Source organism: Coturnix japonica, chromosome 3 (assembly GCF_054131305.1).
Source record: "Coturnix japonica strain WE chromosome 3, WE-NBRP24, whole genome shotgun sequence".
In the NCBI taxonomy this organism is placed as follows: domain Eukaryota; kingdom Metazoa; phylum Chordata; class Aves; order Galliformes; family Phasianidae; genus Coturnix; species Coturnix japonica.
Window position 1 is genome coordinate 81,293,650 of NC_140665.1, and position 72,089 is coordinate 81,365,738.

At 36.1% G+C, this 72,089-nt stretch overlaps 1 long non-coding RNA gene across 1 annotated transcript; it reads left to right on the forward strand.

Moving 5' to 3' along the window:
* The first annotated feature begins 4,001 nt into the window (after positions 1–4,001).
* Positions 4,002–53,222, forward strand: LOC116653247 (uncharacterized). The gene is made up of 3 exons (XR_014945003.1): positions 4,002–4,134; positions 40,949–41,013; positions 53,106–53,222. It is a non-coding gene; the product is annotated as an uncharacterized LOC116653247 (long non-coding RNA).
* The last annotated feature ends 18,867 nt before the right edge of the window (positions 53,223–72,089 follow it).

Here is a 72,089-nt window from a genome sequence, read left to right on the forward strand (position 1 = left end):
ACACAAGATCTGTAACAAGCACATTTAAAGATTAGCTTCCATCCTCCAAAAATAAACCCCTTGTGTTGATTTTAATTATGAACTGACATCATTAAAAATAAATGACCTTACATGCTCTTGATTCAGATCACGCATGCTTTATATGAAATTTCATATTACTGCTAATGCATGGCAAATAATTACCTTATTCAACTGATCAGAGGTTAAACAGACTTTTTTTATACTTCATAAAGAAAAATAAACACCAACATATAGACCTAAGTTTTTGCTTTCTCTTCCTAATTTGCCTTACTAACTCATACTATTTAATGGAAATTACTTGCAGATCTAATGTGGAGAAGCAATTTATAAAAATAAAATTTGTATACTAAAGTGATTCTTTTTTCTCCCTTCAGTTGTAAATCTGCCAATCTATCAACTTACCTACCACTCACATCCATCATCCATCACACTCCAATTCATGTACCTGTAACTAATGCTCTTGATTGTTGCTTGCAGCTGAAAAAGCAGAGCACCTTGAAGGGCTAAGAAACAAAAGATGGCTCCATCTTTATACTGTACAGTGTTTGTCACACAATCCCCAGAACAGAAAACTAAATTATACTGCTGGGTGAGCCTCAGTGGAGCGCTTGGTGTGCCAGCAACATTCTCCTTCTCCCAGGCCCCACAGCATTGGATTGAGCAGGCAGCAGAGCAAGAAAGAATGCAGATGCAATGATCACTTTATCTCTGCACTCCAGAAATCTCCCTCAGCTCCATCACAGCAAGCTGCAGAGCTAAACTGAGTTGCCCTGACAGAAGGAAGTCAGGCTACCTTCTTTGCTCTTTGTTGAGCAGGATGTTTGTTCACACACTGTTCATTTTTATTAATTTATTTGTCTGTCTGACTGTTTGTTTGTTTGTTTATTTAGTGATGCACACAGAATAACTAATAACTAGTAACACAGAATACAGAAACTGCGTACTCAATTATATGTAACTGAATATAACCTTATAGTGTAAAATATTTATAATGCCATCTATATCCCTGACCTTATCATTGAAGACATCCGATAATATACACAATACCACCATATATCTGATGCCTGATACGTCAAATTACAGTAAGATCTTATTGATAAAACCAACTTCTGTGTATAAGGCTGTGAATGGACTGTAAAGCAAGGAGGACAGTGACATTTTAAATAGAACTGGAAGCATCAAGGCTACTCATGTAGAGTTCCCGTGACACAAACTGAAGATGAAATTTTTATCATACTTTAATAAAGCTTTCAAATATGTATACTTTATAAAATTAAATCATCACATTGTATAAAATTTGTATGTATTGAAATAAAATGAGCACTCAATCAAATTATGCTTGTTGTCTGTTCTCTACCTTTCTTTACAATTGCTCCATATTAACTCGCTTTCTTAAAAGCACAGAAAGAAGATAAGTATGGTTCATAGTGTGAATGTCATTCTTTTATGGTACATTTATAGCCATTAGAACTGGTGTTTCATGAAAACTGCATTTATTAGTCTCTTAAGTTAGCTTTAGCAGAGAAATAACTTTTAGCAGCTGATAAAGCATTTGACATTTTGAAAAGTAAGAGCTACGTTCCGTCATAAATAACTTCTTTAGGTCAGGACAATACTATTCAAATCAAGTCAAAGTAAAGGGGTTGAACAGCAACAACGAAAAATCACCTCAATTCAAGGGCAAAATAAAAAACAGTTGACAAAAAATCTTTTCACAGCTTGTGTTAGCAATAACGTCTTCTGGGGAAGATTTGTCTGAGCTGGTGGGGATCAAATCACCTGTCAGGTTTCTGAAGGGACACATCAATCAGATTTGACACATTGCTGATTGCTCCATTAAATCACCACTGTGGTCCTGATTTGTCTCATCAGGTCAGACAAATTTTTTTTTGAGGAGGTTTGAGATGGTAAACAGTTTTCAAATTTCCTGATTGAAGGCTTTTCAAATAGATATGTGTTTTGCTATGAAAAAGCCTAATGGACCATAAAGCTCTATCCTAGTAAGCTATTTTAGAATGCACATTTTTTGTCCTGGTAATTATATTGAACAAGTACATACACTTGTTTCTTTTCTTGTTTTTGATTTTGTTCTTTAATTTTTTCCCTCTTTTTTTTTTCTTTCTTTTTCTCTTTGTTTTTCTACTCTTTTTTTTCTTGCTTTTTCTTTTTTTTTTTCTTTTTGCTCTTTATCTCTTTTTCTTCTCCTTTTCCTTTTTGTCATTTCTTTTGTTGTTTCCATTTATTTTGCTATTTTCAGTTTCTCTTTCTTCCATCCCCTTTCTTTTCTCTGCTCCCTTATCTCCTTTTCCTCTCTGCTGTACTCTCTCCCAGTCCTTCTATTTCTTCCTCTCTCTCCTGCTCCCTCTCCCTCTTCTTTATCTCTTTTTATTTCTCCATTTTATGTTACAAACAGTATTTGAATAATCAAAGTTCTATTCCAAAAATTTTCCAGTAATATCTGGGTCAAAGAAAAAGAAGGAAAAAATCAAACAACTCTGGAGAGCAATACAGCTTTTAGATTGCAGCAGTTTCCCTCTGACAAAGTAGCTCTGAGACATATATCACATGACTTCATTATGTTCCTGGATTTTCTATTAATATTTTGTATGTGCACCCAGAGCTTTGGGTGTATGAATATTTAAGCAATCTAAAGAAATGAATACATTAAATTATCACTACTTTAAATATTTCTCTCTTGCTTTGCATATAGAAATAGCATAGTATCAAATTCATATTTGAACAGATTAGATTCACACTTGATATGACACTAGGAAGATGATTTACAGTAGGAATGACTTTGGCATCCTTCAGAGCAAAGCAACTTCCTGACCTGAAGTTCTCTGAAAGTAGACCAGCTGGTGATATTTTGGCATTATTTCTTCCATCCCGAGCCAGCATAAAGAGATATATAGCACACAGTAATTCTGGTGTCCTACAAATAGCCTATGTAATTTATATTTAATCTCCAACAGATATTTAACTTAAAATCTCAGTCTCAATTAATAACCACTAAGACTTCTTCATGCCTTGATTCACTTTGACTGAGTTTAATTAAAATAAATTAAGAGTATAAATTAAAAATAATAATAATAATAAAAGAATGAAAAGAAAAAAAGTTACAGAAGCTCTATAGGTTTTTCTTTTTTCTTCTTTTTCTTTTTTCTTTCTTTTAATTATTATTATTTTTTTAATCATCTGCTGTACTAATGTCCATCCATCTTAAATATTTTTTGTTGCATCAGGGGCCAGTGCCTAGAGTGGTTATGGATTTTGGGAATACTGACATTGGTCTGCTTTAAAGTGTGGGTAAAAAATGTTAATTATGCTTCTAAGTAGCCTGTCAGAGTCAGTAGATTCTTTGCTTTGCTATGACCCAAGAAGATAAAAATCTGCACTGTTCCTTACCTGCATCCCTCTCTTCACTACAAGATACCATACATACATTCCCCAGAAGTATGTGCAAGAAGAGGATCACAGAGTCACAGAATCACAGAACTGCGGGGGTTGGAAGGGGCCTCAAGAGGTTATCAAGTCCAAAACACTTGCTTCAACAGGCTCCTCACACAGGAAGGCATCTAGACAGGTCCTGAATACCTCCTCAGACACAGACTCTGTAACCTCCCTGGGCAGCCTGCTCCAGTGCTCCACACCCTTCCTGTGTTCAAGTGTTAGGCCTATTAGTGTGTACCAGCAAAAAGAGCCTTGCCTCCTTCATTTGCCGCCCAACTCCCTTTAGATATTTATAACCATTAATCAGGTTCCCTCTCAAGTCTTTTTTTCCCCAGACTGAACAGACCCAAGTTACTCAACCTTTCTTCATAAGAGTGATGCTTCCAAGCCCTTAATCATCTCTGTGGCCCTCTGCGCGACTCATTCTAGGGACATCCCTGTCTTTTTTGTGCTATGGGCCCCAAAACTGGACAGAGTATTCTAAATGTGACCTCACAAGGGAAGAGTAGAGGGGCAGAATCACCTCCCTAGACCTGCTGGCCACTCTCTTTTTAAAGCACCCCAGGATGCCATTGGCCTTCTTAGCCACCAGGGCACACTGATGGCCAACTTGTTACCCTCCAGAACACCCAGGTTATTCTCTGCAGAGCTCCACTCCAGCAGGTAATCTCCTAGCCTGTTTTGATATATGTGATTAATCTTCACCAGTTACAATACTCCACACTTGCTCTTGTTAAACCTCATCAGGTTCTTTCCTGCCCAACTCTCCCGGCTGTCCAGGTCTTGTTGGATGGTAGCACAGACTTCTAGTGTGTCAGCCACTCCTCCTATCTTTGTATCATCAGCAAACTTGCTGATGTTGGGCTCTATCCCTTCATCCAGGTTGCTGATGAAAATGTTAGACAAGAGAGGATCCATTATCAGCTCCCATCACTAGTTACAGGTCTTCAACCAGACTCCGTAGCTTTGATGACAACCTTTGAGTTCAACCAGTCAGTCAGTTGTCAACCCACCTCACCATCCACTCACCTACCCCACACTTTTCTAACTTTCAAAACAAGGATGTCATAGGAGACTGTCAAAAGGATGAAGAAACTATGCAGGCTTCCTTGAGCAAGCTAATTATACTCAGTGTTCTTTGTACTATCTTCCTACCTGTCTGTGAGAGTAGGATGCCTACCACAGGTTGTCTGGATATACTTGTTGGTGTCCAAACTTTCAATACTTAGATGAATCAGAGGTTTCTTGATCCTATCCTGGAGTTTAAATGAGGAAGGATATATACTTAGATTCTAAAGACCTCTTAATTAAAAGACTAATCCATGTAGTAGCAAGAGCTGCTTAGTTTGTTTCTCCCCAGGAGGGCTACGTTTCAACAAATTTGCATAAAGGCAAGCATTACTGCAACTTTACTTAGTAAGGTAGACTTACATTGGGATAATGTTTATGTTCCATTATGATTATCATGAGGAATAAAACAGAAAGCTAAAAATGATGCAGGTTGTTACTGGTAACGGCACAGTAACTGTCATCTAAGTGCTCTGGTTAAAATTTTGCTCTTTCTTAAATAGGTTGCCACTGAGGTGCTATCATATAGGCTGCTGGGCCCAGTTGTGCCCTCCAGTGGGGTGGATTGGAGCTGGCAATACCTGATGTCAGCACCTTGACATAAAGACTAAATGTGGGAAGGAAGAAAAAAGTGTATATATTCTTGTATATAAAAGTGTATATATTCTACTAAATATCAGTGGAAGTGTTGTATTGTACCCTGGTTCAAAACCTCCAAAGCATAGGGAATGCCAATAAATGCCTAACAGTTTTTGTATCAACTCAATCAGCTCTGTTTCCTATGTGCCTTACACATATGCCTACAAGAAAATCCCTTTACAAAATTGACTGAGCACTTCTGAAGTCTTAATTCTGGATTTTAGATGGAATAGCCTTGAGGTTTAATTCAGTATAATGCTTCTGAAAGTCCCTGAAAGACAGAAATCTGACTTCTGCTTCATCAAATAAATAGCCTGAGGTGAGAAAACAGAGAATTACATGTGGTGTTTTGTAAGCATTTTTGTTTCCTTATATTAGGCAATACTTCATGGTTCTTGTCATAGTTTTCTTGTCATTAACTGCAAAATTAACAGTTCCTTTTTGCACTGTCTTTAGTAAAGACAGTGATTAGTACAGTGACCACAAAAGCATCTCTGTATTCATTAGGAAAACAAAACAAAACAAAACAAACAAATAAAAAAAAACATAAATCCAACACATCCAGATCTGTAAAGAAAATACCTGTGCACTGCCTTGCCCTAATTTATTTAAAACACCTTGAGAAGGAGCAAATTTATATATCTGTTTTAAATAAATGAGTTCATGAACTTTAAAAGGAGCATTTAAATGGAATATTACAGCAAAGATGGTCAAGGACTTACACCAGACATTAGGAGTATGTTAGTTATAAAAACTTTGGTTGGTATTTCAGCCTCTTATGACAAAAATCACTGAATAATGGACATGCTACGTTATCCTTGCAACATAGGGATTCTTTGAGCTTTATTCTAAGGATGTGCAGGTTTGTGTGCTTACATTGCTTTTATCTTCAGCTTTTATAGTTATAAAATATATTTTATAAAGATATTGCATTTGAAACAACCTGATTTTCACCAGATGTTTATTTGTTATTCACTTTGATGTCAACATTTTCACTATATCCCTTGACATATTCACTCTGAAGAATTAAGTTATCAGTTTGTTTTTTAAAATTTTTAAATGACATGAAATAGCTCCTTGAAGAAACATCAGCAATGTTTCAATTTGACTTTACAGCTCTGGCTACCACATATATGTCTCCAAAAGAGTACCAAATCTGTGCAGATGCAAAATGTATGAAAAGTACTCTGCTAGGAACTCAATTAAAAGGCAAAGAAAAAAAAATAATCAAATGCTTTAAATATTATTTATTAAGCAAGAAAAAAATGGGAGAAGCATTTTTAACACTTTAAATTGAAATTTTGTATTTTGACAGATAGGAATTTTGTACCTTTCATCTTCACAAGGACAGTATTTTATTACTTTTTTTTATATTCATCCTTCATTACTTAGACATAAAATATAATAATTACACTGTATTCCTACACAGAATACTTAGTGTTCTACTTCTTGTTAAAGATATATCATTAAATGGATGCTTCAATATTATGCTATTTAAGAAATGTCCATAGTATGTCACAAATTCTTGTTTCCTTTATGTGACATATTTGCCCTCGTCCTTACACGTGTCTGCTGTTCCCTCATTCCACCTTTCTTTTTTGCACCACCAGTAACTCTCAGTTGCTTGCAGCAGAGGGACACTGACAAAATGGCAACTGCCACGGCAGTGCACATGAAGCAAAGGTCTGTCACTGAATTCCTTCATGAGAAAATACGGCACTTTTTCACATTCACCAATGCTTGCTGAACATATGTGGAGACCAAAGAGGGGATACAAGCACAGTGAGGCGATGCGTGGTGCATTTAAATACTGGTGACATCTGTGTGAAAGACAAGCCATGTTCTGGATGGCTGTGCAGATTTTTATCAGCACAGCATGCAGACTCTTGTTCATTGCTGACTACAAAGCATTGCTAATGGTGGTGACTATGTTGAAAAATAGTTTTTTGTAGCAGAGAATTTACTCTGTGTGATAATTTTATTTTCTTTTTTGTATCGATTGCTGTGGAAAAAAATAGGAGGCATTACTTTTGGAGTGACTTTTGTAATTTGTCAGCTCTGTCCTCACTAACAAGCTTGATCCACACCCTTGACAGTAGCTGAGTATTGCATGGCTTACTTGTCATCTTCTATGGTAAGCCTTTGAAAAAATTGTTTCACCAGTCTGTAAAATATTTGTATAAACAAAGAAGTCAAATCTAACTGCTTTCTGAAACTTGATTTTACGTTTCTCCATTGTTCTCTTTTTTCTTGTGGAGATGATACAAGATCAAGTTATAAATAAAAAGGTCTTAGTGGACATGTTATGACTGACTCCAAAGTGGTCCATCTTTAGTACTTTCATTTTAATGGTGATAATTACAGCTCAGCATCACACTGTTTGGCTCTCCTTCCCGTAGCTATTGGTTATTCTATATGCTGTACTTAAATTTGGCAACATCCAGGTAGCACAGCAACATTTGTCTTGCAAATAGCTAATACGGGCAATTATTTTAACTCACTGGTGGTCTGCAGATGTGATTTAACCTACCACACTACAGCTTCTGCTAACTTATACTAACGTAAGCTAATATACATAAGCTAACATGTTGCCAGAAAATACATCGTGGTAATGCTAGCATGTCTTCTAGTATATTCAAACTGAGTGAAGGATGCATATTTTCAATAAGACTATTTATATGAAGACTCCAGGCAGAGTTAGTTGCTATGAAGCTCCATTTGCACATAAAAACTAGCCCTATTTACATGCAGAGGTGACAGAATTTTCCCACAGAGAGCAGATTTTTTTATTTTAAGCTGATACAAAATGGTTTATTTTTTTCTAAGTGTTTTTGACCAAGCAGATTGAAAAACTGAAAGCCCTTTTACATGTAAATCCCCTTATTTGTTTCCATTTATTTATTGTGTATTTGTTTACTTCTTTATTTATAAGATGCCTGCTTCAGCATTAAGTATCATCATTTTTGTAATTTCCACAGTTGAAAGGAATTAAATGGAACTGCTTCCCTTTCATTCCAACAGCAGGTGGATTTAATTAGACTTTTTTCCTTATTCTGTTTATGCCGACAATCAGTCAACCAGAAAATTTCTGTATATGATAGAATTTTTTTTTCCATCTTCTTTCCTTCCTTCTTCAAGGTAAACATGTTTTTCATTTGGTTATGTTTCATTTTCCCAAATATTATGTTTTTATGTGAAATTTCCTCATTTTACTTTCATAAACCTCCGAACACCCTGCAGTTTCATTTTCTTTTATTTGTACTCCTCATGTTTTTGTTCCACAGTACAGTTATCTCTATTAATTGGATATTGTGTTTTTTTTAATTGTGGTTTTTTTTTTGTTGTTGTTTTTTCTTTCAAGTTTTGCTACTGCAGCTAAGTGCTGCTTCATTCACTGAGCTGGGAGCAATTAACAGGACTTGCATATTGTCCAGGCTTTTAATACTGAGTACAGATTAGGCAGGCTGGCATTTCCCTTCAGTTTTCGCAAGTAGAAATCCAAACCTGATTTATTTTCCTCAGCTATTGCTTAAAGAGGAAGGATAGTTCTAAAAACCAAATCACATGTAAAGAAAAAAAATACAGGAGCACATGAGAAAGAAACTATATTTACAGTTTTAAGAAGAAAGAGTTCTTCCTGACTAGCCTGAAAACTTGTCTCTCTGGCTGACTTAAGCAGATGAGCAGAAGGAGTTTATGAATATAAGACAGGGAAATGAACTACTCTGTGCTTCACATTTTGTTCATGAAACAAAAGAATAAATGTTTAAAATACATAAAATAAAATACTTTTTTAAAAAAGTGTATATTTTCCCACTCGTGTTTTTGAGATCATGTTAATTTTTACGGTTTTTAGTATTTTACCAAATACTTGACAAATATTTACAAAGAGCTTACGAATAATTATACAAAAATTTCCTTGAGAGTACTGATTTCAGAAACAGAAAACTGATTCAAATTAAAGAACTTGAAGCAAACCTAGATGCTGAAGCTAAAGCAGAACAGTGCATTAAACATTATTTGAACAACAATGACATATAACTCAATTCTGCTAAGTATATAATAACAGTCAAACAAATCTAGCAAAAATGCCCCAATCAGATTACACCATGACTTGAAAGACATTTTGTCTTTGTAAGTTCTCATACTTACAAGTATTATTTTTAAATGTAATTTATTTATTATAATTTTCCATCTTCCCTGTAAATAAGATAAACTAGTGGCTGTTCAGCTAATTAAGTAATGTCTGTTATTTTCACCATATATCCTATTGGAGTATTCAATGCCAGCATCCTTTCAGTGGGATAAAGCTGATATGATGCACAATTTTTGTTCAAAAGATTTTTTTCAGCAGATGCCATGACAACTTTTCCCACTAACTTGAACTTTTCATTCTTTCTTTGCTTGAATTCTCCTGAAGCCATATTCTACGCTAGTACCAGTCTAATTGTGGTTATCCTTTAACCATCATAATCTTTCTCTGGCTTTCTTATTTTTTATTTATTTATTTATTTTTCACTTTTCTTTCTAAACTTACACTCTGACACAGCCTTAAAGAAAGACTGTTTCTACTTGCAGCAGAAATGCTAAATCACAGCTTGAGCCAGTGACCAAGTACCTGGTGGGAACCCAGGGGAGCTCAGGTACATGCAATGCACCTGAATGATCAGAAGGGGTAGAGCCTTCCCAGATCTCGTTTAAGAGTTGGCAGTGGAGGTGAGAATATCTTGTCTGGGAATCTTTGCTTATGTAAGGACTGTATGGGTCTTCTTGAGGTGAGCAAACTCTTTTCTCTCTTTCTGAACCTACTGCTATTATATTTGAGCAGACTGTCCCTCACCTAAGTCCAGGACCTTCCTGTTCTACCTTGTAATCACCTTTGGATCATCTCCATTTCCCTATCAGGTATCTTGTAATGCTTTAATTAGTTACATCTACAAGAGTTCAGTTCTTAACTTCAGTTCTTCCGGAAAGCAAATGGGATCCTGGGCTCCATCAGGAGAGGGGTGGTCAGCAGGGATAGGGAGGTGATCGTCCCTCTCTACTCTGCTCTTGTGAGGCCCCATCTGGAGTACTGTGTCCAGGTGTGGAGCCCTCAGTACAAAAAAGATATGGAGATTTTGGAAAGGGTCCAGAGGAGGGCCACAAAGATGATCAGGGGGCTGGAGCACCTCCCCTATGAGGACAGGCTGAGGGAGTTGGGTTTGTTCAGCCTGGAGAAGAGAAGGTTGCGGGGTGACCTCATTGCAGCCTTTCAGTACCTGAAGGGAACTTACTCCCAGGAGGGGAGTAAACTCTTCGAAAGGGCTGATAATAGCAGGACTAGGGGAAATGGTTTTAAGTTGAAGGAGGGAAGATTTAGGTTGGATGTTAGGGGAAAGTTCTTTACTAGAAGAGTGGTTAGGTCCTGGAACAGGCTGCCCAGTGAGGTTGTGGATGCCCCGTCCTTGGAGGTGTTCAAGGCCAGGTTGGACGGGGCCCTGGGCAACCTGATCTAGTAAAGGTGTATGTTTGGTGGCCCTGCTAGGCAGGGGGGTTGGAACTACATGATCCTTGAGGTCCCTTCCAACCCGGGTCATTCTGTGATTCTGTGATTAACATGAAAAACATAGAGAACTTACTGGGTGTAAATCAGCTATTATTAATGACCACATCTAAAATCTTCCTAAGCTTCTGTGTAATTTGAACCAAATAATAATTCATAGTCCTGTGTGGTATGCTGGAGAAAACTAGTTTAAAATAAAATAAACTGTGAAAGCCTGCAGATATTATGTATGAAAGAGGCATGTATATGACTGACAGCGTGAAAACATCAATTGTCTCATGGCTCATAAATAAATTACAAGCACAGACATTATATCAGCTATTATTTATGTAAGAATTACTTCTTCAAAGAAAGTTGAATCCCTATTGCCTACTCTAGGTAGTTTTTAGAATAATACAGGACGAAATACAGTTACTTTTGTATTGTGTTATTTATGATTATTAGGCTAAATGTTTTCCTAATTCATGAAGATGAAATGACTATTTTCTGACCTCTCATACATCTCACTCTATCAGCTTCATGATATGATCCCATTAAAAAGTTTACACTTTCCTTTGAACTCTGAAGAGTTCTTAAGCATTTCATGCTTAATGCTTCAGTACACGGGGAAATGGATTTAAGTTAAAAGAGGGAAGATTTAGGTTGGATTTTAGGGGGAAGTTCTTCACTAGGAGAGTGGTTAGGCCCTGGAACAGGCTGCCCAGGGAGGTTGTGGATGCCCCGTCCTTGGAGGTGTTCAAGACCAGGTTGGACAGGGCCCTGGGCAACCTGATCTAGTAAATGTGTATGTTTGGTGGCCCTGCCAGGCAGGGGGGGTGGAACTACATGATCCTTGAGGTCCCTTCCAACCCGGGTCATTCTGTGAATCTGTGATCTCCTGAGGCACACTCACTAGTGTTCAGCTTCTGTCAGTGTCTCATCTAGAAGAGAACTTTTTCACATGATTTAGCATCTCAAGCTATTAAAGCCCAAAAATTCATCATCATCATCATAAAACAACAACAACAAAAAAAAAAACAACAAAAAAAAAACCAAACCAAAACAAAAAACAAACAAACAAACAAACAAAAAAAAAACAGGAATAAAACATGCTAACTAAAAAGTTGCAATATAAGTTCAATGACAATCCTACATCTGCAGATACATATACCAGGAGTTTAGTGCTGGAATCCTAAAGTTTCATGTGTGAATCTTTACAGAACTTAGTGAAGTTAGTGAGAATTCAGAAGTTAGCATCTTTATCTGTTTTCTGTTGACACTAACACCATGCAAGAACCACTTATAACTAGATTTCTATTAATGCAGTACCATATGGATTGTTATTATTGATCCATTCTGAATGAACTCCATTTTGGACAATCAGAGAAACCTCCCAGAGAGATTTTGACTGTATTTTAACATTGGACTACAAATCTCAGATGTTGAGTCAGTTCAAAACCTAGGTCAATTATTTGTATAAGCTGTCTAGCTTTTGTCAAAATATTTAATAGAAATTCATTAAATAAATAAATACATAAATAATCAGTATGCTTCTCTATTATTGCTTCTCAGGACTCTGGCTCCTTGCCCACAAAATCATGCAATCACAGGATTTCAGCAATAGCAGTCATGAAGCTGAGTTGAAAATGACTTATTCTCTGACAAGTAGGTTATCTGCAGCTTCACAAAATTGTGTTTGATCTGCTACTGGAAAATTATTTGAGATTTAAGTGCCCTAGTATTAGCTGAGATGCAGTCACTTTTTGTTTGTAGAGGTTCATATGTTTTAGATCTGTGATGAAAACAGCAGTGAAATCATTTACAAGTGATTTAGCTATTGCTGAGCAGATCTTGAAGCCAGGGGCTTTTCTGCAGTTCACACCACCCTGCCAGTGTGGGGCTGGGGGTGCATAAGAGTCTGAGAAGGGAAGTGTCAGGACAGATGACACCAAATGACCAAAGGTATGTCCCATGTTCCATACCATATGATGTCATATTCAGCAACAAAACTTGGGGAAAGTAAGGAGGAAGTGAGGGACGTCTAGAATGATATTGCTTGTCTTCCCAATAAATAATTACGCATGATGAGTCCTGCTTTCCTGCAAGTGGCTGAATCTCTTAGTGCCCGTGGGAAGCAGCAAATGAATTCTTTGCTTTGCTTGTAAACAGAGCTTCTGCTGTATCTCTCTAGTGAACTGCTTTTGTCTCAACCTACGAGTTTTCTCACTTTGAAACTTTGGATTCTATTTCCCGTCTGTCTGTGGGGCACAAGAGAATGGCTGTGATACTGAGCTGTTTACTAAAGTTTTCCAGAACTGAAGGTAGAATTTAGCATAATAAACTAAAAAGAGTTATGGAAAGGACAACTTTATATGATCTTTGAGACAATATGGAGGGTTATAGGAGACTACTTGAAAAAGGTTTTTTTTTGTTTTTTTTTTTTGTTTTTCATTGCCTACAATATCTACTTTTGTTGTACAAGGACCCTATGCATTTAAATGTATGTATGGTTACATATACCATATGTAATGTGCTGCTTTACAATTTCTTTTTTTTTTTTTCCTTAATAGTGTATTAGTTGTCTTCCACTGACACAACAAACATCATATTGCTACTAGTATAAGTAACCGGGCAGAGGCACTGGCCAACTATATTATGTCAGTTCCATGGGATTGATTGTCAGTTCAGAGCACAGACAGATCTACGTACCTCTTTGGAATGTAACAGAATTAATATTTTTCTGGCAAAGGAAAGTTTGGAACTATACTAAAAATACACATATCTAAGAAGAGCATAATTCTCAGCAGATCTTTTCTGAATAAGCATGAGAGAATTCATGGACCTCTTTTAGAAACTGTAAGAATCTATATGTTCTCTATCCCCTCCTAAAAGTTCAGCAACAGATATCAATTGATTTTGTTAGCTGCTCTGGCAAAGAGCTGAGATTGATTCTAGCAAGATCCTGCCATGCAAAGACCATCTGTTCCATCTTGCCTGCAGGCAGACTGTTAGACAGGAATTTGGAGGCAGTCATTGCAGTCTGAATTCACTGTGTTGAATCAAAGTTATGACTGGACATCTGATGCCAAAGGGAATCGGGGGAGTCAGGGCAGACAGAGAGTGGCTAGAATATCAACATCCAAAACTATACAAAAACTTAAATCTTCAATTGCATCCCTTCCTGCCAAATCAGTGAATGCACATGAATTATGAAGCAAATGAAGTGCACAGATGTGCAAACTGTAAACCTGTATCAGTTACCAAAGGCAGGATGGAGTAAAAGATGATTCCAAAGAAAACATAGGGGAAAAGAAAGCTGATACAGATATGCAGCTCTATTATTTTCTCTAAGTACAATTCTGAGATATTTTTCTATAAAACTAAGGTGGGATTCACCTACCTAATTTTACATCTTTGGTGCTGTTAACAGCACTGCTAAGGTACAATTATTCTGACCTAATATAGGTCTTCTGACTTAACCACCTTAGGATCCATTAAGAGCTTGTTCCTCTTCACTGATTATAATGGAAGTTCATTCAAGTACTGTTAACATTTGAATTTAAATGAGATGAATCCCACTCCTGCATTTTTACAAATGCCATATATTATATCTAATATTTTTTCAGCTAGGAGAAATACTTGGGTTTTTAATAATGTATTCAAATATAGTTGTAATATCTTATATGTATCAGGGCTGCATACAAGCTTAGATTGCTTTTCATTATAAATGAGAAAAAAATCGGTAGTAGATTTATTATTTTTTTTTTCTATGCAAAAATTGATGGTGTTTTCCTATGCCTATAATACAAATTCTGTCCCTGTCATCTGTCAGAAATGATTGTCTGCTTAGTCTTGGCAACATAGACTACATTTATGCTCAGAAGTCCTGGGGAGGGAGTCTAAATAGCAAGTGCAGATATGTCAGTCATCTCATTCTTTCACAGTTATTTTACTTCCAAAACATTCATATTCTCTGTGCGAAGTGTAAACACTGAGGTGAATGTGGTTTGTTTTGCTTTTTGTTTTGAGTTTGGGGCAACTGAATTGAGGCAGTTCTGTTTTAAGTGAGGTCCTGCCCAGTACACACTTTGTGTCACACCCTCCCTGAAGATCCTTGGGCCTCCAGGATGATATCCATTACCTTGCCATAATTCAGGAAGCTTTCTTGATTATTGGTGGCTGCTGTAAAGACTTCTACCTTACAGACATCCAAATTGTTAATTGTAAACTGAAGATGATCATGAAGCCTAAAAAAGTTCAAAATATATAAACCATCAAAAATATCCAGAAAATCTTTTATAATATTCTGAGAAAGCTTACCAAGAAACTGATTTATTATTTCAACTAATAATAGTTTTACATGAACATCCTCTCATTTCACCCACTTATATTAGCAGAGGATGCAGCCCAATTAATCAAAACAAGTAGTGACAGCGAAAAAAGGCAAACTGCAGATTTTTATTTATTTATTTTTATTTATTTATTTATTTATTTGTACGTATTCATTCGACCATATATAACACATTAAGCATACAGGTAAGAGATTTTTAATGATAAATTAATACCCACAGAGGATAAGGTCATAGTTTATTGTGATATATTCAAAGGAACTGGAGAGTCTCATCATCTTTACACTGAAATTAATGTTGAATCGGGTCTGTGGCTGCAGTAAGATAACTTCTGCTGCACTAAGAATACCTATAAATCCAATTGGTAAGCCACTTAAGTAGTCTCACTATGATCAACAGAAAGGCTAAGGCAACTAGTTACGCATTAAAGTTTGGTTTGAGCAACTAAAGGCAGCAAGATATTGTCCTTATCCTTCTTATGTAAAGAACTAAGATGATATCGTTAGCGAATGCATCAACTGTTTGAATGGAGCAGAAAAAAAAAGTGAAGAACAGGAATGACTCACAGTGTATGTTTCTTAATGGAAGATTAAATAGTGCTATGTCTGTCATCATTGCAGAGTACTTACATCAGAACATTTTCAACAGCAATTAGCAGCCAAGCAACTTTTTATAGTTTCAGATAAGAAAAATGGAGCCTAGAAGGTGAAATTAAATAGGTATGTCTCTTTTTAGGTACCTCTAATGCTCCAGGAGGACAATTTCAGTTTTCTAGATTAACATTGGAGATTAAATGTGTCCATGAAATATTGTAGGGAGACTTATGAGGCACTTGGTGACACTTCCAGGGAAGACATAATTGCTGATGATATGATTATTGCTTCAGCTGATGAGTCTGGGCATGACAGTGTGCTGAGAATGGTAATGCTGAAAGAGATCAAAATATTGAATGTTACGAAGATGAAGAATAAAGACATAGAGATAAAATAGATTCTGGACCTTGTATTAGTTTAAAGTGACTAAAAAAAGGAAAAGCTATTACAATATACAAATGAATCCCCATAAGAAAAAGTGGTCTTGAGAGAATTTTGTGTGAAATACTTCCTAATAACTTAAGATATACTGAGTTATACTTCTTTCTTGTCATATGGGATAATTTTTGTCACATCGACATCTTTTCAACAGTTCTTTGTTACAGAAAATATGGTATTCTTCTACGTTTCTTCTAGAATAGTTCATCTTGTGAATTATTAGTAGTTTTGAACATATATAGATATCCCTGTGAGGTTAATCTCACATTTTCTGGGGGTCTGTGGGATAAGTTCTTCCAGAAAATTCAGAAGGCACCTCACGTCTTAAAATTTGAGTCAACAAACATTAATCACATTCAGGCAACTCATGCTTCAGTTTACTAATTATACAAGAAACCTAGGATGACTAGCTTAAATGATAATCATTTAGGTACTTAGGGGAGTTGTGAAGATTTATTAGCCTTTCTTTATAGTATAACAGAGACAGGAAGGAATGTTATGGCACATGCAAGACAGGATATGATCCAAGATTGACAGCATGGCTTCATCAAGGGTAGATCGTGCTTGACCAATCTGGTGGCCTTCTACAATGGAATGACTACACTAGTCAATAAAAAAAGACTTACTAATGTCATCTACCTGGCCTTCTGTAAGGCTTTTGACATGGTCCCACAAAACATTTTTTATCTTGGCAAGAGATGAAATCAAAGGGTGGACTATTCCATGAATAAAGAATTGGCTGGATGGTTCCAGACAGAGGGTAATGGTCAATGGCTTTATGTCAAGGTGCAGGGTGGTGAGGTGTGGTGTCCCGCAGGGGCCCATCTTGAGATCAGTGCTCTTTGACATCTATATTGGTTACCTAGACAGCGGGATAAAGCTCACTCTCAGCAAGTTTTCAAGTGCCAAGCTGAGTGCTGCAGTTTATAAGGAAGAAGGAAGGAGCACCATCCAAGGGGAACAGCATAAGCTTGAGAAAGTGGGCCCATGAGAACCTAATGAGGTTCTAAAAGGCGAAGAACAAAGCGCCACATCTGTGTTAGGACAGTCCTAAGCACAAGAACAGACTGGGAGAAGAGATCAATGAAAGTAACCCTTCTCTCAATGTTCTCTAGTGTTCTGGTGGACAAAAAGCTGGACATGAGCCAGCAGTGTGCACTTGCTGCCTGGAAGGCCAATTGTACCCTGAGCTTCCACAAAAGAAGAGTGGCCAGCAAGGAGAGGGAGGTGATTGTCTCCTCTGATCTCTGCTTGTGAGCCCAAACCTGGTGTACTGCCTCCAGGTCTGGAGGCCCCCAGAACAAGAAGGACATAGAACTGTTGGAACAGGCCCAGAGGAGGGCTGTGAAGATGGTCAAAGGGCTGGAGCACCTTCCATACAGAGGAAGGTTGAGAAAGTTGAGCTTATTTAGCTTGGAGAAGAGAAGGCTCTAGAGAGATCTTATTGTTGCCTTCCAGTACTTGAAGAAGACTAATAAAAGATTATTACTTTTACGTGGACAGATAGTGATAGTATATGGAGGAACATTTTTAAATCAAGAGAGGGGAGATTACATTAGGTTATAAGGAAACTATTTGGTGGTGGTGAGGTGGTGGCACAGACTGTTCAGAGCAGCTGCGGATGCCTCGTCTATGGAGGCATTCATGCCCAAGTTGGATGAGGCCCTGGGCATCCTGATGCAGTGGATAGCAACCCTGATCATGGCAGGAGTTTGTTATAGATGCTCTTCTATGTCCCTTCCAATCCAAGACATTTTATGATATGTTCATAAGATAATATGCATTTCCCTTTTACTATAGAGAAGTACTATGAAGTTTCAACGTGATATTGCTGTTCTTCTTCTACATAAATTATTACTTTATTCTCTTTATTTTTATAAGCACACCTCTGAAATCACTTTAAATTATATAAATTGTCTGCATAGTTTAAGTTATTTTTCCAATTAATCTATGACAAAGCATGAAATTTAATATTTTCACCATGACAAACCCATGAAATTTATCAGCCTAGCCTATGCTCTGTATAGTGAACTATTTATAATGTATGGCTGTTAAAAGTAAATGAAGCTAAAATGAATAAACATGCAGAACTTTTTTCCCTATGGAAGTTTTATTAATTACTTTTGTGGAATGTAGGCTTTACATTATTCACAAAGCCATCACAAGCTTTTACCACAGCCTTTGTTATGGTACTGTATGTTATTAATATTCAACTTGATACTAAGCAAGCAACTAATTCTGAATGAAAATACAAGAATAAAAAGAAAATATCCTCTTTGATCATTTTAAGTAGTGCACATATAGGATTGGAATTCTTCTACAATTTCCAGACTGCCCTCAGTTGTCATAGGAACTCAAGGCGTTCCCAGAGAGCACTGCTTCTTATTACACCCTTTTCTTTCATGCTGTAAAATATTACTTGTTGTGCAGTCAATTTCAACTACTGAAAAAGACAATATCTCCCAAATTGTGTGATTGGCTTAAAGGATGTAGAAGTGAACAATGAGAGAGACGTATTGCTTACAAATATGACTCTCACTTTTTATTTTTTTTTCAAAGGTTCCAAGAGCACATTTTGCATATATACATAGTTAGCATGTGTAGCATTCATTTCAGCTGAGGCATCTGATAATCCTTAAGTTCTGCCTTAACTTAATTTTCTAGCTGGGCTAAGGCATCAAATGTCAAGTTTCTTATCTAAGTCCGAAGACTGTACCAGTAGCTTAGGTAGTGACTAGGAAAGAAACCTCATTTCATTTCTCAGATCTTTCTAGAATGCAGAATTTGATACACAGTAAAGTGAGAACAGAAAGCTCAGATTTCAAAGGAAAATATGCCCAGAATTTCAAAATGCCTTTAAGAATTCCTACATTATCTTATTTTTATTTTTTCCTTCAAAAAATAGTGTAAAAACAATGTTTTATGAAATGTAATAAAATGTTTCTAACTCATTCTGACCATGCTAATGAATATTTCCCTGGACATATGCATAATAGACTGTTGATGATGTGCCTGAAACTCCTTAGTAAAAAATAGCTAGGACAAGAATGTTGCTTTTAGGATTAAAAAATATATATGGACTTCCAGAAATACACAAAAACCCCTATGAAATGTGCATCCAAATGTAGCAAATAATTAATTGGAAATTCCTAATGATTAAATTGATCCATATTGTCAACTAACATAAAAGACAGCATTGCTTCTTATTTCAGGGCTGATAGTGTGATTTAACCCAGCTGATGCTTTCTCATGAAAGGAAATTTTAACAGGAAAAGAACGTGTTTGCTTGCAGCATGGAACATTCTTAACTCCTCAAATCATTCAATTTTTAAGAAACGCTTTGCTATCACTGTCTTTGTGCTTGATGCTATATTTTGTGAATTTCAAGGAAAAATTTTTTGGTACCAAGTTTTTGAATCCAAAGATATTTGAGAGTGAAGTCCTGTTGCAAGAAGACCAAAGCTAGGCGTTATCAGAGTGCTATATTTCCAGAGGAATGAACTTGCTGAGATGAAGGGAGGGCAGAAGCTTGCAGCAAAGTCGGTACCCTGATGAGTTCTCATTCTCATGCCTCTTGCAAACAGACACACGCACACACACTGCTGCTCAGCACTACCACTTCTTTCTACCTGGCAGTAGCTGTAAAGTTACTCAGCAGCTAGCCTAGTGCCTATTCCCATCCTTAGCAACCCTGCATGGTAAGACTGGACTCCAATTATGTGATTTGTATTGGGAACATGTCCCTAGCTAAGGGGCAAACCTGACACAGGTTTGAAGAAAGCTTTGCATCTCCACAGTGACTTAAGATTACCTTCAATCCTATGTTTTATTTTAGTATGCAGCCTGTATGAATTAAAGCAGTTCTGACTAGTGTCTTCCAAAGATGTTTTTGTCCCACTTAAACTCAATGCATAGGGTAAAAGCTATATTGGTACACAGAGTTGCTAACAACATGCAAACATTAAGCATATCAAACAACCAAATTGTGTAATACAGCCCCAGGTTCCTCACAGCTTGCCAAAGCCTGTTTGGCAGAACTCAGATCAGAAGTTAACACAAAGAGAAATTAAAATCAAATGCTAAAGTCCACATTAAGGATGTAGCCTTCAATTTCCGGTGCTGAACTGACTAAAAGTTATTGAAAAGTAGTGTTTCTAGTTTTTCTAGGTAATAAATGTATACATCATATGAAGGTGAGAAAGATTTTACATAATGATCAGAAATATTCAAAAGTGCTGTTTCTGTAGAATATATAACTTAAGCAAGAAAATATGACACTGCAAAGTATTTCTAGAGGCCTTCCACTCCCCAAATAAAATCACTCCTCATAAGAATTTTAGTTGTCACTCTAAAAATAAAAAAACAAAACAAAACAAAAAGACAAAAAAGTCCCCCCCAAAAAGCCAAACAACAAACAAACAAACCCTAACAAAACCAAATGTAAAAAAGTGAAGACATGGAAAAGTTGATTTGTAATTAAATGATTAGGAACTGCCCTGAGAAGGAGCTGGAACTCTCAAAGAAGAGCAGGCTATATGTGAGCCAGTGATGTGCCCAGAAAGCCATGAAACTAACCTGGGCTATGTCTATGGCATCACAGCCAGCTGAGTAAGAAGTACAGCTATTCTCCTGTCCTGAGTCCTAGCTCAGGTTCAGATATACAATTCAGGTTGAGACCTGTGGAGGAGATTATGATAAATTTGCAATGGTCCAATAGACTTGTTTCATTCAACAGTCAGTGGCTGGAGTGCTTCCCCTCTGAGAAGAGGCTGAGGGAGCTGGGCTTGTTCATCTTGGAAAAGAGGCAGCTTCACAGTCACCTAGGCAGCCCCCCAGTGCCTGTGGGAAAGATGACAAGTAGACGAGATAGACCTTCCACAGCTGTGCATACCATTTCTTAAATTGTTAACTGAGATTCTGACATCTGGGTAAAGTTTTGCATTAGGACCATGATTAAATATGGGTGATGGCTCCCTGAGTCAATGTGCAGTAAATGCTCTTGGAAATTTTCAGGATCTGACTGGATAAATCCCTGAACAATGTGGTCTGAGTACTTTCCTGATTCTTTTGTGAATGAAGGGTTTGGATAAAAGACCACCTGAGATCCCTTTCAAGCTTACTTATTCCATGATTCCATGATTCTGTAGCATTCAGAATGTCACTGCAATGAATAAATACTTTTTAATTCATTCATTCTTTTTATGAAATCAAACTTTTTTTAGCTGGCAAAATGATACAGTATTCCTTACACAAAAAACTGTAGTTTTACATAGCATGCCAACATGGTATAATATAAGTACCTGGAAGAACTTTTAAATTTGTTAGTTAATTTGTCTATATGTCAAAACCATCTATTTTCCCATGTATTTCTGTATTCATCTCTTTATATACATATATATATATATATATGCATAAATTTTGATTCAGTAATTTGTTTTCTTCTTAAGACACTTTTCTGTACTCTTTCCACACAAAGTAGATCTTAAACTGTGTATTCATTTCCAAAAAATCTTCATCACATTAAAGAAAAATAATTAATTATAAATAACACTATACTTGCAAAGTACATGAATTTCTTTGGGCTTTAGAGCTAGCTGCTTTTTTTTTTTTTTTTTAATTTATTAATGAAATAAGCATGGAATATATAATGATGCTTGGGCTGAGGAATGAGAAGGAATAAGACATTACCATTAAATTAGAAATGATTTTAAGGTCTAATGTGAAAAAAAGTGAAAGGAGTCAAGATCTGTATGGGCTTAGATGTAGATCTGTTGGTAAAAGCTGATGCAAAGTGATGCAAATTAAAGAAAAACACTATCCACAAGCTGCATAACCCCTGGCTAGTGTAAAATAAGAGATGGAAACAAAACTGTAAATTGCATACTGGAAAAGAAAATCCAGTTAACCAGCATGTGAAGTTAAATGGAGAATTTTAAATGGAACTCTTCAGTGAGTATCATGCTAAAATAGAAAAACTATTTTATTTCTTAGCAAAGAGAAAAAACTATAAAATCCAAGATTTGAATTTTAGAGGTCATATAGAATATGTCTTAAATGTAAAACAAACTACCAATGGGAATGATTTGCATAATTATTCATTTGTATGATGTGATAATGTAAATTAGATTTTTTTTTTTTTTTCCAGATTGTATAGAGAATTAAGATCAATATTCAACCCAAAGTATCTTGAGATATAGATGAAAGTAAGAAGGGTGACACTTGTGATGTGAGTTGTTAAAGGTTAAGAAAGAAATTAGTCATGCTAAGCTTTGAACATATATTTCCCAGGACAATGCCCTAGTCACCAGCTCACACTGGTGTTATAACAGACCAAAGCATTTAACCTTCCATCAGTCAAGAGGAATTCTGCCTGCATATTAAACGACACATGATCATATCCCATAATCCTTCTTAAGGCGGTCTAGCTATACAGAGGATAGCACATTTCATTTGACCAAAACTAATTACAACACTCAATTTCCCTGGAGACTAGATGTCCATCACTGCCTTCCACAAATAATTAACAGTGAATTATCAAAGCAAATCTTCTGTAAATATCTCACCAGCTGTAGAATATTTGCATGCTCATATGTAGACTTCAGTAGAAAACTAATTAAGCCAATCTACATAAGCTAGTGTAGATGGAAAATTTCTAAAATCCAACTCCTGTATGATCAGAAATATTGTTCACTGAAAATGATATTCTCATCCAAGCTCCAATACAGCTCATTTTGGTAGAAGGTTTGGCTGTTAAAGTGGCAGAAGTATTACTGTTGACTAGGCCTGGAGGAAACCTGAACCTACGTTTTTTCGCACCTAAGCTATATATCTGTTAGTGTTTTACTCTAAAAAATTAGAAAATGGTGGAAACTCTACGTGGTGCGTTTGAATAGCACTGAATGGACGTGCAGTATGTCTTAGAATGGGGCTTGCCAAATCCATTAAGATGCTTGCCAAATCCCCTAAGGAAGGCTAAAACACAAATGTATTTTCTACTTGCCTTTCCTACTGTATGTTTATTTAATCTATTTTTAATTATTTGGGATATTTAATATTTTGTATTGGTCTTAAATTTGTTGATCTTGACATTTAAGTAGCCATGTCCTGGAAAGGTTACTTTACCTGTAAGCAAAGATATCAGTTCAGTAAAAGATTACACTGTACTGCTTACAGATATGTTCAATAAAAGCAGTATAAAAACAAAAGTTTTAAGGGATGGCAGCACAGGTGAAAATTTTTTGCTTGAGATCCTTGCCTACCTGAGGCCTTCCAAAAGTAAGCAGTTTTCCTTCCTTTGTTTCTGTGTCTGTGGTTGTTGCATTTGGGCTTGTTCTAATTTTCTGTGGTCCAGGATTGTACCACTCTGCTATTACTGTGGTATTTTCCATCCCATTACAGAATTGTACTTCTCTGTGCGTAAGACATAAGTGTTCCGAAGATGAAGTGGATGTGAATGCCAAAGAGAGGAAATAATGAATAGAAGAGACGACAGTTTTGGCTTTTGTGTCCTCCTCCTGAGCAGGGTAGGAAGCAGCAGTTAGTTCAGGGGTGTAGGTAACACTTTAAGGCACTGTGAGGTTCCTCACAAAAGAGAGGATTGATGTCCACTGAAGTATGCTCTTAAGTGGTAGAAAAAAAGAAAAAGACAAAGCTGTTTCATTAACAAATACTGATAGAAAATGAGAACAGTCAAGGTGGATAAGAGGGTTATAAGAACAAATTTAATCATTAGTATACTACATTCAATTTATTTGTTTACTTACTAGGTGAACTGAACAGTGTGCACGTTATTTTTCTATTGCCGCTGAGATTTGTCAAGTTTTCATAGTAATTGCAAATAGAAGAGCCCTGGGTGGAATTAACAGTAATTAAAAAAAAAAACCAAACAAACAACAACAAAAAAAACCAACCCTTTTACATTGTGGATACCTACATCTTTTTGGCTAAGTTACATGCTTTCAGAAATAAACAGAAAAATCTGTAGCTTAATTAGTCACCTATCCTCTATAAGAATTTTGCATTATACAGGTACATGATGTACACCCAAAAAACAGTATTTTGCAAATACTTTATATTTTTTCCGTATAGATGTTGCATGTATGTTTCATGTACAATAACAGCACTCACTGAAGTTCAAAGCCACTTTTATAATTTGTCACTATTTAGAATATGCGATTGGGTATTTAAATGGTAGACCATGTCATACAGAGAATAATGTGGAAAGAGATTAAAGGAGCAAAGAAATCACATGAAGCATTCAGACTCAGATAAAACCTATTTTTGCTTTGACAGGGTGAAATAAAACATGGAGATTTAACATAATTATGACAAATTCTATATAAATCCCTTTGTGTATTTTTTATTATTTCACTCCACACAAAATACTGGGACTTGTAAAAGACCTCAGCTGTCCCACTTGTGATGGCTTTTTGTTTGAACTGAAAGATAGTAAAGTCCGTTTGATTGAATAACTTAATGGTAAGGAAGTTCATCAAGGTGCTAGTGTATCAAAGATAATTATATTAAATGCTTAAACATAAACATCTGCTTAATGTTTTGTTTTTTTTTTTTTCTTCCATGTGACTTAAAATTGATGGTGCTATTTTGATACCTTGTGAGGATGTTACGCAAGAGTTAGCTATATAGAATCACATTGGGGGAAGTTATTTATATACAAGCTAATTTTATTCAAAGTACAATGAAGGACAGACAAAAACTGCTGAATTACAAAATTGCAGACTTTGATAGACTAAGAAGGATAGTATCAGATGCATTCAGAGACTGATAATTTTTATTTGCCTTCCTTGCAGCTTTTCCATTTTCATTTACTCATTTTGAAAATGGGGGCTGAACATGCGTTCAATCTATAGCTGCAAAATAGTATTTTCTTGGATTTGTCCTATATTCCTTCAAATGTAAATATATATGTGCACACACACATATAAATAATTTGTATTTACTATAGTTATGTATTTATTGAGAGCTTCTAAGCACTTGGCTGGTGTTTTCATGGAAATACCTGGTATAACATTAACAAAATAGAAGGGAATTCTTAACATGTAATTTCAATTTCCTTGTGTTTGGGCAACTAGCTGGAAAAAATGTGGGCATGTCATTGCTTCTCCCAGAATTTTAAATGTCAAACTTAATTTGTTCTTTTTCAATCTAGAATAAAAAACTGTTAGGACTGAAAAATAATAAATATAACTATCAAAGAGGACTGCAGAATTCAAGAAAGTGTGAATTTGCTTGAGGATCTAAACTAAGACCTCAAGTTATAGATTAAAAAAAGCAGAGAGGGTGTGTTATAGAATTCCTTCTGTAATAGGGAAGGTGCTGCTCAGAGATGTCACATGAATTCGAATGATAACTGCCCAACAGATAATTCATTTAAGATTCCATATTATCTCAAGGTCTGTGTTTTGAGACAAGAGCTTGCTGTAAGATTTTCTGTCTAGTTAAACTTGTTATGGTTTTAGTCAATCTGAATTCCATTTTAACTAGTCTTAAATCCATGTCACACGTTTAAGTGGAAAATATTCCTCATAAGATTTTTAGCCTGCACAAGTATTTATTCTTATTTTTGAATGAATCATGGGGTTGGGAAGGGGTGGGCTAGGTGATCTCCAGAGGTCTTGCTGCTAAAACAGGTTCCCTACAGTAGTTTGAGTAGGAAAGTATCCAAGCAAGTCTTCAATATTTCTAGAGAAAAGAGACTCTGCAGCCTCTTCCAGTGCTCTGTCACCCTCGCGATGAATAAATTCTTTTGCATGTTGGTATGGAAATTCTTGTGTTCCAGTTTGTGCCCATTGCTTTTTGTCCTGTCACTGCACACCAACGAGAAGTGCCTGGCCCCATCCACTTGGCTCCTGCCTGTTAGGTATTTTATAAGTATTAATAAGATTTCCCCTTCAGTCTTCTTTCCTCCAGGCTGAACATTCCCAGGCCTCTCAGCTTTTCCTTATTAGGGAGATGTTCCAGGCCCTAGTCATCTTTGTGGCCCGCCACTGAACTTTCTCTAGATGATTCCTGTCTTTTTTGAACTGAGGAACCCAAAACTGGACACAGTGCTCCAGATGTGTCCTCACCAGGGCAGAGTAGAGAAAATAACCTCCCACAGCTTACTGGCTGCTCTCTTTTTAATGCACCTCATGATACCTTGGGTCTGCGCAGCCACAATGGCTCTTTGCAAGTTTTTCTCCATCTATCATACCTACTAATCACCCTTCTTATGTGCCTACAATGAAGGCAAATGCAAGTTTATATTTTCAGTTACACATGCTCTACTTTGTCTTCAAGGGTAGATACGATAACATGAAAGCCTTAAGATTGTGAATGCTCTCAGTCAAACAGTTTGTTGTCTTTTTTTTTTTTTTTTTAAATGTCATGGCAAAGTGTAAAATGTTTATATAATACATAAACAACCTGAATAATAACAATATACATTAAACATATAGTTAGAAGAATATTTACAGCCCATTTCAATTTCTTTTCCCAGTGTTATATTTTCTTAGTGGTTGACTTGCCCTATAAATATTTGCATTTGGCATTCCTTGAGTGTTCAGTGTTTGGAAATGCAGAATTATCTTCTCTGAAGCAGAGCAAGAAATAAAAATATAATTCCTTATTTCTTTATTTGTATATGTGAATATCTATGTGTTGTTTGTTGGTTTTTTTTTTTTTAATAATGTGAATGCCAATTCAAGTTCCATTAGCCATTTAGTCATAATGAAGGGTAGGAGAAAAAAAGATCATCACGCAGCTAGTCTGTTTAGTTCAATCAGATGCAATAACAAAGAATTGGTTACGCTTGAAATCTTAGCACAAGAAAATAAAAGACTGATTACCTTAGCATTCTCTTATATATATATATATATATATGATATTTTTCATTTAAAAGAAGTGGTGTCTTTGGATAATGCACAACTAAAATTTGTCACACATGAATGTGGAATTTAAACAGTTAAAAAACAAAACTGCTGAGCATATTTTTCAGCATGTGAACATCCATAGCAAAGCACCACCCCTAAGTGATATGAAACAAAACAAAACAAAACAGGACCATTGCATTGTGGAAGGCCACTGGCTAATCAACCCGCACTAACACAGAATGTAATTGAACACCCGAAATTCAGAGACAGGTCCTTGCATTCGTCACAACACATTCCTCACAAAGACGTCAATAATGAAATCTGGACAGAGGATGAAAGCCTCCAAATTAGCAGAGTGTCAATTTGGATTTTAAGCCTACTATTTTTACAGCCTTCCTCCAGGATCTCTTCTTCCGTTCTGTAATCAGCACAAGAACTATCCACTTGCTCCCTGCTAAGCTTTTATCTCCACAAAGTGAAGGTGACAATGAAACACTCCTGCAAGGTCCCCCTGGCAACATTCCCACAATGCCTGCTGGACTGTTTTGATCCCATTCCATATGTCCACAATTTAAGCAGGACTACAACTGCCTGTCTCTGTATTGTATTGTATCACACTGCAGGGCATGCTCCTGCAGCACCTGAGTTTCGAAGTAATCTTCTCAGCCTATTTCAATTTTCACATTAAAGAGCATGCTGCCTGGAACTTGATGATTACAGGTCTGTAAGGACAGGATCAAACAGAGGAAGATGCTAGTGGGGAGTCAAGAGTGAGAAAATTATTCTGCAGACATCGTTGCTTTTTTCTTTTCCTTTAAATAAGATCAGACATTACAGCAATACCGATCTAAGCATGGCCTTGTAGTTATATATTACCACAGCTACATTATGATACTTTTGTGTGAGTACAGCAAGGAAAACAATTTATGAGAGAGCAGATTTTATCATTATCTAATTTTAGGTTTGGATTATTAAGTGCATGGAAGTGAAGTGTTAAGAATATCTTTTCAATATATAAGGAGGTACATATAGGATACTTTCCTTGGTCAGTAAAGCTATTAATTTTTTTGTCTGCTGATTAAACACTGTGAACACTGAAAAATCAATTTATTCTTCAGTATAATTCATTTTTCTAAACAGGCAGTAACTGCTCTTTTTTCTGGCCTGAAATCTGTAAAATGTTCTCAGATCACATTTCATCATTATTTTAGTAAAATTACTGATCACTAACATCATAAATGATAGTTCTTTGTCAGTAAAACACTTTGTCATATCATAATACTAAGCAGTAAAAGTCTATGCAGTTTTATATGCTAGTTTTCTATTCAGTAGGAAAAAACAAACAAACAAACATAACCTGGGTATACCACAGTCACCACTCAAATATTTAAATAGAAAATCTTAGGATGCAGACAGAATGCATTTAAAAGTCACATTTCATCTGACAACAGCTGCAATATAAAGATTTATTAACAAAAAATAACAACAACAACAACAAACAGAATAATAATATCATAAACGTTCCTATCAATGAGACAAGAAAATAGGTTTCACACAGGTTTTAAAATTTGTTTTATGGACTGTTAGAGGGGATACACCAGGAAGTGTGAGAGTCTCAGTGGGTGCTTTGTGTTTTTTCCTGGTCTTTGGTATTATGTGTGCAGGTGCAAATTAGAAATGGTTTTATCCTGTTTTTTTTCCTACACTAACTGTTTAGTAAAAAGCATACAGAGCAGGCTTAGTCAGATACAGGGTGGGGATGGTTACAGCCCCTGTGCTGTCAGTGATAAAGGTTGAAACATTCCATCTCCCTTCTTTCCATTCCGTGAAGAAAGAGTGAAGCACAGAAGGAATTCTGTCTGGACAAATGCTTGGAAAAAATTGTGTACAATTAAGGACCAGTTTCTGGAATCATGCTATTCAACTCTGCCATACTTTGTACATCTTCAATAACACCATAGTACCTAAGAATCTGTCACCAAGAGAGAAAATAAAGCACTTAACCACACTTAACTAATCTTCAAGATCACAGATGGATAGAGGTTGATGTATTATATTTTGATTTTATGTATATCTGTCTTTATCTGTGTATCCAGAAGTAGATTTACCCAGGGACATACAGAAGCACTACTCTGATTTAAAGAAAGTAAAGTGAAGCAGAATGAAATATAATTTCTTCTGTGTTGATGGTTAGTCTCCGGATGAGTACTTTCTTGAGCAAAGAAAAGAGTACTTCTCAGAAAACAGTTTTTCTGTGCAAAGTATGTCTAACATTACTGGCTGACTTTTAAGTATTTAGACAAAGTAGAATTAGACGGTCACATGCCCTGACTTACATCCTTTACTATCGATGAAAATATCCAAGCTTTATACCTAGGTGGGCCAATCATAGAATTTTTGAATGGCTTGGGTTAGAAGGTACCATAAAGCACATGCAGTTTCAACTCCATGGCATGGGGAGGGCTGCCAACCAGCAGATCAGGCTGCCCAGGGTGCACCCAACCTGACCTTGAATAGGGTTGAGGAATCCACAGCTTCTCTAGGCAGCCAGCTCTAGTGCCTTCCTCTGAGTGAAGAATTGCTTCCTAACATCTCTTTGAAACCTACCCTACTTTAGTTTAAAGCTGTTCCCCTTAGCTCCCCCACCCCCCATATTTAGATACTTTAACAGAGTAAGGACTATCATGTTACTTGTCAACTTCTTTACTCTGGTATCATATCCTTTTTGTTTTTAAGGCATTTGTATTTTTTTCTGTTTAATTCCATTTACAAGTGGTATGAATTAAGGAAAAAGAGTGCTATTTGTAGAGACTATTTCAAAATTCAAAGTTTTAAAATTATAATGTTAGCCTGAGAACTTGAACGTTGGAAAGAAAGCGTGAAGTGCTGAGAGCTGAGGCTTTGATATGTTAAATATTAGCAAAGGTAAAATTTGCATCAAAGGAGGAAATTGTCAAAGTAATCAAATAATGGTTATTAACACTTTTTATGGATAAAACCACTACTACTTAAAGTTAGCCTTTATACACTAATAGTTAAAATGTCTGATTATGCATGTATGTATGCATCCACATCCATTCCGAATTAAACATACTAAAATGTATTAAGAAGTTTAATTATTTTACTTTTATGAATATTTCACTTTTTTAATGCATTCTTGTTTCTCTTTCTCCTTAAACCTTTGCAGTATTGAAGTCTCAATGATTTTTCAGTTGTGTAACACTGTGTTATACAAGAGAGATAACATTTATCGAATGATTATCAAATGGTACAAAACATGAAAGCGTGAATTGTAGTCTAAACTGAAGGACAAACTGATTGAAAGATAAAAGTGGCAAGCTTTGGCTGATAATGTCTGCCAATATAGACATTTTACAAGCTTACTGCTCATAAGAGATATGAAAATCTGTTTTTCAGTGGCAAAGACATGCAATCTGTTTCTCAGAGTACAACTGCTTGTTTTCCTATTGAGAAGTTTGACTGGAACTGGTATCATTTGAAAATTGACAGCCACGTGTTGTGTGGATCATTTGCATCTTACAAAATAATTACTAAAGTAATCTTGAAAGCTTCAAAATAAATGTCCTCTCCAAGCCTTATAAGTGTTTAGATACAAATAACTCTTCAGGCAAAAGTCCTGTATAGTTTGCTTTGGTATGGAGCCATTACACCTTTTCGCACCTGGTCTTTGGGAATCTTCAGAAATTCAGTTTCTTCATCAGGGTCTAGAAAATGTCTGATTCTGAACAGCAATGGAGAGAAGATGACCTTGAATGAGGTACCCATTTACAGACAAATGAGAGATGTTATAGACAGAAGAGTTGCTAATCCTACAATGTGCCTGATATTTCCAGACAAGATAGCAACAAGAAAAGAAGTCTCAGATTGAGTCCTGTGCTCTTCAGTGGGGACAGAAATAAAAGGAAGAAAAACAAACAAACAAAAACAAAACAAAATCAAAACAGAAATAGCTGTTGTGATTTGTTGAAGAAATAGCTGTTCAGATCTCTTGGGATGAGACTAGATGAGAGTCCTTCTGTATTTTCTTTATTATTATTTTAGTGAATACAGAATGTCATGATGAATAAAGCAGATATCATCCAATTTTTATGTGGAATATTGATTAAAGATTAAATGAATGTAAACCTAAGCATGGCTGATAACCTTACTGGTATACTTGTCAGCATTTTATCTATTGAAAGTGACACTGTAATTCTATGGATGATAGAAATAGTGAAGTATCTTATTTTTACTTTACCCCTGTTAGCAACACTATTTTTTCTGACTAAAAATTATTGATGAATGTTTTGGTATCTGTGAAGAAAAGCTTTGACTTTGAGTACTGACTTTGAATACTTGTTCAGATTGGAATGCTCAAGAAATAGGCAAACTTCAGCTTATTATACTAATGTAGTTAACTTGTGTTAGCACTATACTTCTCTGCAGAGAGGTGACAATTTTTTAGGTTCAAGCTGAGAATGTACTACAGAGCCCAGAAAAGCTTCATAATGAAGGCCACTATTGTCCTCTAGCAACAAACAATAAACCTGAACTATAAAGACAGAAAAAAGGGCAGTCATATTGACTAAATATTGAATGATGTTTTCCATCTCACTCTTCCATCTCATATTAGAACTTTCAATTGCTTTCAGTTGCTTTTCATTAGTAGCTTGTTTTTTCTCTTCCATCATTTTTGTTTTGATGCAGATGATTTATCTGTTTGATCCATTTCTGATGTGTTTTATCAGTTTAATAATTCTTTTTCTTGAGTTATAACTTTACTTTAATCTGCTACAGCTATATGGCTGTTCTTAAGAAACACAGTTGATTGAAAAATATCAAAATTCTCTGATTATAGTAACTGGAAAAATGTTTTATCTGCAGTTATCAGTTAAGCACTTATACAGAATATAACAGATAGGCCTTGCTTTTCTGTTTTCTACTACAAGAAATTAAAAGTCTGTGATAATATTGACTAGCTCATTAGATGAACACAATAAGAACAAAAAAGACGGAATATAATAGAGGTTCAGATAGAGTGATGATGGTTGAACAAGGCTCACTGGCCCATTCTTACAATTCGACTCAGAATTTTTATTTTCTATGGCCTGTAGTTTTACTGAATCACAGAATTGTAGGGGTTGGGAGGGACCTCCAGAGATCACTGACTCCACTGAGCAGGAACAAAATATCTCATACCCATTGCCTGCTGCAGCTGATATGCGTCTGACATGGTGCTGAATGTATTGATATACAGGTAATAGATTTTGTAAGCAGACCTTGAAATCTTTTATATATAACTGCCAAATTTCTTCCAAACAAAAAATCAAGTGTAAGCAAATATAGTAAAGACTCCTGTCAGAGGGGGACAAAAAACAGACAGTTGAACTGTTTGAATTTTGTACAGTTTTGGAAACCTCAGGATATCTGAGGTATCCATGTGAGTCTGACAGATAAAACTTGAAAAAAAGTTGTATTTGGATTTGTTGAACCTCAAGAAGTTCACCTGGGCCCACTGCTCAGTCTTGTCTAGGGACCTCTGAATGGTGTTCCCTCTCTTTGGTGTGCTGTAAACAATCCACAGCTTGGTGACATCAACAAAGTTGCTGACAGTGCACTTGACCCTACCGTCAATGTCACTGATGAAGATATGAAAGAATACTGGCCCCAGCACCAAGCCCTGGCAGACACCACTCATCACTGATCTAAATCCAGACTTTGAGCCATTGACCACACTCTCTGATCTCAATTCTGCAGCCAGTTCTTCATTCACTGAATAATCCACCTATCAAATCCATATCTTTCCACTTTGGAGAGAAGAATGCTGTGGGATACCATGCCAAAGGTGTTACTGAAATAGAGATAGATGACATCAGTAGCTCTTCCCTTGTCCACTGTTGCAAGGCCACTAGGTTGGTCAAGCAGGATTTGCCCTTGGTGAAGCCATGCTGGTTTTCCCATATTAGCTCCCTGACTTCCATGTGCCTTAGCACAGCTTTCAGGAGGTTCTGTTCCACGATCTTCCTGTCAGAGAGGTAAGACCGACAGGGTGGTTGCTCCTGGGATCACATTTTTACTCTTCTTAAAAAAGGCTATGTCATCATTACCTTTTTTCCAGTTACCAGAGAATTCACCTGATTGCCACGACATTCGAGGTCAGAAAGACATCCTGTATTGTATTTATTTCAGAATTAGTGATTCTGCTGGAGAGTAGCTTCTTACTGACAAGTCTAGAGTACTTACTAGGTGCTACTTACTAGGTTACAACTGAAATGCCTCCTTCCGGTTTGCCATTCAAGCCACATCCTTCAATCAGAAACACTACATCTCTGCTTAGTTCTTTCCCCTGCTCCTCCTTCCCTTATTGCCTCAGTTTATTCAATACTTGTGGGCCAGCCATAACCTTTTCCAGAGTTTAAAAAAAAAAAAAAAAAAAAAAAAAGGTTAAAAGATTAGGAGAGAGATACATAAATATGATGAAGTGTTTTTATTCACAAAAGACTTTTGTAGCCAGTAGTTACAATGATATAAAAGGACCCTCTTCTCTCTTCTTATTGTAACTGCTCCTGTTCAGTGATCAAATTCTAATGGCTTAATGCCGTAATAGTGTGAGTAATGTACAGTCATTACAAATATGGATTGTACTATAGAATGGCTATCCTATTCATAGGAATTGCATGCTTGCCCTTGATCCTTAGATGAATATATCCTCAGTGTAGCTCTATGGAATTTCAGCAGGTAGCAGCTATCATAACAAGAGAGAGACACACACAGATGCTCTTCCACAGGGTTTTCTGACTTGCTTTGGTGTAACTGCAGTAACAGTAATGAGACTGACATCAGCAAGAGTAATAAAACTTAGAACCACAGAATCATAAGATCACATAATCATTAAGATTGAAAAAGACCACTAAGACTGTCTACTTAGGCACACTGCTGGCTCATGTTTAGCTGTCAATAGCCTGCAAACTTTAGATTAGCACCCAGTCAACTGCATAGACTCCTGTTTCTCCTTTGAACACTTCCAGTGTAACAAAATTGTGCTGTAGTTTCCAAATGATCAAAAGTGGGAAAACTAGAGGTGGGAATATTACACCTCTGGAAATGCATTTTATTACTATAAGTCAGCTAATAACAACAGCCATTTCTACTCTTTTCCTAAAAAGCTCACCTGCAGCAGTCACAGCTTCCCATTGTATCCAGTGCAGGAGCTCAATGAATTCCACCAGAGCACTCAGAATGAAAATAAAAAATAGATTCCTGGTTGCTGGAGACTGTGGATTCACCCTCAGACATGGTAGGAGAGGAAACAAGCAGTCTGAGGCAGCAGGGAGAAAGAATGCATTCTTTGGCTGAAGTTACTGCTGTGTTTTTTTAGAGTTTATAGTAGATGAAGGTAATAGACCAGTAATCATGCTGTTTCACTGATAAGGATGGAAAAAATCACATATTCTGGGGTTTTACCAATGTCCTCCAGTGCCATCTGCATATCTGACTTTCCCTTTGACAGCCTCTGCTGAAAAGGATCCTTGTCAGCGTGAGTGCTTAGCTGAAGCACACTCCCAGTCTTGCAGAATGTTTCTAGCTCGGAACATTGTGTAAGTAACATAAAAAATACAGAACTACCTTTGTGTGTCATGTTTCTGTGGATATAGAGCTGGTTTCATCCCAGGACCTTCTTTGGTCCATGGGACAAAATTAATGCTACCCATAAGACAAAATTAATGATATCCTGAAGCTGTTTCTCTCTTTCACTGGAAAATGAGACTAACTTAAGAATCAGATGTATAACTGATCTATGTGTTAGGTGAGATAAACACCATAATTAGCACCACCAAAATATTGAAGATCACAATCTAACAGTAAGGAGACAATAGCGTTTGCTACATGCATCAGCAGGATCAGAAACATTTTACTTTGTGCACATTAACGGCCTATGAAAAACTTCTGTGATTTATGCTCAGCAGCCTGCTCCTTACTTCAGATCAAACTTCACTGATCTCTTTTTCTGATCTCAGTGAAGCTTTTAATTGTGCCAAGCATGATTAAAAGCCTTTCAGAGAATGTTCATGTTCATTCTCCTTCTTTCAAATGCTATGTCTACCTATCTCATATTTTGTAGAGTTGAGGAATTGTGCAATTCTCTGCTCTGCAACTGATCAACCATGGGAGACTTCTCTGTAGTTATCAGTGTTTTTCACATCTCCTCTTTAATTAATGCCTCCAAGGTCTGAATCTTCAGCGACAGCTCTTTTTATTCTGTCACCTTTCTTGTATCAACTTCTATGCCTGGTGAACCACCATAATAGAGCTTAAATTTTATCATTATTCTACATAACGGGAAAGAATGTAAAACAAAACAAAAACAGAATGGAAAAAAAAAAGTGAGAGCGACTAGCATTATCTTTGTTTCAACAACACAGAAACATTAAAAATTCAAAAGAATAGAGACTGCCAAGGTAATATGCTCTCTCTTAAATATGATTTATTAATATATGTTATATATATTTGTGTATATATTTTTAAAGCACTGCCTGTATGTCCACAAATTTCTTCTCTGACAGACTGCATATGCTACTTATCTGAGCTATACAATATCAATATTGTGAGACAAGACTTGCACATAGTGAGAAAATACACCAAAAACAGAACTGAAAATGTGGGTAAGTTTTCTGACTCCACATGCATCACTGTTTGACATCTTTTGCTATTTTTTGATCACCCAAAAAGCTTTCTATAGAATCACAGAATCATTTGAGTTGGAAGGGACTCCTAAAGGCCATCTAGCACAACTCCCCTTGACTAGCACTCTCTAGGTACAATCTTTTGACCAGTTCTTCATCCATCGAACATTTCCCCCATCAATTCCATAACATTCAAATCTGAAGAGAAGCATGTTGTGAGTAACTGTGTAAAAGGCCTTACTGAACTTCAAATACATTATATCAGTATCTCTTTATTTATTTACTGATGCAATTATGCCACCGCAGAAAGACATTAAGTTGGTCAGTCAGTCAGGGCTTGCTCTTTTTAAAGCCATGCTCGATTCCTCATATCACCTCCCTGATTCTATGTGCCTTAGCATAGCTTTCAGGAAGATCTGCTCCATGATTTTCCCTGGAACTGGTGAGGCTAACAGGTCAGCAGTCCATGGGTCATCCTGTCTACCCTTCTTAAAAGTGAATGCTACATTGCATTTTTGCAAGTCACTAACAATCTAATGGTGTCTGAGCCTTAGGAGGAACTTGTTGACTCAAACGACTAGCCTTAATGACTGTCTGAGAATGAGTGAATGGAGCCTTAATGACTTAAGTTGGAAAGTCTGAGATCTATGCAGCTTCACTCTGTGGAGTTAAGAGTGATGGACTGTTCATCCCCACTTGCACTCATGGCTTCTCAGGGCTGATGAACATCAGAAAAAGGGGGAGGGAGTGAATGACTACCAAAGATCCTAGTCTTCCCTAATCTTCTATACACAGGTGGAGCATCACCCCAAGAGTCGTCTTGGACCAGCTAGACTATATAACAGTGAACACATGCACTCACCCTTGTTTACCCATGGGTTAAAACCCTGTACTCAAGACACAGCTGGATTCAGAACTGGTGAAATATATCTACTTCTGAATCTCTCTTTCTATATCTCTTTTCTTCTTCCCTTTCCTCTCAATTATCTTCTTTTACTTGCTTTTCTTCAGTGCCCTTTACCTAAATGTGTCTTAAAGTAATTGATATGGAAATAGCACATACCCAGGTACCCTTACCCCTGATGCTTACTAATTGTTGTTAGAAAATTGCCTAATTCTGTTCCAAAGTAGTTGACTAGTTGTTGTTAGAAAGCTCTGTAAATTGTCTTGTCTTATTGTTTCTCAGAGTCATAGTCTGATTCCTTAGCTCTGTCAATCACTGGAGAGCAGGAGTGTCCTATTCAGTGGGATTCCAAAGATTCACCTTCCTCAAAACAAACTGAGTAGCACAAGACACATGGCTTTCCAAATATTCTATATAACTCCATACAGTACACAAAATTTTATATGTCTTACAATAAATTTATTTTTATTAGTTACCTTCGTGCACATAGAGGAGTAATCCTTAATCCATTGTACAAAAAACTGTTCAATACACGTTCCAGTCCTGTCTGTTGGTTTAAAGCCATCTGACATCCAGAAGAACATTACTCCCACCTTACTCTCATTTAGAGTGTCTATATCCCATCTGTCTGGCAAAATGGAATGGTTGCTAATTCTCACACCATACCTACGTCTCTGCTTACAGTTTAAGAGGAAGAACAAGTGTAGGCCAGTGTTTAGATCCATTGTGATATTCAATTTAATACTATGCTATATTTTTAGGATTCATAAAGTACTTCTTGAAAAACATTGCTTTAGACAGCTGTGTTTCTAACGGCTCAAGACAGGGAAGCCCTCCACTGGAAAAAGCACATGCATTACCCCCATGAATGTCCATGGTTTTGGACATTCACTGTTCTCCTAAATTTGGAAATTCACATGTCAGAAACTGACAGACAGAAACCAGTGAGCTGCATGATTCCTCTCTGGAGGGAAAGAAGTGAAAGTTACCGAGTGTGTATGAAACATAAGATTAAGTCAAGAATTACTGTAGGTACTTGTTTTATTCTGATTTTTCAGGTCTTCTCATGTTTTCTTTACTAATTTACCTGGTCTTGCAATCCTTTAAAGGACTGGAAAGCTGTATTTACCTTTGCGCTAGTCTAATAGACCAGAATAGCACTCTATTTTAGGATCTAAGGAAACAATTTCAAGTCATGCCCAGGGAGGTTTTTATTAGATATCAGGAAGTATTTATTCACTGAAAGAATGGTTCTGTATTGGAGCCAGCTGCCCAAGCTGTTGGTGGAGTTCCCATACATGGAGATATGTCAAAGATGTGTCGTTTAGGGACATGGCTTAATGGTTGACTTAGTGGTGCTATGTTGATAGCTTGATTTGATGAAGAGTCCTTTCCATCTAAATGATTCAATGATTTTGCTTTCCTCTTGAAGAAAGAAGAAAAATTCTTCCTATAAATCCAAGTATTTAGAGATATTTTTACGTTCTGAATCCTTCTATAAAACACATTTGACAATCAGTGTAAAGGATGTGAAAGCTACAGGGGATGCTTCTGTAGAGCACAACATGAGCTTCACAGTACACAGGTTCCCTAGAATCAACAGCTTTCATACAATACAGATTTGCTGTGAGACAAACAGAACAGCCTTTGGAGAAGGCCAGGTAACCTTGTCTGTGTTGCTGAAGGCATTGAATATCTTACCGTAGTCTGTGTAAAAGTTAGGACTACTCTTGTACCAGTAACCTCATTCTCTCTGGTACTTTTAGACATGAAGCACCACGTTAAAAAAGCTTTTCCTAAAGCTTTCAATAACAACAGTTTGAATCTATAATGCCTATATCCACTAAGCTAGTATTTCCATACTGACACAAATTCTTTAAAAGAAAAAAAAATGATACACACAGAAGAGATTTTCATCTGATGTTCTTTTTTCTCCCCTTATTGGAGTGCTATTAAGAAACCAGTAGTTATGTCAGTCTGTAAGCTGAAAGCAGCTCTCTTCGTCTTTTTGTTGAAAGATCTTAAATGTCTCGCTCTGAGAAACAGTTGCTCCTCAGCTATGATCAAGCATGTTAGAAGGCCTGAAACATTTCTCCTGTGTTTATAATTTACAGAAATACACTTCTCATCCTAATTTCTACCTTTCTGATTTATCCATAATTCATGGTAAAATCTACATTCCTCCTCATAAAAATAATCTATTGACGCTATAGGCTAAGGGAGGCAAAGTAAAGAAACATAAAAAACAAGATTTTTTTTTTTGCTTTTCTCATGTCTGTACTTACAGGAATGAACTCTATAGATACGTCTTTACCCTGGATGCTAAAGAATGCACATCATTACACAACCTGTATTGTTTCCTGTGTTTTTTGAACAGTGCCTCTACGCTTTGAGTGCAAGTATCTATGATATGATATTTGCCTCTGTTTGTCTGAACAACATTGATAATATCAAGAGAATTTCTCAGAATTTCTCCTAACAGCATAATACATAAATAATGAATATTAATCTACAATATCAGAGTAGTTTCAAGACATTTATAGATTTGTGCAGCTCAGAAGAAAGATACCCATCAGTGCTACCAAGCTAACTAAAAAAAATAAAATTAAATTAAATTAAAAAAAAAATGTACTATAGCCCTAGGAAATAATAAAAACAGAAGTAGCAGAAATCTGTAGACTATCACCATGGTGGATGACATTTTTCAAGAAATCCCCTACACTTGCTGCACTCTTTAGTCAAGAAATAGGGCATAATTGTCCTCAATCTTTTTTCTGTCTCAGTCCCTTGCAAAAATAAATGGTGACTATCTAAAAACGTGTGACAGTGATGTCTTGTCAACATTCCTAAATTTAGAAATACCCTACAAAGTCTACTAAGTTGCTTTAATATTTCACATACTTCCAGAAGGGAAAGATACAACATTCTATTAAGCAAAGGCTCATCTTTTATTAGGGTCACAACAAAGAGTTACTTACTCAGTGATTACATGTAATTGTAGTTAATAACCTAGATTCATTTATATTCATGAATTCCTAAGACATTTGAATTTAGATCTTAACATCCCCTGGAAGATGGAATTTAGTGTTTACACAGAAAGTAAAATTCTTAACAAACAAACAACAGCAGCAACAACAAAACCACAATTATCAAAAGAAAGGAACCCCTTCGCAAAAGTGTTTTCTATCTCTACATTCTAAACACTAAAGCTAAATCCTTAGATCTTCCAAGAAAATGCATGTGTAAAATTATCACTGTGCTTTCGCATAGTTTCAGTAACATCTCTTTCAATATGTGCATGTGTGGGGTATATTTTCAGCAAAGTGCACAGACCAGCTAGCCCAGCAAACACAGTAGTGATAAAAGGGCATTTTCTTGTAGCAGTCTCAAACTGATTTTCAATCCTGGATTTCTGCAAAGCATCATGAGGTATGAATACAAAGCAATCACTTTTCTTGAGTCATACTCAGTACAAATACGTAGGCTCTTCTAGAGACCAGACAAATATAGTTGGGTTCATTCACAAGTACATGCTGTAGGGTGGCCTAAATTGGTCTTGGTTCCCTGGCTATGCTGACAGGGGGCCAACTAGTACCCTGCAGCTTGCTGCTAGTCCTCATGCATGGAACCACTTTACATTGTAAACCCAGCAACAGAATAGGGGACCTGGAGACTGATCATGCATGCTTCGGTTTTATTCTGAAATGGAGGTAGTCTGCACCTGAAAATATTCCTAGGTTCCAAAGTTTAGATACAGACTAAATATGTGCTGTCTCTAATGGTTTGTAGTTCACAGGAAATCAAAGCTGAAGAATCCCATTAGGAAGATTTATGGGATGTGCTGCTCTGTGTCCAGAGAAGGGCAATGAAACTGGTGAGGGGTCTGGAGCGTAAGTCTTATGAGGAGCAGCTGAGGGAGTTGAGATTTAGTCTGAAGAAGAGGAGGCTCATGGGAGACCTGATTTCACTCTACAACAGCCTGAAGGGAGGTTGTGATGAGGAGGGACTTGGCCTCTTCCTTGGGTCCTGTTTGTTGCCCAGGGAGAAATGGCCATAAGTTGTACCGGAGGAGATTCAGATTACACATAAGGAAAAACTTTTTCTCTCAGAGAGTAGTCAGGCACTGGAAAGGCTGCCCAGGGAGGTGGTGGAGTTGCCATCCCTGGCAGTGTTCAAGAGGCATCTGGATGATCATCACGACAGTCTTGTTCATTTTTAGGTCAGTGACATCACCATAATAGGAGAATGAGGATATTTATTCTGAGAGTATTTAATCAAGACAGACCCAAGAGGTGAGCACTACAACCCTCCACATGTCGTATGAGAGTTTTATGGGGTATATTCTGAGTCTTAAAAAATTCCTCTCTGATGATGATCAATATTTTTCCTCTCTTTCTCATTTGACAGTGGAATCAGAGACTGTAGCAGCAAGGAGGTATGAATCCAACCCCAGAAGAAATCCAAAGAGTCTGGTACGTAGAGTAACCTTGATTTGTAGCCAAGAAAGCCATGCTAATATGTAGTATGCGTAAATTTCAGTCCCAACTTGTTACATACTATTTTCAAAATACCTAAATGTTAATGTACCTTTCACCTGAGTTATGCAAGCCCAATATTTCTGACTCATCTAGGTCTCATCTTTCAGAAAGACATCTAATTTTTATTTAAACCCTCCTCAAGCATCTACATCACTTATTATGTTGCTTAGCAGAGAATCCCTGTAAAAGAAAAGAAATATCATGTTTTACTTCTAGTCTGAATTGACATTCTCCAAATTGAGGCTTTAGATCTCTGATATCTCTGGTAGATTAAACCTCTCCCCAGTGTTGGAAGTATCTGCTCTGTGAAAACGTCTCTCAACTGTGATCAGGTCACTTCTTAAACTTCATCTTAAGCTAAATTGATTCAGTTGGTTTAAGTATCTCTCTGTAAACAGTTTTTTTTTCTTCCAAAACTGCTGCAATTCCTGCAGCACTCTTTCAAGCCCTCCCCAGTATGTTGCTTTTAAACCAGTTCATAAAACTGAACACAGTACAGATCTCACTAATATCACAGTGAATCAAAAATAGTTCCATACTTCCATTTCTTATTTCTCTATATATCACACACATATTCTTTCTCAGGCACTGCATCATACTGTATGCCCAGTAAAATCTAGTGCCCCATATCAATTTCTACTGCCTATCGGATGATGTGAGTCAGAATCCATGTTGGATATAGCTACTTTTCATAACTGCAGAGTACTTCAAAAATCTTCAGCAGTCAGCCATAGTACAACACCTTACAATATGAGCTTTTTAATATATCACTTCCATGGCAAATACAAGGAATGTTTACCTTACGGCTACAGTAGTAATAATTTAAAATGATAGATTGAGTAGAAAACTGGTTTAACACTTTTTTGTTTTAAAAAATGAATAATTTTGGCTTTTCAAATTATGACTGCATTATCTGACTTTTTTATATTGTATTTGGACATATTAATCACATAGTGATATTGAACACTCAGTTAACTCATCTGTTTGTATGACTTAATGGACAGATTTAAATCACAGCAAAATTTAATTAAAATATGACTAATGACCATTTCCATGCTATCACAAAGATAGCATCTCATAAACTCAGCTCTTTAAAATTTAAGGTTTTTTTTGTTTTTTTTTTTTTAATTCCTCACTATATGTCACATGGTTTTCTTCATAAGCATTCATTGACAAAGCAAAACATGTCTTAATATCGTGAAAAAAAATGTGGATTGGTGCTACCATTGCATTTGTAATCAGAAAAATATTCTCATTTTCCTTATTTCATTTGATGCTAAGGAGTGGGTACTGTATGCTGGTACAATTTAGTTACTTAAGTTTTCAAGCTGGAGTACTGCTTATCCTAGTAGTTTGTCTGACAAAACTGGACTGGGGCAGAGTTGACCTCTCCTCTGTAAGCAAGGAGATCACTGTCCTCATAAGGTTGTTGCTAAGGAGTCAGTGCTTCAGGTAGGCGGTGTTGTGCAGGGATACTTAGCTTCAAGTGAGATTGCTCAAGAACTAAATATCTATGCTAGTCCTGCACACATCTGGAAGGTGTAATTTGCCACAGGATTGCAGTGAAACTTGCATTTGTAGTAATTTAAAGCTAGAATGGGACTACTTACAGTAGTAGGTATTGTAGGCATAGTCCAGAGACTAATTTTATTTTTTATCTAAGGAAGTAAACTAAGATTTCAGGGTAAAGCAGGAGCTAGAACCTACTAGCTATGTGCCATGACAATACAATCCTATAATTTCTTACGGTACCTTCTTGCTAATCAAGTCAATTCTACCCATGGTAAAAAATATAAACAAAAGTATGTTTGCTTTTCCATCAGTGACATTCTCTATCTGGGTCAGAACAAAATTAAAGTCTCAATTTTTCTGCTGATCGCTCCAGTACCAGGGGAAAATAGGTGGCTGCACACCTGCTCTTTTCTGTGAAATGCATATTTAACTGTTTTCTGCAGTCAAACCCATATCAGTTAATGGTTTATTAGGATATTTCACTTCTCTCTCTCTCTCTATTTTTTTTTTTTTCAGACTTCTCTGTACTTCTTGTGAGAGACCGATTGATTTGTTTGTGTTCATGAGCAAAGGCATATTCAGACTGTGCTTCTGGATAAAGAAACATCATCTGTGCAAAAGACAATATTTTGACAGATTAATTAAAAGCCGCTAACAGTAGGACAACAAAAACCATTGTTTCTGATTCTCAACAGTATGTGGTAGTAACACATGCCCGAAAGGCAATAAAAATGTTTGACACAATGTTCATTTTCTTAATACTCACAGCAAATTATAAGACATTGAGGTGACATCAGAGAGAGTGACAAGGAGCAGAGAGAACTCTCCTGTTGATGCTGGCTAGAGAGGGGTACATGCTCCTAGCCACCCCAAAGCAGGCAGCTCCACTACCTCTCCATGCAGAGTTTGACTGAATCTATCATTGGCATGCACACAAATGCTATTTTGCCACTTTCAAGGACAAAGTCATAAATTGTTGCCATGTATATTTATCATAGATACTCCACACCTGCATGAGGAGGGAAAGAATCTTAAAGGCAAATACCTGCTCCACACAATAGCCAGGAAAATCACAAATAAAATGGAACAGTGATTTAATGCAAATTCCACTTGCGATGTCAGATCTGAACCCATGCATTCCCTGCTTTAATTTCATTGGGAACAGCCTTACATAAAGAAAGCATGAAGGGTATTTGACACAGAGAATGATTGAAATGGTACTGCAGAAGTACGGAGCTGCAAATTATATATTCCTACAGTATCACACTGCCAGCTAGCATTACTTTAAAAAAAATAAAAATCTTTCATGATATTTGCAATGGAAAAAGCAGATCTGTAACTGTACTAATCATGCATGAAGCTGATTGAAAAGAGGGCAATTTATTGCAGGCTATTTCAGATTGCTGCCCTTAGGATTTATTTTGTCAAGGGCACTTAAAGCTTCTGATGAGCTCAATTTTTAGCTTTCATATAAATCTAAATAAATCAGAGAGTTCCTGGAGTCAGTACTAGTTTTTCCATGCCAAATCCTCATCATTTTGGATTGTACAGCAACCCTATAAAAGGTGGCATAGCTTGTCCAGGCCACAGGTGTTACAGAATTCATCTAATTAAAAGTCCATTTGCCAGCAGTACTGAATGAAAACTGTTCTAGAGCTTTATGTCTAAACTACATCATGAAAATCTCCTCCCATTCAAGATGTCTGCTATGAGAGTATGGTTGTGTAGATATTAAGTTATTCTAACAAGCACTGCAATACCTAAATACATATATATTTATATATGTGGCTTATAAAATAGTAACACACTTTGTAGGTACAACATTTTTTTCTAGAAAATAAACACATTCACTCCAGCTTCAGCAGATGTATCTTATTTGACTTCAAAAACTCAGAAGTAGAAAAGTCAGTACTGAAAATACTGTGTTATAGATTGAACCCAAAGATCCATGTTAGGAATAACAACCCAGTCACACTCTGTAAGCTGCACCAAAGCATGTGAGAAATGCTGGTGCCCAATAGTCCAGACTCAAGTGGAATTTGTTATCAATCACATTTTACTCTACGCTATTGCAAGAGCAGATAACCAACAGGGCAGGCACACCACACTGGAAAGATTCAGCAGGTTTTATTCCTAATTACCTGACGGCAAGTGAGCTCTTTCCCATTGACTAAGGTACTTAGGGTTCACATTCTTCTCAGTTTGCCTGTCATGCTTTCATCCACCCCACCCCCCAGCAGGCATCCACTTTTTTTCTCCTTTGTTTATAAGTACTTTGTAATCTGGATTCAAAGTTTGTTGTTTTGCTCAGCTAAAGCTATCTTTATATGCTGTTTGACAGTGTCCATTGCTCTGTCAAGCAAAGAAGATCTACATGCAAGTGCTAAGCTAGCATCTCCTGCCATATACCACCAGGATAAGGTTGTTTAACCAGTCCTTCTTTCCAGATCTTATTTCTGAAGGGCATCTGATGCATTATTTTCCCCTCCCCATATCAATTTCCCCTTTTTCTTTTATCATCTAATTGACTTTTTTTTTTTTTTAAACAAACAAACAAACAAAAACAAAAAAAAAATGTACCCCCCAATTTGCCCTGTGTAGTTCATGAATTAGGACTGAAGTAGTACAATTGAGCCTCAGGAGGGCAGGGAGGAGGTGCTGTGGTGGTAATGTAATTGCTATAAAAGTGTCATAATACTATCAGCAGCTGCTACAGTCTTGTTTTTGAGTTTCCACATCACTATGTACTCATCATTCACATTCTGATGAAATTACAGTTTTGCAATGTCCCTTAAAACCTATCACTGTGCTGCCATTAGTTCTACCAGTATACTTGATATGGAAATTTACTGTATGATAGCCAGCATTTTGCCAAAAGCTGGGAGGTTTTTCTTCCTAGATTGTACCTGAAATAGATCTGTGATTCTTGACCAAATATTGCTCTGCAATCCCTCTTCTCCCCCCTTCCCACCCCCCCCCCAGACACACACACTTTGTGTTATAACTCTCCTTCAACTTCATCAGACTTTCTGATGCTTCCAACACCTGGATTTGTTGGATTTCTTCTGTTTTCATCTAGCTTCCATCACACCTTTCCTATTTTGTTGGCTTTAATACTTGAACATACTTTGATGTTCACAGTTCTCTATAGTCCAACAGAGACAAAAGTCATCATTCATATACTCAGGCTTTTATACTTTGCTGTGTCACAAAGTTCTTTCAGTGGTTTACTGTTAGTATTACAGTGCTGGAAATGCTTGTGCTCTGCTTCTTGTTTTGCTTTTTATGGTGATTAATTCTGGGTTCAAGGCACGTAATGTCAGTTACATCTATCTTTGCATGCTTCTCCTCCTCTGCCTGCGATACTCACCTCATACAATAACTCCACATTTTGCATATCTACCTTTTCTGCACATATTTCTTCTTATTGATATGGCACCTTTCAGATTTCACATGGCATTTTTGTACAATCGGTGGCTCTGAATTTAATCTGTGTGACATTATATAATGATAAGAATTATCTGCAGTCCCACTTTTCATGCTTCCTAAAATCACTACCCTCTTCAATTGAAGAATACACTATAAAGCTTTTTAAAAAATAAGCTGAAGTAGTAAAAGCAATACCAATACTCTTCACATATGTATATATGTATGATGAGAAAAGTCACTTGTAATGTATTCTTAAATTTAGTATTATGTCAGTAACTCAAGATAGCATTACTTTGGTAATACACTAAATCACTAGTTAAAATTCTTATTGATCTAATTACATGTAGTATAATTATCAGTGAAGAAAAAAACAACACAATACTAACACGAGAGGAGCAAAGTTCATGAATAAAAAAATAATTGTAATATGTCAATGCAGTAAGTAGAGCTTCTGGGAAATGTTGGGATTTCTTTATAGGTTTGCTTGAATATTTCAGGATCTATTTGGATTATTCTTGTGGGATAAAAATGGGATAGAAGTGAGATGAGTTGTAAATGTTCTGGAAACTCCAGCTCCAGCAAAGATAATTCACTTTGTACCAAAGGTCAGTGATGGCTTGAGGCCTTTGAGGCCTTCTGCAGCATGGCTGCACACCTGCTCTTTTCTGTGAAATGCATATTTAACTGTTTTCTGCAGTCAAAATTTTGTTTTCCTTCAAAGTATGCAGGTAGCTGTGTAAAACATTAAATTTAGGCAACAAGTTAGCAATGTAGTTGGACACTGATTATACTAATTCCCCCATTAAGTAATGTGCAATGTAGTGTGTGATTCTTGCACACTCTTTCCATTTCACACTATAGAACCATGAAACTTTCATAATTTCTGGTCTTGTCATATTAAACATTTTGCTCTGTTGAAACTGTTTTCCTGCAAAACGTGCTTTGCAAAGGGCATGTCTCATAAGCACAGCTGAGGTCTGTGATTCTTCAACTATAAGATTCTAATAAATATGTTAAAAACAATATTAATAGAGCTATAGAGATACATCATGAAAAATACCAGGATGAGCAAAAACCAGAGTAGAATGGGAGCTGGTCAATTAGTTTAGCTGCCTCTCAATATGGACTAGTTTAGACTATCACACCACACTTAGATTCTCATATCAGGTCAGTTCTCAGTAATGCACAACTATAAATTAATTTTCACTGAAAAACTAGTGTTTTTTAAAAAACACGTGCATCAATGGAAAAAAAATAAGTAAGAACAATTAAGAAGTATGGGGAAAAAAAGAAAAAAAATAATCTTATTTTCTGCTTACACAGGAAAAAAAAAAAAACAACACAGAATTTCTCCCCTCTTTCTTGCTCTCCTTTACTTACATTTTTGCCACTTACTATTGGACTTGAAGAGCCTCCTTCACAGAAACTGAGAAAGCAATACAGAGTTTCATATCCTTTCTTAAAAAAGATAGCTATTGTGTAGTCTTACACAACTTCAGAAATAGAAGGGTGTTCACTTAAAGAGACACGTATGTACTCTTCATTTTAAAGATAGTCTCCCTAGGATAAGCCCTAACTACTCAACTGTTGTTAATTTCTATCTCTCCTGTTCAAATTGCACCACAGATCAGCAGCACAGTATATCCATGACTTAAAGGTCTGAGAAAGGTTCGGTCAGAAGAGTATTACCTCCATCCCTATTACTGAGGCAACCAGACTGGAGATGGGGATTCTTTATCCCTATGTTTGTTCCAGGAATTATTTCTATTTCTTATTTTGTGATTAATATACAAAAACTTAAGAATGGCTAGAAGAATTTTCAAATTCCTTTTGTAGGTGATAGAAAATCCACTTTTATTTATTTAATTAATTATTTTTGGCACCAGTCTTGGGGCAAAACATTTTTAGCCATTGCCTCTAACTGTGTTTCTCATAACAGCTGAGAGAACATTTTAAGACGTCTTGATGTTCTCTATGCATACCATTATTACTTGCACTTTGGGATTTAGGTGAAAGTATCATTTTCCTGACTTAAAAATAAGTTTAGGCAGAAAGCCAGTTAGGATGTTTGGCTAAAATAGTTACTTTAATTCAGCAATACAACAGGCATCAGTAGTTTCATGGCATACACAAAGGAGCTTCTGTGGCATATGCATCAGTTGGAAACTGGACAAAATGTTTTTCAGAGTTAGATCTTTTTCTCCTGCTCTATTCCTAAACTCCAGTCAGACATATGGCATTTTTTTATTGCATAATTACATCCAACTAAAGTAAGTCAAAGTCCTGTGACAAAGGCAGCAGCAGAAGATGGTACCTCAATCTCTGAGATTTATCAGCTCCTTATTCATCCAAATCCCTTTGTAAATATATATACGTCAAACAAAGGACAGGGCATAGAGAGCAATGTTTTCAGTGGGAAGCTTCCAGCAGTGCTGCAGTCATTTGTAGAGTGTTTAGACAGGGAGGAGTATGGTAATCTGAGGACTGTTCATTGCTGATGACCTTTAAATGGATCAGACTTGACTGACATTTAACAACCACAAATGATAAATCCTTGGATCAGCCAAAATTTACTACATACAGCAGAGCCCTCCTTCCACTTATTGTTGTAAACACCTCTTCATACATGCTTAACAGTATCCTGGCACTGTAAAGAGATAATGTGATTATGTTACATATTCTTAGGTATGTTATGATCTGGAACTCTTGGTTACTTCAGCAGCAAGACAGCTCTCTCCATTGTCACCTTTCCTTTGGTGGAGAAATATTCATCTCACCATGTTATTAAACACCAATAAAGTCATCTGTAAGATCACAAGTTTATTTGCATAGCCCCCATGGATTCAGGTCAATCATATATAGACACAAAGATTTATAGTTCACTGTACTTCACTCTTGTACAATGAATTCAAACTTTTTTTTCTTTTTCTTTTTTTTTTTTTTTTTCCCTCTGGAAGGGAAAATCATTTCAAGACAAGAAGATAAAGAAAATTCTCTATTTAACCCGGTATTTTGTATTAAAAACCTTACATCTTCATTATTCTAAACATGTTCCTTGATTTCAATTATCCATTTATTTATTTGTTTTTCTGTCTTCTCCTACTAGAATTTGGTTATTATGCTTTCCCCTGCCCCCTCCCCCCTTCAGAGGATGGTGTGATTTCAGAACCTGGCTTTTTCTGCTATGTAAAGATAATACACTATAATCTAATTATATTCTGCATTTCTTCTCAGACATAGACAAAGTGAATTTGTAAAGTATCAAGACTTGAAAGCTTTTAGCCATTTCTAAAGTATTGCTGTGTCTTCCTCCCTATCTTTTTTAAATTAAGGCTTCTGAATTGTAGCTTTATTTTATTTCTTTTTTTTTTTTAAAGCATGGAAGCAATCTGACATGTATGGCTTTATTGTTAACAGCAATGATATTGCGCATAGCAGTAGAGTTACATTTTATTTTCAGACTTAATTACTCTTATTATTTAAAATAATTTATACTGTCCTTGTATTTTCAAAAAAGTTTTACACTAAGATCATACGCAGAACTATTTAGTCACAGACTCTATGTTCCATGAACTGTTTAGTAGCAACGTATCTAGGAACAATTTCTATCACTCTGCATCAACACTTCCTCCTCCATACCAGTTATAATTCCTCCAGTTTTGTATTCCACACTGTCATGGTTTTGTAATTTTGTAATTTTATCACACACTTTTATCACGTTATTCCCTGTCCTCCCAATACTATTTCAGATGACTTCTGGAATTACTGGGCAGCAATAGGTCTTCAATCGGTTCTATTAGAGCTTAAACATAAGCAGACTAATTTGAGGGAAAATCTATTAACAACACCTCCTCCCCCACAAATCTGTCAGGTAAATATCAGCTCCTACAGTACTAAATTGATACAGCATGGGTTAGTTTTCTTAAAACATAAGTTTATGCAGTACTAACATGAAAAGTGAAGTAGAATACTGCCAGATCACATCAACTACATAGATGGTTTGACCAAAGAAGATCTATATTGTTGCAAGTGAACAGAATGGCTATCAGTTTAACTGCAATTCAAAGGAAGAACTAGAGTATTACACTGTGTGAAGATAATTATTCCTGCACAAGCTTAAATGCTATTGTCATGTTCCATTAAACTGTGCAACACAGATTTCCTGTGTCTATTATGAAAATAACATTCAGGTGAAAATGGTGAGCATACACTTAGTAGTAAACGCAAGCTCCTGTGATGTTTTACAGTTAAGTCACAGAACATATCAATATAGGATTTGTGTTCCTTTGCAGAGGAAGTACCAGCAAGGCAGGAAAGTTTATGCCACATTCTGGAAGATATTCTGTAGTAATGCTTTCTCAGTCTTCCATATATTTTGTATTTGCCTCTGTGTAAGAAATGATTATCGATTCATTGCAAGATCTAAGCATTTGAAGGTCAGACAGCAAAATGTGCAAAGATGATGACAGATAAATAGAAGAAGGACATATCCAACCATGCCATCCAGAATTCAGCAACAGAAGCAAAATAAACCAGAATATAAAGCTTTATGATTGAGAGGATTACAATCACAATACACCCTTAAGTGTAAAAAGATTCTGATAGCTCGTGGTTATATACCACAGCCAGGTGCAGAATTGCATCAGATCAGTAATTTAATAAAGCACTAAAAATTCAATGATGGAGTAGTTACCTTCTGACCGTTACTCTCAATTACAGCTCAAACTATCAATTTAAATGACAGCTACTAATGTGTCATTTAAAACTAACAATTTAGCCAGTGTTTCTCAATTATTCTGGAGATTAATGTTCCCCAAAGGTTCTACTAATAAAAGGATATATATATATATATATATATATATATATATATTTGGGTACATTGCCAGTACTGCTGAAAGCATAACGATATTGAAGAGTTCCATGAACAAAAATTTGGTGGATTTATTATGCATGAGGATGGTTAATATTTCTTAGCTTAATGTATTTGTACACTTAAATCATCTATAGGGAAAGAAGATACACAAGATAGCTATAAACAAGAAATAGTTCTCCTTGTGTACAGAAGAAAATGTATACATAGACACACTGTATGAATTTAAAGAATATATTCAAGAATCAAAATTCGGAATTACATGTTCTAATCCTTCAGCTGGCTTTCTGGTCTCTACATTCTTCCTACTCTTTGTGAACTGCAGCTTATGAAACTGGATAGAAACAAAACAAGCAAACAAAAAAGTGTCAAAAGAAAATGTTACAAAGTTGGGCTTTTATTTTATTTTATTTTATTTTATTTATTTATTTATTTATTTATTTATTTATTTATTTATTTAAGATTGCTTCAGTAAGATAAATACAGTTAAAATTATTTCAAAATATGTACTTTTGAAGTGATTAACTAAAAACCATAATCATCTTTCATTTCACTAGATAACAAATTGGAAAGAAGTTAAATTGATAAAGCAAAATTCTCTTAGTTTATACCAAAGCTTATCAGTTAATAAGTTTTAGCAATATACTGACAATTATATACACAAGATTTCACAGCACTGTATAGCTAAAGAGGTATCAGTAAACCTTTTCTTCATGTTTAGTAAAAAAAGACTTCTTTAAGATGTGGAAACGATGAATTATCTGGTAATCCATAAGCAACTGCTGCTCTGTGGACAGCTATAGATTAGAAAAATATTACTTGTTTTATTTTTTATTTTTTTTCCTTTTTGTAATAAATTTGTACCCATTTATCATGAATTAAATTAAGGTACATTATTTTAACTTTCTGAACCTTAAAGTGACATGAAGTTAGTTCTTGTCATCTACTGGCTAAGTTCTACAATGCCTTTTTTCTTTCTGCTGAGATTCACACATTCAAAAGCAGATAATTAACTGCAGCAGGATTTGAGATCATGGCTCAAGACACTTCTCATCGGTCATACTGCTTGTAAAGATACAGTTTCACTTCTGTTCGTACCTTGAACAAACAGAATTTTTGAAGATAAGCAACATTTATCATGTTTTAACATATTTAGGATTCATCCATGAAATATGAGGTCTAGGACACAGTTTCTCTAGCAGCTGAACAAGGGTCTTCCTATCTCTCATAGTCTTCATAGGAACATTTAAAAAGGCGTAATTTACTATTAAACCTATGTCTCTAACAGCTGTTTTTCTTGCTAATTGATTTTCTTTGATATATGTTAAAAGGTGAGGATACGGTAAGTAAAGGCTGTTTATTGTCTACCAAGAGTTTAGTAAAGCACAGAGACATACTGGAGAGAGCCCAGGGAAGGGCCATGAGGATGGTTAAGGATCTGAAATACATCACATGTCAGGAAAAGCTGAGGGACTCACCCAAGTTGGATCATACAACTATGCATAAACCCCTGATGGAAGGACGCCAGGAGGATAGAGCCAGGGTCTTTTCAGTGGTGCCCATTGACAAGAGAGGAGGCAATGGTCAGGCTGGTGCAAAGAAGGTGACATCTGAACATCAGGAAACACTTCTGTATGGTGTAAATGATTGAACAGTGTCACAGGTTGCTCAGAGAGACTGTGGAGTCTCCTCCTTGGAGATCTCCAAAACCTGCCCCGGTGTGTTTCCAGACAACCTGCACTAGACATCCCTGCTTGAGCAGGAACATGAGACCCTACCAACATAAACCATGACCAACAAAACCCTACCAACATAGGCCACACTGTGATTCTGTGGTTCTATGACAAAAGTTTTTTAACTTTCAAAATTCATCATCAAAAATGAAACAAAGGAAAGATTACAATAATTCCTAAACTCCAGCAACATACTTATAAGTGAAGTATATGTATTCTCTTTACTCTGAGAGAAGAAAAGAATAGAATCCATATACTGTCCATTACATATTCCACCTAATTTGAATGGTACTATAGGAATGCATGCTTTTCTAAGGCACTGGAGAGAGAAGAGTTATGTATCCACAGGGACTAGTGCCAAGGCTTTTTAAAACATATCTGAAAGTCCTGTAAGCAACATTTAAATCTTGATCTGAAAATAGAATGGCAATTAAATGGCTTTTTTTTTTTTTTTTTTTTGCCTGGTTGATGTCTGACTTCAGTGAAGATATTTTTTCACCTGCTCATGTGGGAGAAAATCTGCTGAAGCAGCTTATGGCTTTGAAGGGTATTCTTTGTCTGTTTTTCCAATCAGGATGAAAACTTCACTGAGAGAAAGGGATAAGGTGAGTAAATTGAAGAGTAAATAGAGAGTTATTCCCTATTTATCTTTCCTTCTTTCTTTCACTCTTTCACTTTCCTTTTTAAAGGCATTTTCTTTCTAGTGAATACAAATTCACAAGGGACAGAGAGATCACTTTGACATTGCTTACCATACAATTCTCTCTCATTATTTGGCACAAAGAGTAAGTGTATTTTATGATAGGCAGAAACACAACTTCTTTGTTGGTTCATTTGCATTTGTTCTTCTTCATCTGACAAAATGAAAGTCATATGTGTGAGAGTGATTGCAGTTGCATAAGAATAGAAAGATACCAAATACTGGTATGAAAATTTTCATGGTTCTGGGATTACTTTGATTATTTAGTTTGCACAGGAAATCTGAACAGTTCCACACATATCAAAAGAACCATAGGCCTGAAAGCTCAGGCTTGGTAGCAAGCTGAAAAACAATTTGTCATTAGAGCATCTCCAAATAGATACAGATAAGGGGATACTGTAGAATTACTAAGTCAAGAGAATTGTATTGCTTCTGTTCTGGATCATTCTTGCATAGTAAGTGACATCATGTAAGGATGACATTCTTTGAAGTACAATATCAGAACTTAAGTATTACATCACCACATTCTGGAAGTAATTAATTCCTGCAGATGACAGTGATCGTGGGTAGACTTCTTAAGTTTAGACAAATTTCAGATGTTCAATGAATCCCACTGCAAATGTCCAATAGCATGTGGAGAATATATCTTTTTTCATGTAATGGTGCTTCTTCTTCTTCTTTTTATTTTTTCTTTTTTCTTTCTTTTTTTTTTTTTTTTGTTTTTTTCCCCAAGCCCTGTATGTTTTTTTCACACTTTTCAACAGTAAGCATTTGCACGTCACTTGCATTTACTTAAGAAACTGCAAATTGCTTTACAGAGAGCTCTGAGCACACACACACAAAACTTTTAAATTACTTCATTGTGGGTTTGTACTTTTAATGAGGAATGTATAAAGAGCTTCTCTTCAATAAAAAATAACTGTATCATTAAAATTTCTGCATTTGGATATATATATAATTGAAAATCTAAAAAGAGAAGGCACTAAAATGTTTGGGTTTGATACTCTGACACGGGAAAATAATTATATATTGAATATACAAAAAATGAATACAGAACATCTTGGTCATTTGTAATCAAACTACTCATGAGAATGGCAACTTCTATCTGCAGGAATGTTCTATTTATTTATTTATTTATTTTCTGAATGATGCCAGATATACTGGAAAAACGCTGATGTTTCCCAGCATTTTCTTCAGCGTCTGACCAACCTATTTACTTAAGTAATTTGCTGTTGCATACAATTAACAAAGAAGGCACTCTTCCATTGCAACATCACCTGACTGATGGAAAGAACTAAAACAAAGAAACAAACAGCAACAAAAATCCATAAATAAATAAATAAATAAATAAAACTGAGCAGGTTACTCCAAAAGTAATGCTTCCTATTTGTTTCTACAGAAACTAGAACAGTTCCATATCTAAGGCAAAAGGTGGGATAGGAATCTAAGGAGAAGATCCACACATTAAAAGTAGCAGCTATTAACAATCCACTCCAGTTTACACAGCTTGCTACAAATGCAGCAAGACATTTTGCCACATGATGCTATTGAACCTTACTGAAAATGTGCACAGATCTCAAGTGACTTGAGAGCAAATGGCCACCATTCCTACAACAGGATCTAAAAGAATCAGGTAAAGAGGAAATCTAGCAGTGTAGGATCAAAAGAAATAACAAAATCTTTTTTTTTTTTTCCTTCTAGTTTTACTCAGCTTTGCTGACATTGCAGTTAAAACCATCTCTTCATAATGTTCTGAGAGACAGTAGCAAATCTTTGTAGATTGCCTGCATCCTCTTGAGTAATACCAAATGAAATATTTAAATGCTTATCTTAGAAAGAGCAGCAGTGAAACTAAAAAGAATTTCCCAGTGTTTACATATAATTTGCAAAGTAAAATCCAAGGCCAACATGTCACTGCAAGCAGCACCTTATTTTTCAAATGGCATTTGGGAATGAGAATCAGACAACAAATGAAAGAAAAAGATCTGAAATAAAAAATGAGTGACTGTAGAACTGTTTCAAGAAAAAACGCTTCAAAGCTATCCAAATCATTTCTGCCTAATATTCCCGATTCTCTTCTGGGGAGTTTATCTAGTGTTTTCAAATAATATGGAAGGAGAAGTCTGTACATAGAAATTTAGAAAATTATTCCATTACTTTTGATCTTAAAAATGTATGTCCTTCATTTACTGTAAAGTCAACATGCTCTGAAAAGCATTCTTAGCTATAAACTTCAAATAAGTAAACTTGAGTTATATAGCTATAATAATTTGAATTACTATACATTACTGTAATGTTTGAATTACGTGCAAGAAAATATATATAATATATAATAGCAGCAGACGCTGCACAGGAAGTTACAATCTGTCTTTCAAAATTGCTTTTTAAGTTGATGGCGTATATTTAGAATAAATATTTTAGAAGTGTCTGCAATTCTTCCTACAAGCCAATCTAAAACAGACAAATATTTAAAAAAATAAATGAATGTCAAGTGGCTTATTAATGTTATTTTTTCTTTTTGAGGCAGCCTTTCTGTAGATTGTTGGTAGAAAGCAGTGATGAAGTCTGATGGGATAACTGATCATATCTGATGTTTTTTATTTATCTATCTATTTACTTAAAGTAGATAAACTTCTCTGTCAAGACATTAATAGGCTAAAGTTTCTCCATGCATACTACGTAAATCATGTTAAATTTTTCAGATCTGAGGTGCCCAGAGTAAATGCAGCCATAGAGGTTGCCATCTGTTCCAGTCTTTTCTTTAAATCTTGGTACAGAAGGCAATCTACTTTAATTTCTTGGCAAATATTTCACAATTAGAATTTTAGGCTACAGAATTACTAGTGTATTGTAACTCAAGAAAAATTTTTAGGAATGGAAAAACAATATTTGGATTAGGATTCATTCTGCTAGTAGTAAACATAATAAAAGATCACCCACCAAAATGGATATTTTAATATCATGAATAGATCTCTAACATGTATAAAATACACATTGCATATTACTTATTACTTCTAATTTAAACAAGCAGTGGAAACATAAAACTTGCTCATTTAAATTTGCAAGGTAACACCTTTACCAGAGGAAAATTATTTTAAAAACAAACAAACAAAAAAAACCCCAAAACACCCCAAAACAATAAAAACAATCATAAACTTTGGTCTTACTCTGACATACTAATTCTAATTGGTTCTACAATTATTCTTCATTATGTTATTCTTCCTTGATGATCTGTTGCATGAGATTAAGAAAATCAGTTTGTTGAAAATTAGATGTAAAATTTTCAGTTCAATTCAGATATTTCACTTCTCAATTATTCTTTTGAAATGTGGTTTGCGAATGCCTGCTCTTGCTCAACGTCTTTCTATTAAATGTAGTTCCACAAAGTCGTATTATGTGAATCAGACAGTACCTTTCTATTTTATTCAGTTTCCTCACTGAATGCCCAAATAGTCTGCGGGAGTTCTTAATAGCCCTCTTTCAAAGCGTGAATGCTGCATGCTCTCCCACAGTTTCCATACATTGCTCCTTCTTCTCCACAGTCCCTACCTATTTGCAGACTTCCTGTCATTCCACTTATTCATTTCTAACTAGATGTGGGATCTTTATAATTTTCTACCTCACTTCTAGTGGTAGTATTCTAAAATGATCAAGGTTAAGTCAAGTCTTAGCAAAGCATACAGATTTGTCAAGGGTTTTTCCAATTTTCCAACAATTTCCCTGTTTCTCAGGGAAGGCTACTATTTCAAAAGATATAATCTACCTCTCAGTTCCCTCTGTGTCCAAGGCAGAAGCAAATTTGTGCCAGAGAGAGAACAGTGACCTTTTCTAATGGTTCTATGTCTTCTTAGTCTCCTGTGCAAAAAAAAAAAAAAAAAAAAAAAAAGAGCATTGGAAAGACAGTACTCCCTCCCATGCTGTTATCTGTTCCAGATGGGTGGTCATCAGCCCCAGTCACGATACAATTTGATGTACAGCAGGTAGGATATCTACAGCAGATACCTTCAATTATGTTCGAGAGTTTTGTCAGTTTTTTATCATTGCCTACCATTTTTGCGAAATAAAAGATGGGCTATTAGTAGACTCAAAGTGTTAATTTAGAAATACCTGTGCCAAGAGCTGTCAAATTTTAATCTTAAGGGTATGTCCAGGAAGGAGAGGACAATGAATTAATATTTTCAGTTAGAGAAAGAATTTAGCTTGATCTTCTCTCTTCTGACTATACATTTATTTTACATCAACATGTGTCTTCCCTTATTAAGGAAGGAGATTGGAACTGGCTGACCTTTAAGGCTCCTTCAAACCTATGCCATTCTATGATTCTATGATTCTATGTAGGGATTTCTGTGAAAATGCAGATATCTGGCCATCAGATATTGAACATCACCAGTTATTAACAAAAATACAGGCTCAATACAATTGCAGATGAGTATCTACCAAAAAACTTAGTTTAGATATAGAGACCAGGATGCCTGGAAGAGTTAGCAGTCATTGCCAATACCACAGAGGGAAATTTCTCATAACAGAGAGTAGCTTTAATTGCTTTTTGGAACAGTGAGACACCTTAGAGTAGACTGCCTGATTCATAGCCCACAGCCCTTTCAGTGTTACATATCTACCTCATGCTGTTTTGACATGATTAATTAGTGTCCACGAAAAACAGAAATTATGCTTCTTTTTATATAGTAAAATCCTTTTTAGGTTACTTGCCTAAGAACTAGGAGAGCTGCAAGAGATGTTTCATCTCTGCAGATTAAGACTTGCAGCCCTTGGTTTGCAAATTCCTGCTATTCCTAAAGACTGGACTAGCAGCTAAAACATGACAAAGGCACTTTTCAGAAATTCTGTTAAATTTTTGTCATGTCCAGCCAAAGCATGGGATTAGAGGGACAGAAAGAAAGAAGATATCCTCCTAGTTCTGTATCCTCCTGTTCATGTGGATATCATGTGGATAGCAGAGAGGAAAGACCTAGTGTCCACACCTCAGTCCAAGCTCTCCAGAAAAAGAAATGCAGAATATTTTTCAAGGAGGAAAATATTCAATCTGTTGAGAAAGGAAATGCAAAGATCTCAGTTTTTCTTGTGCAGATTGTTCCTACTGAGCATGCTATGCATAAACTAAGAAAGGTACTAAATGAAAATTATGAAAACCTCTTAATTAAATAGTAACCGCTATTGTAACTACAATTATGTTTTTCTACCAATCTACTTTTATAATAAGTATAAAGACACTAGAACTCCAGCCAGGTGTTTTAGCTCCAAACTTGAACAGCAAACAGACCATTCATCCTTTCTTTGGACAGTTATCAGTTTCATTTAGTAGCTGTAACAGCCTTGTTTCTAAGGAATAGATGGAGATTGTTTCTGATCGTTAAACGTGGAAAAAATATTTTTCATAAGCACCTATTCTAACTATCCCACTTGAGAGGAATGCTGTGAAGGCTACCAGATAGCTCTGTTTTATTGTTTACTGCCATAGCTCATGCATAAGTTGTAACTTACAGGCACACTCAGAACATAAAGTGGAAAACAGTGCTGACACTAATTAAAACAACAGTGAACAATTTTGATTATAATTGCAACATTTGTCTGGGAAGTTATACTATGTATTGAACTGAAATTAAACTGAAGTATGCAATTTTTTGGAGTATGTTTTCATTTAAGTGAAAACTTCTTTCTCTAGACATCTTGTTATATGTTTTTCCAAATACAAAATACTGTAGAAAGAATGTGTATAAACAAATATCTGTTTTACTGTTGTTATTTGAAAGCTAGATCTAACCTCTACAGATCCTTAACTTGGAAAACAAAATCATATTAATTCACAGGCTAGGTTCTCTGAAATCCACATGCATTGCATTTGCAAGAATCAATACAATAAGAGATTAAGTATGTCTTCCAATTTATTTTTCATTTGCAAAGAATACTTCAATGATATTCCAGGTTATCATTTGCCAGGGATAAAGATGCCTTGGGAAACAAGTGCTTTAATTTTTGAGTGAAGCAACCAAGAAAAGATAAGAAATGCCAGCCTTGAGATTCTGATCCCATAAACTATGATAAATAAGATTTTAATTTATTCTCTATTTTTCTTCTTATTTTTCTTTTGAGTGAAATACACTTCTCTGATTTTTTTATAGTAACTTACTTTTTCAACCATTACAGTTTCTAAGAATGTATTTTTCAGACTGTCAACAGAACATAAGTATGTTCTTCATTTTTGATAGAATTATAATTTTATACGTATTCAGTGCCATTTAGTTATAGTTGTGTTGACTTCTGAGCCTCTTTATTGTAGTCCTAAAGAACCAGATTAAGATTACAGTTAAGCCAAAGATACAGGCTCTGTGACACGTCATCAAATGGAGTATTGGTGCTCACCAATGTAACACCTGATGAGAGAATTTCAAAACATAAATATAAATGCACATTCTTAGACCAAGCATATCTTAAAAATTGTCAGACTTCATGAATGATGCCACTTTAGTTCTCCAAATAACAAATGGAGAGCGTTAAGAACCTAATTCTTATACAGCACGCAGGAAATTAAGTAAAGCAAAAATGAGTGACACTGAGCCTCATTAAAGTGAGGCAAATCTTAAGTAGACAACTTCAAGCTGAGTGGTGCAGTCGATACGGTGGAGGGAACGGATGCCATTCAGAGGGACCTTGACAGGCTGGAAAGCTGGGCTCGGGTGAACCTAATGAGGTTCAACACGGCAAAGTGCAAGGTTTTGCACTTGGGCCGGAAGAACCCCAGGCACCTGTACAGGCTGGGAGGAGTTATCCTTGAGAGCAGCTCGGCAGAAAAAGACCTAGGGGTCCTGATAGATGAGAAACTTAACATGAGCCAGCAGTGCACTCTGGCAGCCTGGAAAGCAAATGGGATCCTGGGCTCCATCAGGAGAGGGGTGGTCAGCAGGGAGGTGATCGTCCCTCTCTACTCTGCTCCTGTGAGGCCCCATCTGGAGTACTGTGTCCAGGTGTGGAGCCCTCAGTACAAAAAAGATATGGAGATTTTGGAAAGGGTCCAGAGGAGGGCCATAAAGATGATCAGGGGGCTGGAGCACCTCCCCTATGAGGACAGGCTGAGGGAGTTGGGTTTGTTCAGCCTGGAGAAGAGAAGGTTGCAGGGTGACCTCATTGCAGCCTTTCAGTACCTGAAGGGAACTTACTCCCAGGAGGGGAGTAAACTCTTCGAAAGGGCTGATAATAGCAGGACTAGGGGAAATGGTTTTAAGTTGAAGGAGGGAAGATTTAGGTTGGATGTTAGGGGAAAGTTCTTTACTAGAAGAGTGGTTAGGTCCTGGAACAGGCTGCCCAGTGAGGTTGTGGATGCCCCGTCCTTGGAGGTGTTCAAGACCAGGTTGGACGGGGCCCTGGGCAACCTGATCTAGTAAATGTGTATGTTTGGTGGCCCTGCTAGGCAGGGGGGTTGGAACTACATGATCCTTGAGGTCCCTTCCAACCCGGGTAATTCTGTGATTCTGTGATTCTGTGATCTATATCGTCTTGATTCCCAGGTGTAAGTATACAGATTGAATAAGGTACAAACTGCACTAGGTAAGCATACACCAGACAAAAAGACCACATCCACACTGCTTGACTGGTGAAATAGTCTTTTTTCTTTTTCTTTTTTTTTTTTTCTTTTTTTTTTTTTTCTTTAGTCTGTGTAGCCTGGGGCCACTCTAGCACACATCATGTTCATCATTCAAACTTCAGCCCTGGGGTTCAGCTCTACTTGATTTAAACTTAGTGCAGCCGGAATCTGGGACCTTAGCTTAGTTTTGCTAACAAAGCTGGTTTGAAGGAATAAGTAGGTAAGCTAAAACCATATAAGATTAGAAAAGCAGGATACAAAGTGTAACAGTTGATGAAAAAAGTGCTAATAAGAGAAGTTACAACAGAAAAACAAACAAACAAAAAAAAAAACTTCAAAAGTCAGTAAGGTACAAGGCAGGCCAATGCTTCCCCATCTGACTTTATTTTGCATGACTTCCTCTTTGAGCTTCTTGATAAGCATTAGTCTTGATAGCACATGAGGTCCATTGTTGTGTTACTCTCATCTTCAAGATGAGTCAGATGAATCTAACAATCCTGGAGAAGGTATAAATCTACAAAATATGGGAGATATTGATATACATGAGGTTGACCAAAGTACCTAAAACTGCCAAGAATGTTGTCATTACCTTCTTCAGCATTCCAACACATTACTAACAGTAATTAGTAACTGTAAATTTCTTTGACTGTAAAAGTCAGGGCTTTCTTAATGATCCTTGAATGGTGTTCAGCAGCAGTCAGACTGTATGAACAGCCAGTCCATTTTTATTTCTCCATGGGAGGGGACTAGTGGTGATTATACCTATTGCTCAACATGATTTCTTAACTTTTGAGCAGGTTACAACAAAAGCAGATCTTAAGAAAGTGAAACCTGTGAATTCAGCAAATTAGTTATCTACATTTTGGTCACATGGAAAGGAAGTAGTATGCAAACAAGAATTACTAGTGAAGCAAAGTGCATCAACTAGCTATAGCTAACTGCAAAGTCAAGGGTTATTCTGCTGAGATTAATACTAAAAATCCCCACTGTTCTCAATGAGAGTAATATTCAGCCTTCAGCTTATATGATATTCATTAAAATATTAATAAGTTGTAATACATGGTTTAATAGAAAAATCTTTCTTATTTCATTAATATGTCAAGGTGATGACTAATATACTACAGATATGAGAAGTGTGAGAGTAGGTTTTTTGTTCTGTTTGACATCTTTCTCCTTGACCCTCTAAGCATTCTGGGCCATGTTGAACAATCACATTACTTAATTTGCCCCCATTAGAAAACTTTGGAAATTCAACTGAATGGATTTTTTTCTGAGTCTCAAACAAGCAAATGTCACTAGCTTAGAAATTCTCCTTATGCAGCAACTGTGCTGTGCCAGCAGCAAGAGTTTTACCATTCATAATGATTGCATCAAGTTGTACATAACCAGAAGCACTCAGTACAGCACTGTGACCTGCAGGAAACCATTCCATTTTTAAAAGGTCAAACATTCTTAGCCTTAAGCTTTTGAAATGAAGCAGAGAAAACAATTTCAGATCTATTTACTACCCAGTTCTCTGACAGCTTTTGTCCTAGCTTCCTGTAAGGGATATTTACTTTTATAGTCACAATCCCTTAAGTAAATACGGTGCTTGTGGCTAAAACAACAAAAACCAACCAAACAAACAAACAAAAATACCCAGAACAAACAAGCAAAAAACAAACAAGCAAAAACAAAACAAAACAACCACCATTTGTTTTCTTTTAGTCATAAAGCTTTTACCTTGTTTCTGAAATCATAAAGTCTGCCTGGCAATGCATTTTATACAGGGATAATGACTGATGTACTTTTATACATTTTAGGTAATCAGATAAGAGTACAGATGATCACACAATAATGCTAGCAAAGTAGAAAAACATTCATAATGTTTTTGCTACTGATTTAGGTATGAACATTCCAGAAATCAAATAAAAAATGTAATTGCAAAGATACAATTTTATGTTGCAGTTCTGATCCTTTTCTATGTAACTCACTTTGGGTAAATTGTTGAGAATGGGATGTAATACTACTTCAGTATTGTTTATGTTCAAAGTTACATTAAAAAAAATCAATATTGTTTTAAAATAGACAATAAGTCCATGAAGAATTATAGATTATCAGACAAAACAGGAATACAAACTCTACAAAGAAAGCTCCACGTACCTAAATGAAAATATATAATGCCTGATTCACTTTTCTGTAGTTATTACAAGACAAAATGAGTTGGAAAAGATATTGTTTTCAAACCTTCCATTATTTGTCGGAGCCCTAGACATAAGCAAGCCTTTTTAGTGTTTCAGCAAGCCGTAGTAAAATCATTAGCTTTTGCCAACAGTAAGAGGAATTGTGCTGTGGAGGTGGCAGTATAGATCACAACAGTAGTGTATTAGCAAGAAACACCGGAAAAGTTTGTATAATAGTGCATAGAACAGCCATATCCCAAAATTAGACACTACCATAAGCTTCTTGATTTTCCCCTCAAAAAATAATTCTAGAGTAGCTAGCAATGTTTTGCTTTCTAGCATTGCTTTTGTTGTTCTTGCTGCTCTCTTTTAAATGCATCCCTAAAGCACCAGGAAGTTTCTGAGTCCATAAATCTTCAAGAAAAACTTACAGAGGAATAATGGTCATCTGCTTCTAAATTAAAACCATATTATAACACTGCAAGCTGTTATCTATAAACTTGTTAATGCAGATTGTTAAAAAATTAAAAGAAGAAAAAAAATGCAGCTTGATGTGTACAACATGATTACGGTGTTAGTAAAGGACTTCAATGTAACAATGAGAAAAGTAAAGAATAAAGTTTGAATGAAGAAGTTCATCTGCATTTAGTTTGTAGCTACATTCATTATAGTTAAGAACATCACAGAAATTAAGATCAACAACTCTTTCTAACAGTTAGTGCATCACAATCACCTAGTTTATTGATGAGATACCTTCTGGCTAAGGTCTCAAATTGGAAAGGAAGAAGAACAAAGTAATATCTTCAGATATAGTCATGAAAAATGCCAACCAGTAAACCTGAATTTGGGAAGAATCAGAGGAGAGCAGATTTCAAGGCACTAAGAATTACCCCTCCAGGCTGATGCCCAGACACACTGGTACTGTATAATATTTTTTACATAAAATACGTAAAATTATGTAAAACTAAAGCTTTGGTACCTCTCTGATCTTTTTAAAATGATTAAGCATCTGAATGTGGGAAGTGATGGAGTAAATAGAGGTATTTAAGAGATATGCGCACAGAGTATAGTGGTAGCGCCCCATGCCAGTGCTTTTACTCCACGAAGAAGTCTTTTCTGATGTTCAGATGGCACGTACTGTGTTCCAATCTGTATCCAATTGCCTCCTGTCCCATCAGTCCCACCACTGAAAAGAGCTTGGCTCCACCCAATTTGCATCTTCCTTTCAAGTATCTATGTAGAATGATATAATCCCCCCACGGGCCTCTTTTTCTTTAGGTTGAACAGCCCCAGATCTATCAGCCTTTCCTGACATGAGAGAAGCTCCAGTCCCTTAATCATCATCCTTCTCTAAACTCTCTCCAGTATGCCCTTGTGCCTCATTTTCAGGAGCCCAGAACTGTCCCCAGCATGGCCTCGCCAGTGCTGAGTATAAAGGAAGGATCACCTCCATTGGTCTGCTGAGCAAAACAAAAATTACTCTCTGAAATTTGGAATGCTCAAATGCTACTTTCAAAACCTGCCAACTTTTACTGCTGTCTTCATTGCATTTTTCTTTCATACACCACATTCACATATAAAGCAGTATGTTAGATCTCCGGGTGGTACCAGCTAGAGATATCTCTTTTTCCCTAATCAGAACTCATTCAAAATTTCCAGTAAAGAAAATGAAATATTAAATTGCCTTACATCACTTGGTAATGCAAATGAAGAACACTACATTCAGAGTAGAAAACTGCCATTTATCTCTAGGGTCCCTTCCAACCCGCACGAGACTATGATGATACTATGACTATGATACTATGATTTATCAAGATGACCTAGTAGAAAGAAACACAATCTAGAATTATTTAGAATATTTCTTTTCCAGAAATAGACTTCCAGCAAACTTTCTTAATAGCCTTTTGCAGTGGAATTGCCAGGTTGCAGTCTGAACAAATGGTTGAGCACTGGGTGAGAAGGCATGGCTAGCCCTTAGGTTGGATGTTAGGTAGAAGTTCTTTACTAGGAGAGCGGTGAGGTACTGGAACAGGCTGCACAGGGATGTTGTCTATGCCCTGCCCCTGGAGGTGTTCAAGGCCAGGGGTGGTGGCCCTGCCAGGCAGGGGGGTTGGAGCTTTGTGATCCTTGAGGTCCCTTCCAACCCAGGTCATTCTATGATTCTTTGAACCAAGGAAGCTCAGGTGCAAGCAATGCACCTAGTGATGGAAGGGAGGAGCCTGAGTCCACCCCTTCTTGACCCTCCCCCTCATTTATGGGTTATCAGCCAAGGGAGAATTATTTCTCTGGATAGGGATTATACTCTTCTTGAGTCGGTAGTGGTTGTTGGAAGGGGTAAGTTAATTTTAATTCCTTATTACCTGCTATTGCTCTGTAGCACCTGCCTGTCATTCAAAGGAACTGACATCTCCTTTTGCCATACATTTTTATATAATGATACTGAAATATCTGGAAATAAGCAGAACTGTTCTTTTGTTGTCTGGATTTTAGAGTACAGTACTCTGTTGTATCTTGCACTCTGGGTAAATCATCATGTGTAGAAAAATCTATATAATTTCTTTAACTTGCATAATTTTTCAATTGATCTGGCTGAAATGGATTTATATTTACCTACAGCAGTCCTCTGTAGTTATAGCTGGAACAGCAGGCAAATTGAGTCCATGTATTAGCTGCTGCTGAGTAGTACTGGCAAAGCATCAATGCTGTTTATCTCCCCTGCCCCTAAAAAGGCCAGGATATTAGACATTACTAGAACAGCTGACTTCAATTTACCCAAGGAGCTGCTTTAGTATCTTCCATGTCATAGAATCACAAGGGGTTGGTGGGGAGATTAACTAATCTAGTCCCCCTCCCAAAGCAAGTTCACTACAATAGGTCATTTATACATGAAAGCATCCAGGCAGGTTTTGAGTATCTCTCTGACCACACCATTTTTAACCATTGCTGAGCTTCTGGTATTATCAAATGTCAGATCTGTCTTGGTGCACTTGCTAAATAATTAAGAAATATTATAGTGACTGATTTGACTAGACATTATTTTGAAGCAAAGAGAATCTATGGCTATATTACAATTTCTCAAGCAGACAAAAATTCCTTGATTTGTTGGGAAGATATGATTAACATGATGCCTTAGAAGGCTGTAAAATGTTGGTAAAAATGCTATAGTGTGCAAAAGTCTTTGTAAGCGTTTTTGAATGATGTACCAAAGCTCTAATCCATGTCTCATTTTCCCATTCCCTAAGACTTCAGACTATCCTGTGGTATTCAAATAAATGAAGAAGAAAACCAACTGTACAGTCTGTAGGAGTCTTTCAATTAATAGGAGGCACAGAAAGAAAAAAGAAATTATCTCTGGAGCTATATCAGTCTCTTACAAGAAACTTTTTATACCTCAAGACAGAGAAAGAATGTGACTATTGTAACGCATTAATCTTAATCATGAAGATTAAGACATTATGCTATGATAGGAAAAATGACTGTAAATTTTGACTTTAACTGAGAGTCTGTTGGTAAAGTGAAAATAGATTTACAGGGCCTATACAACCTTAATTCTGATTCCTCGCTCACATGTAATACTGCTTGTCTCTACATTGCTTTGGCATGCATTGATAGCATAGGTTGAAGAAACTTCAGTGGAATGGGCAGAATCAGACAAAGAAAGGGTAGAGGAAATTAATTTTAAAGTATTGTAAATTTATACTTATCATTTTGAGACAGAGAGATTTTGGTACGCACAGCAGGAGGGAAAACGTGTGAGATGAAGGTCTCTTTAGAGAATGGAATATATAATACACTTAAAATGTCAGAAAGAAATGCTGATGAAGAATAGAGATAGACAAACCACATATAGGAGAGGTAGAAAATATATTGTTCCTAGGAAGAGATATTTTCCTTTCCTCTATGAAGAATTTATAGTTGAATGCTTTGATGAGGTTTTATTTTACAAAGTGTTCATTACTTTTTCAAGACATATTACAGAACATTTATTAGCACATTATGAAGTGGTATAAATAATTGAAACTGAACCATAGTTGTCAAATTTTTACTGGTTTTGGCTGCTCAGTAGTCTGAAGCTTCAGTAGATTTCATAAAAGATGTAGAAGTGAGCATGGGCTCACTGAGCTTCTACACCTGGTTCTATTGAATTGGGGAAGTGACACATGCGGAGCCAGAAGCTCTCCTTCCTGAATGCACTATTTTCTTGGAACCCCTATTTTGTATTTACCTCCACAGTGACAGAGTAACTCAGAGGGAGACTACCCACAGCAGGTTGACATTTAAGAGATGTAATTCTCCAAGGTAATGTACCATATATTTTGAAAATCCTAATTGTGAGTAGAAGAATTGAAGGAATTGAAGGGATGCCCAGAGATATTTCAAGGGCTGTTGTCCCTTAGTAAGTTCTAATCACAGCCAGTGACAAAAAAAAAAAAAAAAAAAAAAAAAAAAAAAGCCTTGGGGACTATGAAAATATCATCTGAACTGTTCTTACATTTTCCAAACTTATTAGTTGTTAGAATGGGGTGGTTTCTATTGTTTGTTCTAATATTCAGTCCAACCCTAATTTTCTTCTGAGAGACTATCCGTATTTTGTATATGTGGCATTCTATGTTTAAATAAGAAAAGATTTTCTCAGTCACTTCTTACGTACAGAATATAAAACTACCAGACTACCAGAAAATAAAACTACCTGAAGTGCTTCCATTTAATAAGCTAGTGTGCTTGAACTGGCCATTGATTAAGAACAGCTTTCGTGTCAGACTACAACAGAAACTTGATTGTTACTCCTTTAAAACAGAAGCTGTAGCAATCTAATTGGCTCTTTCATTCCTGTTAGCTCCAACATGATCTGATATCTAAAACAAGCACGAGACTATTTTCTCATGTTTTTACAGGCACTGTTCTGTTCATACTGTAAAATTTCCTAATTCTGTGTTACTGCAGAGTAAATTTGCAGGCCAGATTTCTGCTTTTTTCAAGCATTACTTCCACAAGCAATCTGAAAATAAGAGTAATTGAAGAGAAAATGTCTTAAGCCATCCTTTTAGAGTGTTCCATGAGTTGTCATATTGAGGTGTTTCCCATATGTAAGACTACATGTATAATGCGAGAATAAAAGATACCTTATATGTGTATTTAAATTATTCTTGTTCCTGTTGTAATAGGCAAGGTTTTTTTATTATTTTTTACTATATTTACTGAAGAGTTTAATAAATATTATTAGAGTGTATTAATCCTTATGAGAATTTAAGTTTCTGCAAATACTTATTTACAAAGAAGAAAAACAAGCTTGATATGTAAAATCTCGATGCTTTAAGATAGTTTTGACATAGGACAGTAGCTCCTATTTTACTTTAAGATAGAAGATATGTTTTTGTTAAAAAGATTTTTAAGTAAAAGCAGGCTCTATCTTTTAATTTTTAGGAATTCAAATCATAGAATCACCAAGGTTGGAAAAGACCTAAAAGATCATCCAGTCCAACCGTTCACCCATTACCAATAGCTCCCACTGTTGTTGGTATTTTTTTTTCTTACCTAAACCATAGCCTGTCTGTAGCTTCAAGAATGTTTCTATCTCTGGCTGTGAAAATGATTATTATGTCAAAAAGCAGGATTATGACTTCATATGAGGATTAATCAGAAGGAGTAGATAAAGTCTCCTGTCTGCAAAATACCATTAGATGGGCACTAAAAGGTTTTGAAAACTGCCCTTATATATTTTTTACAATTAAAAGATTAAATTGAAGAGGCACTGATCTATCTGTATTCTCCAGGATGGGAGAAACTTCAGGTATTACATCTTCAGATGTTCAACAAATAAAGTGTAGAAGTCACCCTGAAGAAAGGAACTTGATTAAAAAACATTTTAAAAGAGAATGGTACTTTCTGCCAAAAGTAATTTTAAGTGGAAATTTGCTCACGGTGTAAATCAAATACTGCTTTTTACTGACGTGGTACATGTTCTTGATCTTCTGTGGCTGTTTGATTATTACGATTCCTGTATACAAATATGTATGTTTCTGTAAGCTATATCAGGCACGCAAAGGAAGTCTGTAGTGCCCGAGACTCTGAATAAATTCCTAACATTCACTGAATGATCCTAGATCAATGTACATTATAAAGATACAGAAATATGTTCTGCTTTGCAAGAAATGCTGCATTTTTGTTACACTGCTTATTAATGGAAGAAATTCAAGTTCTTTGCTCCCTTCCTAGAGTACTGAAAAATTATTGGTAAAGAAATATTTTTGTCGAGCTGTGGCATAAGTGAGCTTAGAGCAACTTAACTGCTTCTAATTTTTGTTTCTCTCAGTGGTATATACAAAGACTTTCCAACTGTGAATTAAAATATTTCAGTAAATCTGAACAGATTAAAATTAATGTGGTGATGAATCTAGAATTTTAATGAGAAAATTAAAATTTCTATTTTATGCACAAGAGAAAAATAATTGATTTATATTTTATCTTATATTTCTTATTGAACTAGGTTCAGGTGCTCAGGTGCCAGCAGCAGGGTTCTGATTTCCTCTGTGAGCAAGGCCAGGGTTGCCCTATGCCACACAGCTGGTTCCATTGGGCTCCAATGTCCATGTTGCAGAGCACAACTGGGCCCGTATTCAATGTGGAGGTGCCCCTGGGGACTGTGTTTGAGAAACAGGATTTTGGCCCTACAGCAATTCTGAGACAGGAGAGTGGAAAAAGTGTGAGAAACAACCCTGCAGAAATCAAGATCACAGAAGTTTTAAAGGAAATGATGCTCCAAGCAACAGAGGATACCATAATGGAGAGGAGACCATGCAGAAGCAAAGACAGAGTGTGAGAAGGCAGGAGAGAAGAGAGATGAGTGATCACACACAAATTTGTCGTGGGCCACTGGGGGTAAGGAGAAGGTAAAAGAGCTGGGAATGTATGACTGAAGCCTTTGTTGCTCATGGTGTTGTGTTAAATTTTAAACTGGAAATAAATTGTTTTTCAACAAAACAAGTCACTTCTGCTCATGATAACTGATCTACTGTCTTTATCTCGATATATGAACTTTTCTATCTTATTTTCTCCACCTGTCCTGTTGAGGAAGGTGAAGAACAACTGTCAAAGGCCAACCTACCACATTCAAGTATGGGTCCTGAAAAACATAGGTACAACCTATATGTTTTGAATCACTAGGATATTATGTAACTCTTCCATAGGTCTTGCTGCAGTCTAACACATCTGCTTAATTTTTGTAACCTCTGACAAATTTAGGAAGCACAAATGAGGTTCAACAATCACTGCCATAATCAGAACCATACAACTCCCCTAAGACAAGGAAGGAGATAAAGAGAAAGAGTTGAGGGAGAGGAGCTGGATCTGGTTCTCCTTGCTGTACTGGGTGTAGGATGCTTTTGCCTGAATGTTGACATTTAGCATCATGATTCAGACAACCACTAGTATTAGAGTATCATACCTGGCCTCTGACCACTGAAAATGGATGCCTGTTTCATTTCTGCCTAGTTTGGAAATCTTGAATATTCTACTTAACCTCAAATGGCATTGTGCTTATGCAACTTAAAAATGACCCCATTTTTACCGACTCTAAAGAGAGTGTAGGTACTTAATACGAATATTTTTCTTAAACTCCAACAGAATCCTAAACTGAAGTTTAGCTACATTATTCTCAGGCTGAATTCTGCTTTCATTAACCTACTTGTAGCATTTTTGAATACCAGTGTGATTAAGTCTAGAAACTTCTGGCTGCATCACCAGGGTACTAAATTTCCTTAGTTTAAGCTGGGGAAATGAACTGTTTCTCTACTGTTATTCTCATTCTTTTCTTACTTTTCAGCTGCATTTCAATTACTGCAAATATATATCTTGGCCCAGACTTGGGAAAACACAGCAGATTAAATCCACATATCCGGACTTCTCACTATGTTGGCAGAGTAAAAGTGTGAGTCACTGCACTTATCTGTCTGTATACATGTGCTTATTTTAAAAATCAATTGTTGAAGAGAAAATATCATGATTCTTATATAGAAAAACAATAGAACAAAAAAAATCACCAGAAAATCAGAGTTAAATTATACTGTCTTTGGTGTTAAGCTATTTGTTGTTGTTTCCAAAACCATTAAGAGCTGAGTAATAGAAATAACTACTCAGAATTTCAAGTGAAATCTTGCTTTATTTGTTGCAAGCTTAGATTTGGAACCATTTCTAGCTAGATAGTTCAACAGATTTATCTATTAATTTTAAAGAATTGGATGGGATCCCTTGCCTCATCTAAAAGATTAGATAATGCAATTTTTTGAGGAGGAAACACAAATAAAATTATTAAATATATGATTGACAGAAAAAGAGAAATATTTCCCCAAGTACTGCTTTCAAATACATTTAGTTAAATCTGCATATGTGGATAGCAGTTACATTGTAGATGCCATTATTCTTTCTTATGCATCAATTCAACTTCTCATGTGTATCCAAAGTTATGGAAATGTTCCTTGTTGCAAATAATAAAAAAGATTTTTGTTGCTTTTAATTGTTTTTTCCTCTCATTTAGGAAGTATTTAGTGAAATCCCTTTTGTTTCAATACTTATCAATACAACTGTGCCTAAATTACAAAGGTATTCAATCAAAAATCAAAACAGAAAGTACAGCTTAGGATCTGTTGCTGCAAGTCACAGAAGAAAACAGTGTTATCTAACATCAGCAGAAGTTCAAATTTCTCTTTAGTTCTTTTAAGATGGCTCTGATCTGACATGAAGGAACTGCTGGGCTCTTCTTACAGAGGTCAACTTTGCATTCCCCCCTCTACCAAAACAGAAAGACCTTTTCCAATTTCCAGAACTCTAGGAGCATTAAGTATTTAGAAATTCTAAAGACAATAATATGCTCAGTAACATGCTCTTGTTATCCAAACAGCATTAGCATTCTTACCTGTTTTCCAGCATGCTCCCTCTTTTCATTGATTTGTTTTTCTGACTTACAGTTGTTCTTGTCATGCTGCTGTTCCCATGAAGTTTGATATGC